Genomic DNA, 72,089 nt, shown 5'->3' on the forward strand with positions numbered 1-72,089 from the left:
CTCTCACAGATTAGTATAACTTCAGTCTCTTCCAAAAGGCACCACCTCAGACTCCAGCTGATCACAACTCCTCCGGATAAGTAACTACTTCTAACTGCTGTCTTCAGCTCCAAACATTGCTTCATCTCTCTCTGTTCAGAACACCATCTACTCACAACTGCTTCTAGTTTCTCTCTCTCTGGTTCCAGCTCACTGGCTGTCTGTCTTCCCTCTGTTCCAAGCATCCACTGTCTCTTCTCCCCTGCTCCATCTCCTCTCCTTCTGCACTCTAACGCTCTCCGTTCCAATCCACGACTGCACTCCTTCCAGCCCAAAGTCCTTCTCCCTGACTCCGCCTCTGCACATCACTAATATGGAATGCTGTCTCCTCATGGAAAGTTCCAGCCATCAGCCTCCTCCCATCGATCCCATGCACCAGGCTCCTTGCGCTAGACGCTCCCACAGTGACCAGCTGCTTGTTTCGTCTAGAGACCTGAGCCCAGAGACACTTCCTGATTAGATTCAGCTTTGGCCGGTTCTCTCCAGTTCGCTTAGGGCGAACAACACCTCATAACCAAAACATCACCTTTACCCTGCAAGCATCTCAGTCTGCAGGGACAGAAAGCAAAATGGAATCTCTCTAGTTCTGCGCCTTGTAGGCCTGAGAAGGATGAAATAACACTTAGCTCTATCAGAGTACCTACACAAACCATACCAATATGTAATATGAAGTCAAGACAACAGGATCCACCCTCTACTATAGGTAGAATCATGAAAGGACACATAATTATGTCAAAGCCAATAGGCAATAGATGGATTAGAGTCAACAATCAGGGATCTATCATCATATTAAGCAGCTATCCTCTAGTTTATGCTTCTAGGTATGGCAAAAAGGCCTTAAAAGGACCAACACAAGGCAAGAATAGAGATTCAGGATGGTAGCAAGCTTAAAGTCACCATCACTCATAAATAGAGCCCAAAAATCGAGCAGAACACTGTCTTTCACTGTTACTTTATTTTCCTTTCAGAATGTTTATCTCTAACTTTATTTCTTTGTAAAATTGTATGATTTTCAACCTTATGCCTTGTCTTTTCTATTTTTTAAATACATGTTTTAATATTTTTCAAATTTTTCTTCTTTCTTTCACTGATTGAAATTTAAAAACATTATAAGTGATGGAGTTAACAACAACTATAAAGTAAGTATTTAGTACTTTTTCCCAAACATCTCTATCACATTCAACTTCTATTACTTCCACTGCTTTATTTCCTTAACCCTCAGTTTCCTTCCTTTGCTTTTTCCCTCAATTCCTTTTCAATTACTTACTTACTCCACTCCTTCCACTCCTTTTGTCAGTCCCTCTGTTCTCACAGTTCCTCACTCCTTTTCACTCAGTCCGTCTCTCTAACACAAACTGTCACTGTCTCTTCACTCTTTTACTAGTTGTTCTTTATGCTTTCTCTCTGTAGTTCAAGCACACTATCTTATTTTCATTTTTTTGCTGCTTCAATTATTCTTTTTCTATCACTTCTTCTTTTCTTCTTTCTGTTTTTTCTCTCTGTCATTCCACATGTTTTAATCCTATTTACTTTCACTCACTGTTTTTTAACACCTTCTCTCAGGGTTGTTGTTTTAGTCCGGTTCTATCCCTACCTCTTACTCCACATATTTTATTCTCTTTCTTTTTAATTTGAAGATTCATTCACATTCTCCAAGTAACTCTTGTTTATTATTCTTCTACACTCTTTTTTTCTTTCACTTCCTTTTCTATTCTTTTTTCCAATTTTTCCCTCTTATAACTTTTCTTTGTATAATTATCTATTATACAGTATCTCTGTGTTACTCCCTCTAGCTGTCTTTCTTTTAACATTATTCTCTCTGTCTCCTTCCCTTATGTTCACTCTTTATTTTTTTTTCCATTTTTTTTTGGTTTGCTTCCGGTTCGCGTACCGGCGCGCGAACCAGGAAGCGAATTCAAAAAAAAGAAATTGCAAGAGTGCTAAACATTTTAGCAATTTTTTATAAATGGGAGGTAGTTCTGAAAAGAACTTTTTTTATTGTTTTTGTTGTTTTATATTTTGTTATTATTTTTCTGAACATTTTTTTTTGTATTTTTTGAACAATTTTAAATTTTTTTTGTTTTTTTTGAGGGGGAACAACGAAAAACAGGCATTAGAAACGGCTCAACAGGAGCAACAAAAAAAATCACTTTTTGGGGCGTTTTGAGCACTTGTGATTTTCAAATGCTCTGTTCATTAAAATCACACTCATCTCCCCGTGGCAAAGTAGTCCCCCACAATAAATACACACTAGCTTGATGTGATGAAAATTGCTCTGGATATTGGGGACCGTCTCCCTCGCCTCTGGTCCCGAAAAACTTTCCTGTGTTGAGGTGGTGGCCACAGGAGTTCGTGGGTTTTCACGGAGGTCACGCACCTCACCCACGCTGTAATTTATTGGATGCCACCTTTGCATGTGGCGATGCATAGTATAGTTCCCATAGCTATATTTCTTATCTGTGCCTCGGGACAGAACTTCTTTGCAGATCAGGCATGTCACATGACGGGCATTGACTTTTTTTTGCCCTTCAGGGAATGTAAAAAATTGCCAAATGAAATTGGCCTTGTGGTGGGATTTCCGGGGCTGTTCAGGCAAGAATACTCTCTCATGTACGTCCTCTTCCTCTTCTTCCTCCTCTTCCTCAGGGTTGGGAAGGAACTGGGTAGGTGGTCCTTCCTTCCTTGGAGGTGGTGGTGGTGGTGGGGGTGCACCAGCTGCAGCTACTATTGAAGCCATCTCCTAATAATGAAAATAGGTCTTCCTCTCACAAAGTTGAAAGTCAGAGTGAGAAAAAAGGTGGGGGCTTTCATCATTTGGGGAAAAAAAATGTTCTAAACCAATGAAAAGTGTTATTTTTAGGTCACATGACCTAGCCTTACATCATTAGGAAACCAAAAGTGAAATGAACCAATAAAAAGTTTTATTAACAAGTCACATGACTTGTTACACTTACGTTACGCGCTCCGCGCCGCGCCCTGGATCGCTTCCGGGGTGCTGCGCTTCGTGCCTCGGTTCGCGCTCCGGAGCACTTCCGGGTGCGCTAACGCGGCGCGTCATAAGACGCATTACACGACAACGCGATACGTCGCGCTTACGCAACGCGTCACGATGTTGTTTTCTTACGCGGCAGTTGCGCTAACGGAACGTTTACCGGTTCGCGGACCGGGTCGCAGCACCAAATTGAGCTAACGGGAAGCTACCCGGTGCGCGGACCGGTAGCGAAACAAAAAAAATAATTACAAAATATATATACATAAAAAAATTATATTAAAAACATATAAAATATATTTTTCGATTAAAAGAAGAATACATTTTAAAGCTTTTGATATTTGCTATTAAAAAACCATTGAAATTCACTGAAAAAACCATAGGTTATAGACCATATATAGTTAGGAATTAGCATTTACAAAACCTTGAAAATTCACTGAAAAAACCATAGGTTATACACCATATATAGTTAGGAATTAGCATTTACAAAACCTTGTTTTACTCACACAAAACCATTGAAATTCGCATATATAGTTAGTTGCACTAACTATATATCGCGCACCCGCAATCCACTGCTGATCATGTCACATATTACATCATTCATGACATGGTCAGTGACATCACTGATGACATCACTGATGACATCTCAAATGACATCACTGATGACATCACTGATGACATCTCAAATGACATCACTGATGACATCACTGATGACATCTCATTTGACATTACTGATCACATCACTGATGACATCATTCATGTGATAATACGATGAACCTCTTCAGACTCTAATATAACCTTAGATACACTCAGTGTAAACAGACACTCACAGACTGTCACTCATCCATGAAGTTACTCACACACCTAGTCAGTCATGCAAAGAATCAATCGCACCTCCATTTCCTCAACTATACAGTTATACACACCTTACTTATTCAAACATATACTAACACATATTTACTCTCTTATACAATCCCTGAAACAAGTTCACAATGATCCATACAGCCACTCACACATTCACTGGCTCTTATGCACAGTTATTTATATATGTCAACTCTCACATGTACTGTGTTTTACATATGTACTTACTTTGACATGTAGAACTGAGATATCCATTCACTCACCAATACACTCATGCACACAGTCAACGGCCCATACAGCTGTTTCCACATCCACTTTTGAACCCATACATCTAGTGAATCAACTGCTCACACATCTATGCACAGAGTCATACACCTCCCAGCCACTCACACACACACTCAGTCTCCCATACAAATACTTGGGCAACCAATCAATAACCCATATAGTTACTCATATAGCTACTGATCAACACATGCAGCAGTTTACAGAACAACAGACATAATGATGCACAAATTAAGACAGTTTAGTCACTAACCCATGCACTCAGTGAGACACATTTAATCACTCACTCATACAGTCCGTCATGCACCTACTAAATCCTTCATCCAGACACGTATACATCCACTCATTCTTCAATATGTAAGACATATTTTAACTTCACAGAAACATACAGTCACTGGTTGTTGTCATCAGTGATGTCATCAGTGATGTCATTTGAGATGTCATCAGTGATGTCATCAGTGATGTCATTTGAGATGTCAAGGTGATGTCATCAGTGATGTCACTGACCATGTCATGAATGATGTAATATGTGACATGATCAGCAGTGGATTGCGGGTGCGCGATATATAGTTAGTGCAACTAACTATATATGCGAATTTCAATGGTTTTGTGTGAGTAAAATAAGGTTTTGTAAATGCTTATTCCTAACTATATATGGTGTATAACCTATGGTTTTTTCAGTGAATATATATATATATATATATATATATATATATATATATATATATATATATATTCACTGAAAAAACCATAGGTTATAGACCATATATAGTTAGGAATTAGCATTTACAAAACCTTGAAAATTCACTGCAAAAACCATAGGTTAGAGACCATATATAGTTAGCTGGACATTTTATTGACATAAAACCAATGAAATTCCATATATAGTTAGTTGCACTAACTATATATCGCGCACCCGCAATCCACTGCTGATGATGTCACATATTACATCATTCATGACATGGTCAGTGACATCACTGATGACATCACTGATGACATCTCAAATGACATCACTGATGACATCACTGATAACAACATCCAGTGATTTTTTGTTTCTATAAAGTTTAAATATGTCTTACATATTGAAGAATGAGTGGATGTGTAAGTGTCTGGACGAAGGATTTAGTAGGTGCATGACTGACTGTATGAGTGAGTGATTAAATGTGTCTCACTGAGTGCATGGGTTAGTGACTAAACTGTCTTAATTTTTGCATCATTATGTCTGTTGTTCTGTAAACTGCTGCATGTGTTGATCAGTAGCTATATGACTAACTATATGGGTTATTGATTGATTGCCCAAGTATTTGTATGGGAGACTGAGTGTGTGTGTGGCTAGCTGGGAGGTGTGTGACTCTGTGCAGATCAATCTGTACTTGTATCAATGATTGTATAAGAAGGTAAGTATGTGTTAGTATATGTTTGAAAATGTAAGGTGCTCTATGTTTAACTGTATAGACAAGAAAATGGAAGTCTCATTGATTCTTTACAGGACTGACTAGGTGTGTGAGTAACTCCATGGATGAGTGGCAGACTGTGAGTGTCTGTATAGGTGTATGAGTGCATATGATAGTGTTGTAAAGATGAGTGATTGTATGTATGAATGATTGTATGGGTGAATGAGTGAAGGTGTGTGTAGACGTAGCAATCAGTGAGTGCGTATGTAGTAACTAGTATTGGTGTGTCAATGGTTTCAAAAATTATACTCTTTTTAACACTGGGTGAAACAGAGGTTATATTAAAATGTGAGGAGATGCATTGTATTGTCACATGAATGATATCATCAGTGATGTGGTCATTGATGTCAAATGAGATGTCATCAGTGATGTCATCAGTGATGTCATTTGAGATGTCATCAGTGATGTCATCAGTGATGTCACTGACCATGTCATGAATGATGTAATATGTGACATCATCAGCAGTGGATTGCGGGTGCGCGATATATAGTTAGTGCAACTAACTATATATGGAATTTCATTGGTTTTATGTCAATAAAATGTCCAGCTAACTATATATGGTCTCTAACCTATGGTTTTTGCAGTGCATTTTCAAGGTTTTGTAAATGCTAATTCCTAACTATATATGGTCTATAACCTATGGTTTTTTCAGTGAATTTTCAAGGTTTTGTAAATGCTAATTCCTAACTATATATGGTCTATAACCTATGGTTTTTTCAGTGAATTTCAATGGTTTTTTAATAGCAAATATCATAAGCTGTCGAATGTCAAGTACGTGGTAAGTAAAAACATTTTCGTGTTTATGCACACTGATCTGCTTTGAATGCTGCCCCCCACCCCTCATTTCTATTAGGAGTACTCTCTCTTTGCAGATAGTGAAGGGTAGTTAACGCAGCCCTTTGCCCCCTTTGTAATCCGTCGTGCCTGCTTCTCTCTCCATTTGATTGATTGTTCTCTTTGGTTCATTCTCTATTTACAAACAAGCACAGAGTCGCAATACTCTGTTTAGTCTTTGCAGATAGCGAAAAACCGTGTAAAAAAACAAAAGGAATCGAGCAAAATCAGTAGGCCACTAATGGGATCTCTTTTTGACCTCGCTAAAATAGAAACATTAGGAACAACCTGTTGAAAATAGCAATGCGTATGTACATAAGCGGCGTTCATTTGTGTTCACAGTACCCCTTGTTGATTGTTTGAATTGAGCATTGAATTGTTCGAAGTTGGTTCTCTTAAGGATCTTCTCTGCCTGCAAACGAGGAAGAATAGGAATATTCTCTCTCCCTTTGCAGATAGTGAAGGGTAGGTAACGCAAGCCTTTAACACGTCGTACCTATTTCATTCCTCATTGATTGATTGATTGTCCGAACATTGACTGTCTGGGAATTAGTTCTTTTTGGAGGTATTCCCTGTTTGCAAATAAACGTAGGAAAATCTTTGCAAGTAGTGAAAGGGTACGTAATGCGGACCTTTCTCCCCCGTTGTAATCTGTCATGCCTATCTACTCCCCACTGATTGATGCACCTGTTTCACCCGGACCATTTACTAGACATACGTCATCTGGCCCGACCAGAGAGCCCCCCTTCGTCAAAAGGACATATGCAATAATAACGAAGTGATCACTGTATCCTGTTCACAGAAACTTTAGCATGAAACAACCTGGAAAGAAAAGAATAGGAAAACGAAAATCAGTAGGCCACTGATGAACATGAACTTTTATTAAACAACGAACAAAGAAACGATAACATAACGTAATGATAAAACCTATTAATGTCCTAGAAACAAGAAAACGTTAAAATATGCCAGTGGTGAGAGACCAGAAAAACAGTAAGAGAAACCAAATCACCCCTCGCTGTCCCACCGCCTGCCACGCCAAAAAAATCGATAGACTAGGGAAAATGCAAGTCAGTAGAACATCCGCCCCCACTCTGGAAACTTCCAAGGTGGGGCAGGGTTCCGGCTACGCCCAGCCGGGAGCAGCCCATATAAGGCAGGTCCTGCTGCCACGCCTCGGCCAGGAGATCCTAACGTAGGGTGTAGCCGGAGGAGAGGCCGAGGCCAGCGGGACCCGGCCAGGGGATTGCCTTTACAACGCTGAACAGTTGCAGGGGGGGGGGAATGTCTCCTCGACCCTCCCCTCTCTCTCCCAGTCCGGCCGCGGTGGCCCTTGAGAGTTGCAGGTAGTCCCGCCACATGCTCTTCCGGTCCGGCCACCAACGGTCGGGGGGCCGAGGCCGACGGGATCCGGCTGCAGCCGATAAACCAAGAAACCCGTTCATGGGGCCAGAGCCAGGGGCGTCCGGCCGACATCTACCGGAAGCCCGGCCCGAAGACGGACGGGACACTTCTTCTTTCTTGTATAATTGCTGCAACAACCCTGGGGGGGGATGTCTTGCACATGCCTCCGCCCCCCCCCCCTCGTCCTCATCGCCTGGTCCGGCCATAACAAATCTGAAGCGAGACGCCGTGGGGTGCACTGGGAGGGAGAGACGGTGCGAACAGGCCTCTCCCGCCTCCCCAGTGGAGGCTTCCCAGCTGCACCCTCAGCGATCCAGGCGCCCGGAAAAGAGTTCTTCCACTGTGGCCATGCTGCAACGTCTCGCCCGGCAGGGTGGAGCCCGTCCGCTCATTTGACCCCGCGATCGCCAGTAGCTACCGAACTCTCAAAATGGCGGTCGACCTGGCAAGAGCGGGCCCAGCATAAAGAAATGGCCCGGTCACTGGTTGACTCCACCACCGTAGTCCTCCACGACCTTGAACATTCTAGAGGAGCCGCGGGAGTCTCCGACCCCCGATGGGGAATGACTGCCATGATCACCCGTGGAGTGACGAAACTGTATCCGCGGGACGTCGGCGCCAGCCTCACTTTGAATTACTAGAATCCTGCAGACCTCACTTCCGGTGAAAGCACAGTGTGACCCGGTAGGAAAAATTGTTGCACCCCCTCCCCTTTTTGACTGATAGTTCAAACCACCGATTCTTTCCTTTGCCCTTTTAACGGAACTTTGGACTGCCTCCCCCTCTTTTACATTTTCTAGAGAAAACAAAACATTAACCACTACATTAGCATAGCAGTTGACACCAGAACTGTTTTCAAATTGAAAACCAACAACATCTTCAACAGAATCCTTTTTGTTTCTGCTGTGACCCTGCTACAGCACAGGCATTGTCCCCAGCAGTAATTCTGCAATGCCGGTAAGAATAGCTGTGGTGCCTACTGGACTCACTCACCCCCGCGGCGCCCCACGCCGTTATTTGCTGGGCGGCAACTTGCTAGACATCACTTTCGTGCCATCTAGATTTCAGCGCGTTCTGCTGCCTTGGAACTATTCGCACAACAGACCGCTACTGACAAGAATATTTCATTATTGGTGCTGTCAATTTCAATAAATCTATTGGATAATTCAAAAGAAATTCCCACGGTCTCTTCGTTGTTTAAATGTTTTTACTGTTTTTGTTTTGTTGTATATATTTATATGTTATTAAAGTTTTATATTCCTACTACTTTGTTGGAGTGCTATATATTTTTAATGTGACACATAATTGTAAAAACTTTGATGTACAAAGAGTCATTCCTGGAATCTTCCGCTTCAGGCTCGGTCCCCTCCCAATCACAATACAGGATAGTTTTCAGATAGTAGGAACACGTGTGGTGTGACGGATCTCATCGGGTGTGGGCCTTGATCTACTATAACTCCTTTGAAGAGGGGTGATTCTTTACAGCTGGGGCCATAAACTACATCTGCAGGGCTAGCTGATAGCCTGGACAATCGGACACAGCGGAAGAGGAGTGTCAGAGGGTGCGGTAGTGAATAGGGCGAAAGGGAGGTGTCAGGCGGGCACAGAGTGTGATTCTCAGGGAAGAGCAGCGCAGATGGGGGGAGGTTTATTGCCCATGCATAAGACAGAGAGCGGGGGTGACCAGTGCCTGGGGAAGATGCTTGCGAGGGTGAGGAGCCATGCTACGAATCGACAGCGTGCAGAGAGTGGGTCTGGTCAAGACATCTAAAAAGGCTGCCGTGCACGACAAAAGTGTGGCATTTCAAAAAAGGCAAGATGGCGCAGACAATGTTTTTCAACACTTCCTCATTTCCTTCGAATCGAACGTTAACAGACGTTGGGGCATATTACCAAAGTTAAGCGATATTTATCGCTAACGATGCTTACCAACGAAATTTTTACCGCTAAGCATCGTCAGAAATTATCGAAGATAAACCTTGCTATTATCAAGGTTTATCACAAATGCCATAATAAACGGCCGCAATGCATGAATATCGCTAAAAACTCAGCGATATTCATACATTACCGAGCTAATGCTCTTAGCCATGTTATCCACCTCCCATTGGATAACATGGCTAAGAACTGCTCAGGGCAGGTGTTATTTTTTGGAGATATTCGCGCTTAGCGCGAATATCTCCAAAAGTTGGTAATAGGAGATAGATATCTTGCATGTTGTAATGCAAGTTATTGTGGTATATGGAACTCATACCATAATCTCTCAGGAAAGCAGAAACTGATCCTTTTGGGACCGCCTAAAAAGGCCTAGGGGGTGAGGAGTACTCTACTTTGCCCCCTTTTCACGTTCCGAACTATTTTATTTTACTCTCTTCTGTAATTACACAAAATAGCAGCGATAAGATGCATCGGAGACACACAGTGAGAGAAAGGAGGCCGGAGATGAAGAAGAGATGTCAAATACACATTGGAGATAATATAGTGGCAGAAGGGAAGTAAATATGAGTAAACTTACCATGTAACATAAAAATGTTGCACTCTATACTATAAGTCTCATTTTATACTACAATCACTTCGCTACAACCTCATAAATTAAAAATAAAAATGAATAATGTCTCAAACAATTTTTGATTTCTAAATATAAATTTATTCTTCAGAATTTTCTAAATTTGAAAGAACTAGTAACATGTCCTCATCAGCAATGTCCTCATGAAAAGTCTGCAATAATGATTCTTGTAACTCTATGGTCTCCAAACACTCGATAAATTCGCCATCAAGAGATTGATCAAAGAAATCATTCAAGTCATCTCCTCCTTCTGACAATATTTCATTATTGGTGCTGTCAATTTCAATCAATGTAGTGGAATCATTCAAGTCATCTCCTCGTGACAATATTTCATTATTGGTGCTCTCAATTTCAATCAATGTAGTGGAATCATTCAAGTCATCTCCTCCTTGTGACAATATTTCATTATTGGTGCTGTCCATTTCAATCAATCTAATGGAATCATACAAGTCATCTCCTCCTTGTGACAATATTTCATTATTGCTGCTCTCAATTTCAATCAACGTAGTGGAATCATTCAAGTCATCTCCTTGTGACAATATTTCATTCTTGGTGCTGTCCATTTCAATCAATCTAATGGAATCATACAAGTCATGTCCTCCTTGTGACAATATTTCATTATTGGTGCTCTCAATTTCAATCAATGTAGTGGACAAATCAAAAGAAATTGCCACGGTCTCTTCATTGTGAGCCATTTTATTTTGAAATTGCTTGCTGTAAATTGCAGAAAAAAAGAATCACTTTCATTTATCGTTTTTAGTAATACATAATATAAAACTAACTTTATCAAGTATTTAGTATAACAGAAGGACTGCAAATAAATAACAGAAAACTTTTTTCAAATTATCTTCAAGTGTACAACATAGTTCCCCTTACAAATTAACAATTCACCTTTTTAAAAGTAGGAGAGGTGTTAGTACTGTGTAAATCAAACACCAGAAATTCACCACCAAAAATTCCTCACAAATGTACCTCAGACAGTAGTATCACAAAATGGCTGTGGTTTCCTCTCATTTGACATATATACATAACCAATTAACTTTCATCACACACAAATACAAAACCAAAGTAACATTTTAATTGGTTCTAAATTTCAACACTTTCAAATGTGTTTTCCCCATGCAATTTTCCATAGGACATTTACATATGTCTACAGCCTGAATGGCTGAACGGAATTACACCAAACTTGGCAAAATGGTACATCAAACCTAAGAGGTCAGGAAGGATCTACTATGCCCCCTTATGGTCATTTCCCCCTTCACTTTGGCCTCCTCTTGTCTCTCAATCCTACCGAGAGACAAGATGGCGGCCGCTACGGACTGTTTGGAATGTTGACAGATGCCGGAGAACCAATCAGCTTCGCAAAGCTCCGTAACGCGAAAAGTACGCGAAGCGGAGCGCTGTTACAGATATATATCTTTTTTTGAACGTTAATTTCTCAAAATCCACTGGAGCACACATATTGAGACCTAGCAAAGGCACATCGGTCTACCAGTCCCTAATATTTTACCAAGTTTCGTGCAAATCCATTCAGCCGTTCGATTATTATTATTATTTATTTTTTTTGCCCCGCGGGGCCCTTTTAAAACCTCCACATCAAACCTAGGGGGTCAGCGAGGATCTACTATGCCCCCTTATGGTTATTTCCCCCTTTGTTTTGGCCTCCTCTTGTCTCTCGATCCTACCGAGAGACAAGATGGCGGCCGCTACGGACTTTTTGGAATGTTGACAGACGCCAGAGAACCAATCAGCTTCGCTTCACAAAGCTCCGTTGCGCGGAAAGTACGCGTCCTGGGACGCTGCCCGGTCCGCTGTTACAGATATATATCTTTTTTTAAACTTTAATTTCTCAAAATCCACTGGAGCACATATATTGAGACCTACAAAAGGCACATCGGGCTACCAGTCCCTACAATTTTGCCAAGTTTCGTGCAAATCCATTCAGCCGTTCGGGCTAAAAGTGAGGCCAACCGCCCTATGGAAAACTCAATGTTAAAAACACGTTTTGGGACCCCCCTTTTTTCTCGGCCCCCCCTTGACGAACCCCCCCCAAATTTTCAAGGGCTGCTCAGAAACAAAATGTGCCATTTTCCTGAAAATTTCAGCCAATTCCGTCCACAAACGCCAAAGTTATTAGACATAGAATTTTCAAAAAACCCATAGAGAAAAAATCCTAACTATATATACCTACTGGCGACCGCCAGTAGGTAATATATATATATATATATAAATATAATGTTTTTACCTTTAATGCATGTTAAAGGCATGTGTGGTAAAGACCTATACGTGCTAAACAAATGCAGGGTAACAAATGCATGGTAAAGGCAGTGTAGTGTAAAAATCGCATTGCAAAGACTGTTTGATCCGGTTTTATGATAATACAAGGCTAGTAAAAACATTGCATGCCTTTAAAAGACTGTTTACCAGTCCAGGAAGACTCGAATATCCTCTGTGATGTTAAGAATAGTTATTTTAACTATTTATCAGAGATGGGAATATTTCTTGGGATCTCAGAGTTAAAACAAAGTATTGCAGTAGACGAAAACAATGTAGCCCAAATGTGGTGAAATTGAAGCATCTGTTTTTTTTCTGGTTTTACCTTCCGCGTTCTTGAAAGATGTTTTCAGTTTTGTATTAAAGTATGTTCTATAGAAATGAGGGTGTGACATTTAGCCCAGTAGTCATTCTCATTATATACATGTAATGTGCAGTCCACCCAGAAGGTGATCGATTTGTATTTATCATTCAACTAAGTGCTTTAGGAGAGGGCTGAAGGATTCTGCTGGATTCTTACAGGGCCTAAAATAGGAGAATGTGTCAAGGTATTACACTCACGCAAGAGGGAGCAGCCCTTGACCCCCCACAGAATTGACAATAGGGAGTTCCTGCACAGAAGTAGACAACAATTAAGGGGACACGGAAGCTAGCACTGCACAAGGAAAACCTGTCTGTTGTTAGGGGCTTGGATGATGTCATGAAATGAACACAGGGTCTGGACAGCAATACATAGAGTACTACTCCAGTTACCCAAGAAAATTCTCACACAAGGGCATTAAACAGCTTCACAACATGACAGATTGCAAACTATATTACACCCCACAATCCCCCTGTACCCAACATACAATCACACCTGTTGTTTGTGCTCTAAGAGGTCCAATAACATTAAATGGTTGCCAGAGGAACATGTCTGATTGAGTTGGATTATGTTATTATTTTATTTATGTCCCCTCCAATTCTTTCCACATTTTTTTCTACAGTTTTCTTATCTCTAAGGACCTCACTTTCCTGTTAGTCAATCCTTTCACTTCTGTGGGTTTGCTTACCCTTTTTGTGTTGCTATCATCGCCCTAAGTGAGAAGGGTATGCCCAGATGTGGGTCCTGTGCGCGCTATACCACCGGATTCAAACTAGCCTGGTTGATAAGGGGTGATACCCCGAAACCACTCCCAGAATGCTTGATTTCAGGTCCAGGAAGGACATAGCATGGCAGTTTGGGTGGGACTGTTTCCTTAGCGCCAAGACGCTGAGGGTATTCATGAGCTGTACACATTTTATTAACATTAACATTAACATTAACATGGGGAGCAGGGTCAAGACTGATTTGCAAAAGGCTGGGTGCAAACTGTAATGGCAGGGTAAGCAACAAAGAGGGGTGGGTTTATCCCAGATCCGTGGCTGGGAGTGAATGTTTGAAAATGTTAGCATTCCATCCATCATCTTTTTGTGTTTCTATAGTCACCCTAAGTGGGTAGGATATGCTCCGATGTGTGCCCTGTGCTCACTACACCACCGGATTCTAGCTAGCCTGATTTATGAGGGGTTAGACCCCGAAATCAGTCCTAGGATGCTTGATTTCCAGTCCGGGGAAGACCTGGTCTGGCAGTTCGTGCTAGACTGTTCCCATGGGGAGCAGGGTTAAAATTGATTTGCATAGGCTAGGTCCAAACTGGAATCGCGTGCAAAGGGAAAAAAATAGATTTATCCCAGATCTGTTAATGAGGGTAAATGTTTGACATTGTTCAACATTCTTCTGTCCATCATCTTTTTGTGTTGCAGTAATTACCTCAGCCGGTGTCATTGGTAAATCCAGCTGCATTATTATGCATCTATTTAATGAAGAACTCATAATGAGCATGTTGATAGTGTTGACACTCCTAAAATATCTACCTTCTTTTAATTAATGCCATTAATGAATTATTTATTGATTAGAAATCTTGTACTTTTATGCAATTTTTACTCACAATGTATCATTCTCCATTGCTATTGATGTTACTGTTGCCTTGTAAAACAGAGTAAAGGCCACTGTCAAGCAAAGCAGAATGCATTCTTCTATGTAAAATCGGAGCAACGTCGTGTCTCTTTCTAAAGTGACAATTGCAGGTAAATATATTATTCTTTTTTTGCCACCTACAAATTCACAAGAAGAAATGAGTCACAGTAATACATATTAATTTACCTAATGTCACACATTTTCCTAAAGCGAAGGAATCTGCATTAGCTATCAGGGCTTCTGCCTTTAAATTGGGGTAAATATGTACGACACTCCTTTCTCACCAGGTAAAAAATCACACCAAAAATAATGTGCGCCTGCAAAATATAAAGCTATATAGTTTTCAAGTTAATTTTGACTTCGTTCTGGCCTCAGCAATTTTTACATTACATGTACATAGTCATCGCACATCACTGTAAAATACACAGAATTGCAGGAGTTAATAGTACATTGCCATTTCATTGGAATACTTATAATTTCTCCCAAAAATATAGGAACTCCATTATAAAAAAACTTTGAACATTAATCACGTGTAAACATCAATTTTCTGGAAATAAAAAATTATTTCAAAGTTAATTATTGTTTCAGTTTTGTCAAACGTTCACTGAAATCTCTTTGTCTCTGGTGGCTCGTACTACAAACATAAGACACTCTTGCACGAAATCTCAATCAATCGTTATTTTGTGTTGGGCAGAGAAGGAAAGCACTGGAGGGCATATTTACAAGGGGATATCACCACCTGAATGTCACTTTCAGTGATGTTCTGGAGCGAATATGCCCTTTTCCATATCTACGAAGTGGTGTTAAGCCACTTTTTGTGGCTTAATGCCACCTAGTAAATAAGGCGCCTTTACACGCATCACTTAGCGTGAAAGGGGCGTGCACTGGGTCTTGTTGTGGGCATTCCACAGCAACACCCATTGCTTTTGATGCTGCCCCAGATTTACAAGGAGGTGTAATTCTGAGACTGTGTCAAAAATTAACGCCATCCAAGAGCGGGCGTTAGAATGGCGAAACAAGGAGAACTACTTTTATTTCTTCTCATTTTTGCTTTTTCTAGAAAGAGCAAAATGCCATTAATGATTGTTTATGTGCAGGAAGGTGTGTCTAATGACGATTTGCTACGACTAACAAATCACCATTAGTGATTTTATATGTACAGAAAGGGACACCTTCCTGCCCATAAACAATTATTCCCTGCAACGCAGGCACACTTCTACAGAAAGTGGCTTAACGCTGCTTTGTAAATATGGAGAAGGGCATATCACCACCAGAACGTCACTAAAAGTGGCATTCAGGTGGCAATATCCCCTTGTAAACATTAGTTTAAAAATCCCATTTACGAAGAAAGAAGACCCTGGTTTTCAAGCATTGTTGTCATTTCTGGACTTCATAATGCAAAAGCCATAATAATACTGATTATTTACAACAAGGGGTGGTGATGGACAGAGTCTCTGAATTAAGCAGAGTACTCTCACCCAGTCAAGAGATCAGGGCTAGATCCAACACCGTTTTTTAGCTCATTGCACCATCCCAGTTTCAGAACCTGGCTGTATGCAAATTAGTCTGTCCCTGGCCCAGTGCATCATGGGAACAGGGCAGACCAGACTACAAAAGCCAATTCTTACACTGGGAAGGAAACAAGCTTCCGGGGACCGGTTTCTGGCATTACAGCCGTCTTCGGCCCGGCTTGCTTGAATCCTGATGGTGCAATGAGCAAGGGACTCACATCTGAGTATACCCTTCCACGCTTAGGGTGGACAAAATTATTTACAACAAGGGGTGGTGATGGACAGAGTCTCTGAATTAAGCAGAGTACTCTCACCCAGTCAAGAGATCAGGGCTAGATCCAACACCGTTTTTTAGCTCATTGCACCATCCCAGTATCAGAACCTGGCTGTATGCAAATTAGTCTGTCCCTGGCCCAGTGCATCATGGGAACAGGGCAGACCAGACTACAAAAGCCAATTCTTACACTGGGAAGGAAACAAGCTTCCGGGGACCGGTTTCTGGCATTACAGCCGTCTTCGGCCCGGCTTGCTTGAATCCTGATGGTGCAATGAGCAAGGGACTCACATCTGAGTATACCCTTCCACGCTTAGGGTGGACAAAATTATTTACAACAAGGGGTGGTGATGGACAGAGTCTCTGAATTAAGCAGAATACTCTCACCCAGTCAAGAGATCAGGGCTAGATCCAACACCGTTTTTTAGCTCATTGCACCATCCCAGTTTCAGAACCTGGCTGTATGCAAATTAGTCTGTCCCTGGCCCAGTGCATCATGGGAACCGGGCAGACCAGACTACAAAAGCCAATTCTTACACTGGGAAGGAAACAAGCTTCCGGGGACCGGTTTCTGGCATTACAGCCGTCTTCGGCCCGGCTTGCTTGAATCCTGATGGTGCAATGAGTATCTGATTAACTCAGATACTCTGTCCATCACCACCCCCTTTTTGTAATTATTTTGGCCACCATGAGTGTGGAAGGGTATGCTCAGACATGAGTCCCTTGCTCATTGCACCATCAGGATTCAAGCAAGCTGGGCCGAAGACGGCTGTAATGCCAGAAACCGGTCCCCGGAAGCTTGTTTCCTTTCCAGTGAAGAATTGGCTTGGTAGTTTGGTCTGCCCTGTTCCCATGATGCACTGGGCCAGGGACAGACTAATTTGCATATAGCCAGGTTCTGAACTGGGATGGTGCAGTGAGCTAAAAAACGGTGATGGATCAAGCCCTGATCTGTTGACTGGGTAGGAGTGTTCTGATTAACTCAGATACTCTGTCCATCACCACCCCCTTTTTGTAATTATTTTGGCCACCATGAGTGTGGAAGGGTATGCTCAGACATGAGTCCCTTGCTCATTGCACCATCAGGATTCAAGCAAGCTGGGCCGAAGACGGCTGTAATGCCAGAAACCGGTCCCCGGAAGCTTGTTTCCTTTCCAGTGAAGAATTGGCTTGGTAGTTTGGTCTGCCCTGTTCCCATGATGCACTGGGCCAGGGACAGACTAATTTGCATATAGCCAGGTTCTGAACTGGGATGGTGCAGTGAGCTAAAAAACGGTGATGGATCAAGCCCGGATCTGTTGACTGGGTAGGAGTGTTCTGATTAACTCAGATACTCTGTCCATCACCACCCCCTTTTTGTAATTATAATAATACTGAATAGTTTTTAATTTTTTTAAGTAAGAAACCACTTAATTGGATTCCAATGCGTACGAGAGCCATTCCTCTTACCGCCCTCATGCATTTAATTGTGAATTTAGATTAATTTGCTGTTGTATTGTTCCTGGACAGGAAGATTGCTTCCCCTGATCTGGGGTACTGGAAATGTATTTCAGATTGGAATGAAAAAAAAGATCTTTTCACTACATCAAAACTGTTTCCTTGTGTCCATTGGTGCCAATGGATTTGGTGAATGTTGGACTTTATATAGAGTGCTCCCTGATTAGTGTCTTTATGAGTTTCGGCTTCTGCATCAGCATCTTGAGCAGTTGGTACTGTTCTGGGTTGCAGTTACAAAGTATTGGGGAACTATTGTGATCTGCTGTATCTTTTTTGTCTTGCTGCTCAGCAAAATGTAATGCACAAATTAAACAAATTTCAAATTCAAGTAGTTTTTCTTGCATTTGTAAATTGATTCACTCTCATAGAGGTATCTGTGTGAGTATATGTATTGAGAACATGAAGTTCACATTTCAGGGTGGGTACTTTCTGAAAGTTTGTGCACAACCCCACATTTACTACTCTCTGAGTACTCACAAACAATTTTACATTCCCTGCCTGAAAAATGTTGAGGAAGAGAAAGCCACAAAGGGGGAGGAACATCCTGTCCACATCCATCAAGAATAGGTGAGGATAAAGGAGTTTCTCTACAGGGAATATTACTTTCACCATGGAGAAAAGAGACAGCAAGCACAGTTGTATTTGTTCTGATTTAATGTTCAATTTTTTCTTTAGAAGATGAATAACAGCATCATTTATTTTATGTCTCACAGGATGCAGTACCTCATACAGCAAAATGAATTGTGTACATACTTCTTGCCTACTCCGCCATATACTAAAGGAGTGAACATTAAACTCAGCAACTCTCAAAACAGAAAGAATACATACCTGTTATTGCACTGTGCTTATATATAGCTTTTACGGTAGCTCAGAGATAGCACAAACATGCTTTTACTTGTTATTCCACCTTTATCTGGTCAGTAACGTCCCCAAACCAAGTGAAATAAGTGCCATTAGTGTGCCCAAGTCTTGCTTGGTGAGTTAGATTTCTAAAAAGATGGCGGGCCTTATTTATGAAGGCCTTGCGCCGCCGGTGTGTCACTTTTTCCCATTTTAAAAGTGGCGCATCGGCGGCTCAAGGCCTTCATAAATAAGGCCCGGCATTTCCAACTCCATAGCAAACACTCCAGGGCTTGCGAGGGGCAGCGTGACAAGATGCCCGCTCTTTGCCGTTCTTCCAGAGGCACCAATGGAACCTTTTGCCTGGAGGAACGCTTTCATTGACTGCATGGCTCATTTGAACATGCCAGGTAGCGTAGGAAGCTACCGGGAGGAGCGGGGTAAGTCCATAGGTCTGTAAGTGATTGTGGAGTTCGGTTCCCTAGGTTCCCGTCACGCTCCGGAGAATGCCCACCATTTTTAGAGCCTATTGATCATTTTTCTCCCAGTAATTAACACGCCTTTTGTCTACCACCTGTCTTCCTGGGTCTACAGTGGAATATAATAGCTTTTACAAGGGTGGCTTATAAATTTTAGCATTTTCTTGGTATTTCTTTGTGCTCGGCCTCCTCCTTTTTGTTTCACACCTGTTGTCCTGTGACTACGGTGGAATATAGTATATTTTACAAGGATGGCTTATAAATTTGAGTATTTTATTGCTATTAATTCGTGCTCAACCTCTGAGTAGTATTTTGAGAATTTTGATGGTGGCGCTTTTCTTTTTTTCCGTTCAGGGTGATTACATAAAGGCACATTGGTTGATATTTATCGCTCTGCACTTTTCAAGCCAACTCTGTGATTCAACATGTGACTTTAAATCAGCTTTTCTAATTTAGCGGGTCCAAATATTGTAACAGCACGTGTTAGTTTTCAGTTCCGGGTTGCTCTCCGGAAAGCTTTATAAGTCACTTCAATTCTAACTCTAATCAATTCAGAGTCTGTACAGTCATCAAAAGCACAGGCCTCTATGACCTCTAATGCCAATGTTCACAAGGAGTCTGGAGGAAATGCGAATAAAAGGGTGAAAAAAGATGCTTCCTGTCAGAATAAATCACGATTGCCTCTGACTTTGGAAGATTTTATGGATGAATTAAGACATATGAGACCCTTCATGGCAAACACAATTGTGGCACTTCAAAGGATTGAGGAAAAGTGGTCTAGTCTTGACTCCAGAATTTCAGAGGTTCAGCAGATAGTTAGTGAATCTCAAGATGTGGTCGCTAAAGTTGATACTTTATCTAAGGAGGTGACTCAGCTAAAAAAGATAGCGGAAGACCTAGAAAATCATAACAGACGCAATAACGTATGCATATATGGTATACCAGAAGGGTCTGAAGGCCCTGATATGATTAATTTTTTTAAGGTCCATATTCATAAAATAGTTGGCCTACAAAAACCTGTAGAGCTCAGTATTAAGAGGGCGCATAGGATTGGTCATTTACAAGCTTCAACCTCGAACAGACCAAGAGGGATTAATGCCTTTTTTCTCCAGTACGCCAGTCTATTGATTATTATTAATTAAAAGCAATTTCTATGGCGCAACTAAGCCCAATGGGCGTCAAGGCGCATAACCAAACGGTACCAGCTGTTCAAAATACCACTATACAACTATACAACTATTGCGGGTAAGCTTTGACGAAACACCAGGTTTTGAGCGCCTTTTTAAAAGAGGAGAGAGAGGACTGTGTCTTAATGTCTTGGATGGATCTTACAGCAGCTAAACAATGAAAACAAATACTTTGGTCTGGTCACAAGATTTTCTTTAGTCAGGATGTCTCCAGGGCTACTTCTAATCATCTGAAGGAGTTTCTTGACCACAGACCAATTCTTTGTTCCAAGAACGCTCGCTATGGCCTTATTCATCCTTATTTTTTCAAGGTCAAATACAACGACATATCAACAACCTTTGAGGATCCTGCTGAGCTCAATACATTTATACATAGTCATAAAGGAGAAGTTATGGAACTCAGTAATCTTAATTATTCTTTATTTATTCTCTTTTTTTTCTTTGCGGGTCCCCAGTCTTTCCCTGTCTAATGGATCAAGTTGTCTCTTTTCCTTAATGTCTCTCTGTTCCAGTGTTTTCACTTTGTTCATCCACACTGTCTCCTGTAGTATTTGGTGAGTTTTTGGGGTGCCCTATCAGAATGGTCTTAATATTGTTTTGTTTTTCTGTTTATCGCTCATCCAATACGTGTTTCTTACTAGACTAACTTATCCTCAGTGATTCTCCTAGAGAGTGGCTTTTATATTTTCTTGTTTTTTTTCTGCATCATTGACTTGTCTGTTCATCATCTTCATGGCTAAAATCTTTCGGCTTTTTGTCATTTTTCTTCTACATTTATATTGAGGGAGTTCATTTACTCTTATTCTTCTCTTTCTCTCTTCTTCCGACCTTTTTTCTACTTCTGTCTTTAAATCCTTTTATATACTCTTTTTCAGTACAGGTTATCTGTTTTCATGAAGTCTTGTTTACTCTGATATCCATCATTTTCTATCTTATTTGCTTAGGCTGGTTAAGTAATATTTTTAAACTTGGTTTCCCACTTTGTCCTTTTATTAGCTCTCTATGTATCCCTTTGATGAGTGGTTTATGTATTATCTCCTGGAACGTTAAAGCTTTTCTTAACCCAGTTAAAAAGCAAAGGGTGTTGTCTCATGTATCAAAACTGAATTGTCAAATAGCTTTATTAAAAGAAACGCATCATAAAGAACAAGATATAACCTCCTTGCATAGGTAATGGGTTGGGAGTGTTTTTAGCACCCTGCTGTAAATAATAAGAACAGTGTTATAGTATTGTTTCACAAATCGTTATGTATTCAACTGCTGAATGAGATTAAAGATGACATTGGTAGATTACTTTTATTAAATATAAAGATAAATCATACCCAGTTTTCTATTTGCAATGTTTATGGCCCTAGTGGTGTAGATTTAGTATTTTGGAATGATTTTTCCACTCTCTTATCTTCCCATGCATCAGAAAATCTTATAGTGGATGGCAATTGCAATCAACTTATGGATCCCTTTTTAGAACGCACATATCAATCCAAGTATATTCCTAATAAAATGTATAAGGCCTTGCTTTGCTTAATGCCAAAAAAGGTAAAGATCTCTCTCAATGTAGTAACTAAGCATGGGCGTAAAATCCGTTCCGCTCGCGGAATTTGCGGATTTTCGGTAAATTCGCAATCCGCGAACTCTAGCGAATTTGCCGAAAATCCGTCAATTCGCACGCGGCGGATTTTTTTGCTTGGTGATACAATATTGTGGCGCGCGGCGTGGCGCACGGCGTTCACTTTCCGTCATTCAGCGTTTGGCGAGTTGTTTTTCTCGATATTTTGCGAGTGCTGCGCCATTTTGGATCTTGCTGCGGGATCCCGCGGGAGTTGGCGCCCGCGAATACGTAATCGCGGCTTGCCACCTTACCTTGCACAGCACGCATCGCGAGAGTTCGCAATTGCAAACACGTAGGTGCGGCGGGCAGGAACAATCTCGCACTCGCGGAATAGAGATTTTGTAATTCTGCACAAGAAATCCACCAGCAAACAGCATAAACCTTCAGAAAATGATGATTTTTATCAGAATCACTCCTCAGGTTGACATTTGCTTGCACATTTTTTTGCAAGGAGTCCATTTTTTTTGGGGGGGGGGAGGAAGGAAGTGCCCCACAGTCTCCAACTTCCTGTTCCTGTCCAGCAGGCTCCTCCCAGTGCTTTCTTCATGTGCTGGTCACTTTCAATTGGGTCCTCCCGTTTCCAGCCAAAGTCATCGAGAAGACCGTCAACAAGCAGATGGCCACCTTCCTCGAGACGAACGGATCCCTCGACCCCTCACAGTCCGGCTTCCGAGCCAATCACAGCACCGAGACCGCCCTCATCGCCGCCAACGATGACATCCGAGCCCTGATGGACAATGGAGAAACAGCGGCCCTCATCCTCCTAGACCTCTCCGCGGCTTTCGACGCGGTCTGCCACCGCACCCTAGTGCAGCGCCTCAACAACGCCGGAATCCAGGGGAAGGCACTGGAATGGATCATCTCCTTCCTCGGCGGAAGAACACAGAGAGTCCGCCTACCACCGTACAAGTCAGAGGCCACCGAAGTCATCTGCGGCGTCCCCCAAGGATCCTCTCTGAGCCCCACCCTCTTCAACGTCTACATGAGCCCCCTCGCGGCCATCGTACGCAAATACAACCTCAGCATAATCTCCTACGCCGACGACACCCAGCTGATCCTCTCCCTGACCAACGACCCCGCCGCCGCCAGAGCCAACCTGCACGAAGGGATGAAAGAGGTAGCCGAGTGGATGACGACCAGCCGCCTGAAACTGAACTCGGACAAGACGGAGGTCCTCATCCTGGGCTCCTCACCCTCCGCCTGGGACGACTCCTGGTGGCCTCCCGCCCTGGGCACCGCACCCAAACCGACAGACCATGCACGCAACCTGGGCGTCATCCTGGACTCCTCCCTCTCCATGACCAGGCAAGTCAGCAACGTCTCCTCGGCGTGCTTCAACATCCTACGCATGCTATGGAAGATCTTCTGGTGGATCCCCACCGAGACCAGGAAGACCGTCACCCAGGCCCTCGTCACCAGCCGACTGGACTACGGCAACGCCCTCTACGCCGGTACCACCGCCAAGCTCCAGAAGAGACTCCAGCGGATCCAGAACGCCTCAGCCAGACTCATCCTCGACATCCCACGAACCAGCCACATCTCCGGACATCTGAGAGACCTTCACTGGCTCCCCGTCAACAAAAGAATCACCTTCCGCCTCCTCACCCACGCACACAAAGCCCTACACGACCAAGGCCCGAGCTACCTCAACAGCCGAGTCAATTTCTACGCTCCCAAACGCCACCTCCGATCAGCCAACCACGCCCTCGCCGCCGTCCCCCGCATCCGAAGAACGACTACAGGAGGAAGGTCCTTCTCCTACCTGGCCGCCAAGACCTGGAACTCCCTCCCGACCGACCTGCGCCTGACCCAAGACCACCTCTCCTTCAGGAAGAAGCTGAAGACCTGGCTGTTCGAGCAGTAGCGGCACCCCCCCCACCCCCCCAGCGCCTTGAGACCCTACGGGTATGTAGCGCGCTTTATAAGTGTCACTGATTGATTGATTGATTGAAGGATTACTTTTTGTGGGTGCTGCTGGATATTTGGATTTGAGGCCTTTTTGACTTTCTTTGGATCACTTTTGGATTAGAAATCAACTTTCACAAGTAAGTTTGTTTGGGGCATTACAGTTGCTGCAACTACAATTTTGGAACTTTTTCAGAACATTAAATAAAATATATTGTGGGTAGCCACAGTATCCAATAGCACCAGGGTTGGTTATGGGTGCATGATACAACTGTTTTGTTGAATTTAAACATCATTGAGGCCATGGATGGGCTGGGATTGTGCTTAATTTTGTGTTTTTTGTCGATTTTTTTGGGGCTGCTGTTGGGGCCTTTTGCCCAGGGGTAGTGAGTGGTGCATGGACTGAGTCTGCCTGTGGGGTCTCACTCTCTTTACTGTAAACATCCTGGATGGCATTGGATTGTGGTGATTTTTGTGTGTTTTTCGTTTTTTTTGGGGTGCTACTGTTGATTTGGACTGGCTATGTGGGTGGTGGTGGTGGCCATCTTGAGTGCTGGTACAGGCAACATGTGCTTGGGGTGCAAGGGGCCATTTTGAAGAGAGGCAGTGTCTGAGGCCTGCACTTATTTTGCCTAGCTTTCATCCATTATGCCCAGGGGTAGTGAGTGGTGCATGGGCCTAGTCTTTCTGTGGGGTGTCTTCTTGAATTTAAACACCATTGAGGCCATTGATGGGCTGGGATTGTGCTGAATTTTGTGTTTTTTGTCGTTTTTTGGGGGATGCTGGTGGGGCCTTTTGCCCAGGGGTAGTGAGTGGTGCATGGGCCTAGTCTTTCTGTGGGGTGTCTTCTTGGATTTAAACACCATTGAGGCCATGGATGGGCTGGGATTGTGCTGAATTTTGTGGTTTTTGTCGATTTTTTTGGGGCTGCTGTTGGGGCCTTTTGCCCAGGGGTAGTGAGTGGTGCATGGACTGAGTCTGCCTGTGGGGTCTCACTCTCTTTAATGTAAACATCCTGGATGGCATTGGATTGTGGTAATTTTTGTGTTTTTCGTTTTTTTTGGGGTGCTACTGTTGATTTGGACTGGCCATGTGGGTGGTGGTGGTGGCCATCTTGAGTGCTGGTACAGGCAACATGTGCTTGGGGTGCAAGGGGCCATTTTGAAGAAAGGCAGTGTCTGAGGCCTGCACTTATTTTGCCTAGCTTTCATCCATTATGCCCAAGGGTAGTGAGTGGTGCATGGGCCTAGTCTTTCTGTGGGTTGTCTTCTTGAATTTAAACACCATTGAGGCCATGGATGGGCTGGGATTGTGCAGATTTTTGTGGTTTTTGTAGATTATTTGGGGCTGCTGTTGGGGCCTTTTGCCCAGGGGTAGTGAGTGGTGCATGGACTGAGTCTGCATGTGGGGTCTCACTCTCTTTAATGTAAACATCCTGGATGGCATTGGATTGTGGTGATTTTTGTGTGTTTTTCGTTTTTTTGGGGTGCTACTGTTGATTTGGACTGGCTATGTGGGTGGTGGTGGTGGCCATCTTGAGTGCTGGTACAGGCAACATGTGCTTGGGGTACAAGGGGCCATTTTGAAGAGAGGCAGTGTCTGAGGCCTGCACTTATTTTGCCTAGCTTTCATCCATTATGCCCAGGGGTAGTGAGTGGTGCATGGGCCTAGTCTTTCTGTGGGGTGTCTTCTTGAATTTAAACACCATTGAGGCCATGGATGGGCTGGGATTGTGCTGAATTTTGTGTTTTTTGTCGTTTTTTTGGGGCTGCTGGTGGGGCCTTTTACCCAGGGGTAGTGAGTGGTGCATGGGCCTAGTCTTTCTGTTGGGTGTCTTCTTGGATTTAAACACCATTGAGGCCATGGATGGGCTGGGATTGTGCTGAATTTTGTGGTTTTTGTTGATTTTTTTGGGGCTGCTGTTGGGGCTTTTGCCCAGGGGTAGTGAGTGGTGCATGGACTGAGTCTGCCTGTGGGGTCTCACTCTCTTTAATGTAAACATCCTGGATGGCATTGGATTGTGGTGATTTTTGTGTGTTTTTCGTTTTTTTTGGGGTGCTACTGTTGATTTGGACTGGCCATGTGGGTGGTGGTGGTGGCCATCTTGAGTGCTGGTACAGGCAACATGTGCTTGGGGTGCAAGGGGCCATTTTGAAGAAAGGCAGTGTCTGAGGCCTGCACTTATTTTGCCTAGCTTTCATCCATTATGCCCAGGGGTAGTGAGTGGTGCATGGGCCTAGTCTTTGTGCGGGGTGTCTTCTTGAATTTAAACACCATTGAGGCCATGGATGGGCTGGGATTGTGCTGAATTTTGTGTTTTTTGTCGTTTTTTTGGGGCTGCTGGTGGGGCTTTTTGCCCAGGGGTAGTGAGTGGTGCATGGGCCTAGTCTTTCTGTGGGTTGTCTTCTTGAATTTAAACACCATTGAGGCCATGGATGGGCTGGGATTGTGCAGATGTTTGTGTTTTTTGTCGATTTATTTGGGGCTGCTGTTGGGGCCTTTTGCCCAGGGGTAGTGAGTGGTGCATGGACTGAGTCTGCCTGTGGGGTCTCACTCTCTTCAATGTAAACATCCTGGATGGCATTGGAATGTGGTGATTTTTGTGTGTTTTTTGTTTTTTTTGGGGTGCTACTGTTGATTTGGACTGGCCATGTGGGTGGTGGTGGTGGCCATCCTGAGTGCTGGTACAGGCAACATGTGTTTGGGGTGCAAGGGGCCATTTTGAAGAGAGGCAGTGTCTGAGGCCTGCACTTATTTTGCCTAGCTTTCATCCATTATGCCCAGGGGTAGTGAGTGGTGCATGGGCCTAGTCTTTCTGTGGGGTGTCTTCTTGAATTTAAACACCATTGAGGCCATGGATGGGCTGGGATTGTGCTGAATTTTGTGTTTTTTGTTGTTTTTTTGGGGCTGCTGGTGGGGCCTTTTGCCCAGGGGTAGTGAGTGGTGCATGGGCCTAGTCTTTCTGTGGGTTGTCTTCTTGAATTTAAACACCATTGAGGCCATGGATGGGCTGGGATTGTGCTGATTTTTGTGTTTTTTGTCGATTTTTTTGGGGCTGCTGTTGGGGCCTTTTGCCCAGGGGTAGTGAGTGGTGCATGGACTGAGTCTGCCTGTGGGGTCTCACTCTCTTTAATGTAAACATCCTGGATGGCATTGGATTGTGGTAATTTTTGTGTGTTTTTCGGTTTTTTTGGGGTGCTACTGTTGACTTGGACTGGCCATGTGGGTGGTGGTGGTGGCCATCTTGAGTGCTGGTACAGGCAACATGTGCTTGGGGTGCAAGGGGCATTTTGAAGAGAGGCAGTGTCTGAGGCCTGCACTTATTTTGCCTAGCTTTCATCCATTATGCCCAGGGGTAGTGAGTGGTGCATGGGCCTAGTCTTTCTGTGGGTTGTCTTCTTGAATTTAAACACCATTGAGGCCATGGATGGGCTGGGATTGTGCTGAATTTTGTGTTTTTTGTCGTTTTTTTGGGGCTGCTGGTGGGGCCTTTTGCCCAGGGGTAGTGAGTGGTGCATGGGCCTAGTCTTTCTGTGGGGTGTCTTCTTGGATTTAAACGCCATATAGGCCATGGATGGGCTGGGATTGTGCTGAATTTTGTGTTTTTTGTCGTTTTTTGGGGCTGCTGGTGGGGCCTTTTGCCCAGGGGTAGTGAGTGGTGCATGGACTGAGTCTGCCTGTGGGGTCTCACTCTCTTTAATGTAAACATCCTGGATGGCATTGGATTGTGGTGATTTTTGTGTGTTTTTCGTTTTTTTTGGGGTGTTACTGTTGATTTGGACTGGAAATGTGGGTGGTGGTGGTGGCCATCTTGAGTGCTGGTACAGGCAAAATGTGCTTGGGGTGCAAGGGGCCATTTTAAAGAGAGGCAGTGTCTGAGGCCTGCACTTATTTTGCCTAGCTTTCATCCATTATGCCCAGGGGTAGTGAGTGGTGCATGGACCTAGTCTTTCTGTGGGGTGTCTTTTTGAATTTAAACACCATTGAGGCCACGGATGGACTGGGATTGTGCTGAATTTTGTGTTTTTTGTCGTTTTTTTGGGGCTGCTGGTGGGGCCTTTTGCCCAGGGGTAGTGAGTGGTGCATGGGCCTAGTCTTTCTGTGGGTTGTCTTCTTGAATTTAAACACCATTGAGGCCATGGATGGGCTGGGATTGTGCTGATTTTTGTGTTTTTTGTCGATTTTTTTGGGGCTGCTGTTGGGGCCTTTTCCCCAGGGGTAGTGAGTGGTGCATGGACTGAGTCTGCCTGTGGGGTCTCACTCTCTTTAATCTAAACATCCTGGATGGCATTGGATTGTGGTGATTTTTGTGTGTTTTTCGTTTTTTTTGGGGTGCTACTGTTGACTTGGACTGGCCATGTGGGTGGTGGTGGTGGCCATCTTGAGTGCTGGTACAGGCAACATGTGCTTGCGGTGCAAGGGGCATTTTGAAGAGAGGCAGTGTCTGAGGCCTGCACTTATTTTGCCTAGCTTTCATCCATTATGCCCAGGGGTAGTGAGTGGTGCATGGGCCTAGTCTTTCTGTGGGGTGTCTTTTTGAATTTAAACACCATTGAGGCCACGGATGGACTGGGATTGTGCTGAATTTTGTGTTTTTTGTCATTTTTTTGGGGCTGCTGGTGGGGCCTTTTGCCCAGGGGTAGTGAGTGGTGCATGGGCCTAGTCTTTCTGTGGGGTGTCTTCTTGGATTTAAACACCATTGAGGCCATGGATGGGCTGGGATTGTGCTGAATTTTGTGTTTTTTGTCGATTTTTTGGGGGCTGCTGTTGGGGCCTTTTGCCCAGGGGTAGTGAGTGGTGCATGGACTGAGTCTGCCTGTGGGGTCTCACTCTCTTTAATGTAAACATCCTGGATGGCATTGGATTGTGGTGATTTTTGTTTGTTTTTCGTTTTTTTTGGGGTGCTACTGTTGACTTGGACTGGCCATGTGGGTGGTGGTGGTGGCCATCTTGAGTGCTGGTACAGGCAACATGTGCTTGGGGTGCAAGGGGCCATTTTGAAGAAAGGCAGTGTCTGAGGCCTGCACTTATTTTGCCTAGCTTTCATCCATTATGCCCAGGGGTAGTGAGTGGTGCATGGGCCTAGTCTTTGTGCGGGGTGTCTTCTTGAATTTAAACACCATTGAGGCCATGGATGGGCTGGGATTGTGCTGAATTTTGTGTTTTTTGTCGTTTTTTTGGGGCTGCTGGTGGGGCCTTTTGCCCAGGGGTAGTGAGTGGTGCATGGGCTTAGTCTTTCTGTGGGTTGTCTTCTTGAATTTAAACACCATTGAAGCCATGGATGGGCTGGGATTGTGCTGATTTTTGTGTTTTTTGTCGATTTTTTTGGGGCTGCTGTTGGGGCCTTTTGCCCAGGGGTAGTGAGTGGTGCATGGACTGAGTCTGCCTGTGGGGTCTCACTCTCTTTAATGTAAATATCCTGGATGGCATTGGATTGTGGGGATTTTTGTGTGTTTTTCGTTTTTTTTGGGGTGCTACTGTTGATTTGGACTGGCCATGTGGGTGGTGGTGGTGGCCATCTTGAGTGCTGGTACAGGCAACATGTGCTTGGGGTGCAAGGGGCCATTTTGAAGAAAGGCAGTGTCTGAGGCCTGCACTTATTTTGCCTAGCTTTCATCCATTATGCCCGGGGTAGTGAGTGGTGCATGGGCCTAGTCTTTGTGCGGGGTGTCTTCTTGAATTTAAACACCATTGAGGCCATGGATGGGCTGGGATTGTGCTGAATTTTGTGTTTTTTGTCGTTTTTTTGGGGCTGCTGGTGGGGCTTTTTGCCCAGGGGTAGTGAGTGGTGCATCGGCCTAGTCTTTCTGTGGGTTGTCTTCTTGAATTTAAACACCATTGAGGCCATGGATGGGCTGGGATTGTGCAGATTTTTGTGGTTTTTGTCGATTTATTTGGGGCTGCTGTTGGGGCCTTTTGCCCAGGGGTAGTGAGTGGTGCATGGACTGAGTCTGCCTGTGGGGTCTCACTCTCTTTAATGTAAACATCCTGGATGGCATTGGAATGTGGTGATTTTTGTGTGTTTTTTGTTTTTTTTGGGGTGCTACTGTTGATTTGTACTGGCCATGTGGGTGGTGGTGGTGGCCATCTTGAGTGCTGGTACAGGCAACATGTGCTTGGGGTGCAAGGGGCCATTTTGAAGAGAGGCAGTGTCTGAGGCCTGCACTTATTTTGCCTAGCTTTCATCCATTATGCCCAGGGGTAGTGAGTGGTGCATGGGCCTAGTCTTTCTGTGGGGTGTCTTCTTGAATTTAAACACCATTAAGGCCATGGATGGGCTGGGATTGTGCTGAATTTTGTGTTTTTTGTCGTTTTTTTGGGGCTGCTGGTGGGGCCTTTTGCCCAGGGGTAGTGAGTGGTGCATGGGCCTAGTCTTTCTGTGGGGTGTCTTCTTGGATTTAAACGCCATTGAGGCCATGGATGGGCTGGGATTGTGCTGAATTTTGTGTTTTTTGTCGTTTTTTGGGGCTGCTGTTGGGGCGTTTGGCCCAGGGGTAGTGAGTGGTGCATGGACTGAGTCTGCCTGTGGGGTTTCACTCTCTTTAATGTAAACATCCTGGATGGCATTGGATTGTGGTGATTTTTGTGTGTTTTTCGTTTTTTTTGGGGTGTTACTGTTGATTTGGACTGGCCATGTGGGTGGTGGTGGTGGCCATCTTGAGTGCTGGTACAGGCAACATGTGCTTGGGGTGCAAGGGGCCATTTTGAAGAGAGGCAGTGTCTGAGGCCTGCACTTATTTTGCCTAGCTTTCATCCATTATGCCATGGGGTAGTGAGTGGTGCATGGGCCTAGTCTTTGTGCGGGGTATCTTCTTGAATTTAAACACCATTGAGGCCATGGATGGGCTGGGATTGTGCTGAATTTTGTGTTTTTTGTCGTTTTTTTGGGGCTGCTGGTGGGGCCTTTTGCCCAGGGGTAGTGAGTGGTGCATGGGCCTAGTCTTTCTGTGGGTTGTCTTCTTGAATCTAAACACCATTGAGGCCATGGATGGGCTGGGATTGTGCTGATTTTTGTGGTTTTTGTCGATTTTTTGGGGGCTGCTGTTGGGGCCTTTTGCCCAGGGGTAGTGAGTGGTGCATGGACTGAGTCTGCCTGTGGGGTCTCACTCTCTTTAATGTAAACATCCTGGATGGCATTGGATTGTGGTGATTTTTGTGTGTTTTTCGTTTTTTTGGGGTGCTACTGTTGATTTGGACTGGCCATGTGGGTGGTGGTGGTGGCCATCTTGAGTGCTGGTACAGGCAACATGTGCTTGGGGTGCAAGGGGCATTTTGAAGAGAGGCAGTGTCTGAGGCCTGCACTTATTTTGCCTAGCTTTCATCCATTATGCCCAGGGGTAGTGAGTGGTGCATGGGCCTAGTCTTTCTGTGGGGTGTCTTTTTGAATTTAAACACCATTGAGGGCCATGGATGGGCTGGGATTGTGCTGAATTTTGTGTTTTTTGTCGTTTTTTTGGGGCTGCTGGTGGGGCCGTTTGCCCAGGGGTAGTGAGTGGTGCATGGGCCTAGTCTTTCTGTGGGGTGTCTTCTTGAATTTAAACACCATTGAGGCCATGGATGGGCTGGGATTGTGCTGAATTTTGTGGTTTTTGTCGATTTCTTTGGGGCTGCTGTTGGGGCCTTTTGCCCAGGGGTAGTGAGTGGTGCATGGACTGAGTCTGCCTGTGGGGTCTCACTCTCTTTAATGTAAACATCCTGGATGGCATTGGATTGTGGTGATTTTTGTGTGTTTTTCATTTTTTTGGGTGCTACTGTTGATTTGGACTGGCCATGTGGGTGGTGGTGGTGGGCATCTTGAGTGCTGGTACAGGCAACATGTGCTTGGGGTGCAAGGGGCATTTTGAAGAGAGGCAGTGTCTGAGGCCTGCACTTATTTTGCCTAGCTTTCATCCATTATGCCCAGGGGTAGTGAGTGGTGCATGGGCCTAGTCTTTGTGCGGGGTGTCTTCTTGAATTTAAACACCATTGAGGCCATGGATGGGCTGGGATTGTGCTGAATTTTGTGTTTTTTGTCGGTTTTTTGGGGCTGCTGGTGGGGCTTTTTGCCCAGGGGTAGTGAGTGGTGCATGGGCCTAGTCTTTCTGTGGGTTGTCTTCTTGAATTTAAACACCATTGAGGCCATGGATGGGCTGGGATTGTGCAGATGTTTGTGTTTTTTGTCGATTTATTTGGGGCTGCTGTTGGGGCCTTTTGCCCAGGGGCAGTGAGTGGTGCATGGACTGAGTCTGCCTGTGGGGTCTCACTCTCTTTAATGTAAACATCCTGGATGGCATTGGAATGTGGTGATTTTTGTGTGTTTTTTGTTTTTTTTGGGGTGCTACTGTTGATTTGGACTGAGCATGTGGGTGGTGGTGGTGGCCATCCTGAGTGCTGGTACAGGCAACATGTGCTTGGGGTGCAAGGGGCCATTTTGAAGAGAGGCAGTGTCTGAGGCCTGCACTTATTTTGCCTAGCTTTCATCCATTATGCCCAGGGGTAGTGAGTGGTGCATGGACTGAGTCTGCCTGTGGGGTCTCACTCTCTTTAATGTAAACATCCTGGATGGCATTGGAATGTGGTGATTTTTGTGTGTTTTTTTTTTTTTTGGGGTGCTACTGTTGATTTGGACTGGCCATGTGGGTGGTGGTGGTGGCCATCCTGAGTGCTGGTACAGGCAACATGTGCTTGGGGTGCAAGGGGCCATTTTGAAGAGAGGCAGTGTCTGAGGCCTGCACTTATTTTGCCTAGCTTTCATCCATTATGCCCGGGGTAGTGAGTGGTGCATGGGCCTAGTCTTTGTGCGGGGTGTCTTCTTGAATTTAAACACCATTGAGGCCATGGATGGGCTGGGATTGTGCAGATTTTTGTGGTTTTTGTCGATTTATTTGGGGCTGCTGTTGGGGCCTTTTGCCCAGGGGTAGTGAGTGGTGCATGGACTGAGTCTGCCTGTGGGGTCTCACTCTCTTTACTGTAAACATCCTGGATGGCATTGGATTGTGGTGATTTTTGTGTGTTTTTCGTTTTTTTTGGGGTGCTACTGTTGATTTGGACTGGCTATGTGGGTGGTGGTGGTGGCCATCTTGAGTGCTGGTACAGGCAACATGTGCTTGGGGTGCAAGGGGCCATTTTGAAGAGAGGCAGTGTCTGAGGCCTGCACTTATTTTGCCTAGCTTTCATCCATTATGCCCAGGGGTAGTGAGTGGTGCATGGGCCTAGTCTTTCTGTGGGGTGTCTTCTTGAATTTAAACACCATTGAGGCCATGGATGGGCTGGGATTGTGCTGAATTTTGTGTTTTTTGTCGTTTTTTGGGGGATGCTGGTGGGGCCTTTTGCCCAGGGGTAGTGAGTGGTGCATGGGCCTAGTCTTTCTGTGGGGTGTCTTCTTGGATTTAAACACCATTGAGGCCATGGATGGGCTGGGATTGTGCTGAATTTTGTGGTTTTTGTCGATTTTTTTGGGGCTGCTGTTGGGGCCTTTTGCCCAGGGGTAGTGAGTGGTGCATGGACTGAGTCTGCCTGTGGGGTCTCACTCTCTTTAATGTAAACATCCTGGATGGCATTGGATTGTGGTAATTTGTGTGTTTTTCGTTTTTTTTGGGGTGCTACTGTTGATTTGGACTGGCCATGTGGGTGGTGGTGGTGGCCATCTTGAGTGCTGGTACAGGCAACATGTGCTTGGGGTGCAAGGGGCCATTTTGAAGAAAGGCAGTGTCTGAGGCCTGCACTTATTTTGCCTAGCTTTCATCCATTATGCCCAAGGGTAGTGAGTGGTGCATGGGCCTAGTCTTTCTGTGGGTTGTCTTCTTGAATTTAAACACCATTGAGGCCATGGATGGGCTGGGATTGTGCAGATTTTTGTGGTTTTTGTAGATTATTTGGGGCTGCTGTTGGGGCCTTTTGCCCAGGGGTAGTGAGTGGTGCATGGACTGAGTCTGCATGTGGGGTCTCACTCTCTTTAATGTAAACATCCTGGATGGCATTGGATTGTGGTGATTTTTGTGTGTTTTTCGTTTTTTTGGGGTGCTACTGTTGATTTGGACTGGCTATGTGGGTGGTGGTGGTGGCCATCTTGAGTGCTGGTACAGGCAACATGTGCTTGGGGTACAAGGGGCCATTTTGAAGAGAGGCAGTGTCTGAGGCCTGCACTTATTTTGCCTAGCTTTCATCCATTATGCCCAGGGGTAGTGAGTGGTGCATGGGCCTAGTCTTTCTGTGGGGTGTCTTCTTGAATTTAAACACCATTGAGGCCATGGATGGGCTGGGATTGTGCTGAATTTTGTGTTTTTTGTCGTTTTTATGGGGCTGCTGGTGGGGCCTTTTACCCAGGGGTAGTGAGTGGTGCATGGGCCTAGTCTTTCTGTTGGGTGTCTTCTTGGATTTAAACACCATTGAGGCCATGGATGGGCTGGGATTGTGCTGAATTTTGTGGTTTTTGTTGATTTTTTTGGGGCTGCTGTTGGGGCCTTTTGCCCAGGGGTAGTGAGTGGTGCATGGACTGAGTCTGCCTGTGGGGTCACACTCTCTTTAATGTAAACATCCTGGATGGCATTGGATTGTGGTGATTTTTGTGTGTTTTTCGTTTTTTTTGGGGTGCTACTGTTGATTTGGACTGGCCATGTGGGTGGTGGTGGTGGCCATCTTGAGTGCTGGTACAGGCAACATGTGCTTGGGGTGCAAGGGGCCATTTTGAAGAAAGGCAGTGTCTGAGGCCTGCACTTATTTTGCCTAGCTTTCATCCATTATGCCCAGGGGTAGTGAGTGGTGCATGGGCCTAGTCTTTGTGCGGGGTGTCTTCTTGAATTTAAACACCATTGAGGCCATGGATGGGCTGGGATTGTGCTGAATTTTGTGTTTTTTGTCGTTTTTTTGGGGCTGCTGGTGGGGCTTTTTGCCCAGGGGTAGTGAGTGGTGCATGGGCCTAGTCTTTCTGTGGGTTGTCTTCTTGAATTTAAACACCATTGAGGCCATGGATGGGCTGGGATTGTGCAGATGTTTGTGTTTTTTGTTGATTTATTTGGGGCTGCTGTTGGGGCCTTTTGCCCAGGGGTAGTGAGTGGTGCATGGACTGAGTCTGCCTGTGGGGTCTCACTCTCTTCAATGTAAACATCCTGGATGGCATTGGAATGTGGTGATTTTTGTGTGTTTTTTGTTTTTTTTGGGGTGCTACTGTTGATTTGGACTGGCCATGTGGGTGGTGGTGGTGGCCATCCTGAGTGCTGGTACAGGCAACATGTGTTTGGGGTGCAAGGGGCCATTTTGAAGAGAGGCAGTGTCTGAGGCCTGCACTTATTTTGCCTAGCTTTCATCCATTATGCCCAGGGGTAGTGAGTGGTGCATGGGCCTAGTCTTTCTGTGGGGTGTCTTCTTGAATTTAAACACCATTGAGGCCATGGATGGGCTGGGATTGTGCTGAATTTTGTGTTTTTTGTCGTTTTTTTGGGGCTGCTGGTGGGGCCTTTTGCCCAGGGGTAGTGAGTGGTGCATGGGCCTAGTCTTTCTGTGGGTTGTCTTCTTGAATTTAAACACCATTGAGGCCATGGATGGGCTGGGATTGTGCTGATTTTTGTGTTTTTTGTCGATTTTTTTGGGGCTGCTGTTGGGGCCTTTTGCCCAGGGGTAGTGAGTGGTGCATGGACTGAGTCTGCCTGTGGGGTCTCACTCTCTTTAATGTAAACATCCTGGATGGCATTGGATTGTGGTAATTTTTGTGTGTTTTTCGGTTTTTTTGGGGTGCTACTGTTGACTTGGACTGGCCATGTGGGTGGTGGTGGTGGCCATCTTGAGTGCTGGTACAGGCAACATGTGCTTGGGGTGCAAGGGGCATTTTGAAGAGAGGCAGTGTCTGAGGCCTGCACTTATTTTGCCTAGCTTTCATCCATTATGCCCAGGGGTAGTGAGTGGTGCATGGGCCTAGTCTTTCTGTGGGTTGTCTTCTTGAATTTAAACACCATTGAGGCCATGGATGGGCTGGGATTGTGCTGAATTTTGTGTTTTTTGTCGTTTTTTTGGGGCTGCTGGTGGGGCCTTTTGCCCAGGGGTAGTGAGTGGTGCATGGGCCTAGTCTTTCTGTGGGGTGTCTTCTTGGATTTAAACGCCATATAGGCCATGGATGGGCTGGGATTGTGCTGAATTTTGTGTTTTTTGTCGTTTTTTGGGGCTGCTGGTGGGGCCTTTTGCCCAGGGGTAGTGAGTGGTGCATGGACTGAGTCTGCCTGTGGGGTCTCACTCTCTTTAATGTAAACATCCTGGATGGCATTGGATTGTGGTGATTTTTGTGTGTTTTTCGTTTTTTTTGGGGTGTTACTGTTGATTTGGACTGGAAATGTGGGTGGTGGTGGTGGCCATCTTGAGTGCTGGTACAGGCAAAATGTGCTTGGGGTGCAAGGGGCCATTTTAAAGAGAGGCAGTGTCTGAGGCCTGCACTTATTTTGCCTAGCTTTCATCCATTATGCCCAGGGGTAGTGAGTGGTGCATGGACCTAGTCTTTCTGTGGGGTGTCTTTTTGAATTTAAACACCATTGAGGCCACGGATGGACTGGGATTGTGCTGAATTTTGTGTTTTTTGTCGTTTTTTTGGGGCTGCTGGTGGGGCCTTTTGCCCAGGGGTAGTGAGTGGTGCATGGGCCTAGTCTTTCTGTGGGTTGTCTTCTTGAATTTAAACACCATTGAGGCCATGGATGGGCTGGGATTGTGCTGATTTTTGTGTTTTTTGTCGATTTTTTTGGGGCTGCTGTTGGGGCCTTTTCCCCAGGGGTAGTGAGTGGTGCATGGACTGAGTCTGCCTGTGGGGTCTCACTCTCTTTAATCTAAACATCCTGGATGGCATTGGATTGTGGTGATTTTTGTGTGTTTTTCGTTTTTTTTGGGGTGCTACTGTTGACTTGGACTGGCCATGTGGGTGGTGGTGGTGGCCATCTTGAGTGCTGGTACAGGCAACATGTGCTTGCGGTGCAAGGGGCATTTTGAAGAGAGGCAGTGTCTGAGGCCTGCACTTATTTTGCCTAGCTTTCATCCATTATGCCCAGGGGTAGTGAGTGGTGCATGGGCCTAGTCTTTCTGTGGGGTGTCTTTTTGAATTTAAACACCATTGAGGCCACGGATGGACTGGGATTGTGCTGAATTTTGTGTTTTTTGTCATTTTTTTGGGGCTGCTGGTGGGGCCTTTTGCCCAGGGGTAGTGAGTGGTGCATGGGCCTAGTCTTTCTGTGGGGTGTCTTCTTGGATTTAAACACCATTGAGGCCATGGATGGGCTGGGATTGTGCTGAATTTTGTGGTTTTTGTCGATTTTTTGGGGGCTGCTGTTGGAGCCTTTTGCCCAGGGGTAGTGAGTGGTGCATGGACTGAGTCTGCCTGTGGGGTCTCACTCTCTTTAATGTAAACATCCTGGATGGCATTGGATTGTGGTGATTTTTGTTTGTTTTTCGTTTTTTTTGGGGTGCTACTGTTGACTTGGACTGGCCATGTGGGTGGTGGTGGTGGCCATCTTGAGTGCTGGTACAGGCAACATGTGCTTGGGGTGCAAGGGGCCATTTTGAAGAAAGGCAGTGTCTGAGGCCTGCACTTATTTTGCCTAGCTTTCATCCATTATGCCCGGGGTAGTGAGTGGTGCATGGGCCTAGTCTTTGTGCGGGGTGTCTTCTTGAATTTAAACACCATTGAGGCCATGGATGGGCTGGGATTGTGCTGAATTTTGTGTTTTTTGTCGTTTTTTTGGGGCTGCTGGTGGGGCTTTTTGCCCAGGGGTAGTGAGTGGTGCATGGGCCTAGTCTTTCTGTGGGTTGTCTTCTTGAATTTAAACACCATTGAGGCCATGGATGGGCTGGGATTGTGCAGATTTTTGTGGTTTTTGTCGATTTATTTGGGGCTGCTGTTGGGGCCTTTTGCCCAGGGGTAGTGAGTGGTGCATGGACTGAGTCTGCCTGTGGGGTCTCACTCTCTTTAATGTAAACATCCTGGATGGCATTGGAATGTGGTGATTTTTGTGTGTTTTTTGTTTTTTTTGGGGTGCTACTGTTGATTTGTACTGGCCATGTGGGTGGTGGTGGTGGCCATCTTGAGTGCTGGTACAGGCAACATGTGCTTGGGGTGCAAGGGGCCATTTTGAAGAGAGGCAGTGTCTGAGGCCTGCACTTATTTTGCCTAGCTTTCATCCATTATGCCCAGGGGTAGTGAGTGGTGCATGGGCCTAGTCTTTCTGTGGGGTGTCTTCTTGAATTTAAACACCATTAAGGCCATGGATGGGCTGGGATTGTGCTGAATTTTGTGTTTTTTGTCGTTTTTTTGGGGCTGCTGGTGGGGCCTTTTGCCCAGGGGTAGTGAGTGGTGCATGGGCCTAGTCTTTCTGTGGGGTGTCTTCTTGGATTTAAACGCCATTGAGGCCATGGATGGGCTGGGATTGTGCTGAATTTTGTGTTTTTTGTCGTTTTTTGGGGCTGCTGTTGGGGCGTTTGGCCCAGGGGTAGTGAGTGGTGCATGGACTGAGTCTGCCTGTGGGGTTTCACTCTCTTTAATGTAAACATCCTGGATGGCATTGGATTGTGGTGATTTTTGTGTGTTTTTCGTTTTTTTTGGGGTGTTACTGTTGATTTGGACTGGCCATGTGGGTGGTGGTGGTGGCCATCTTGAGTGCTGGTACAGGCAACATGTGCTTGGGGTGCAAGGGGCCATTTTGAAGAGAGGCAGTGTCTGAGGCCTGCACTTATTTTGCCTAGCTTTCATCCATTATGCCATGGGGTAGTGAGTGGTGCATGGGCCTAGTCTTTGTGCGGGGTATCTTCTTGAATTTAAACACCATTGAGGCCATGGATGGGCTGGGATTGTGCTGAATTTTGTGTTTTTTGTCGTTTTTTTGGGGCTGCTGGTGGGGCCTTTTGCCCAGGGGTAGTGAGTGGTGCATGGGCCTAGTCTTTCTGTGGGTTGTCTTCTTGAATCTAAACACCATTGAGGCCATGGATGGGCTGGGATTGTGCTGATTTTTGTGGTTTTTGTCGATTTTTTGGGGGCTGCTGTTGGGGCCTTTTGCCCAGGGGTAGTGAGTGGTGCATGGACTGAGTCTGCCTGTGGGGTCTCACTCTCTTTAATGTAAACATCCTGGATGGCATTGGATTGTGGTGATTTTTGTGTGTTTTTCGTTTTTTTGGGGTGCTACTGTTGATTTGGACTGGCCATGTGGGTGGTGGTGGTGGCCATCTTGAGTGCTGGTACAGGCAACATGTGCTTGGGGTGCAAGGGGCATTTTGAAGAGAGGCAGTGTCTGAGGCCTGCACTTATTTTGCCTAGCTTTCATCCATTATGCCCAGGGGTAGTGAGTGGTGCATGGGCCTAGTCTTTCTGTGGGGTGTCTTTTTGAATTTAAACACCATTGAGGCCATGGATGGGCTGGGATTGTGCTGAATTTTGTGTTTTTTGTCGTTTTTTTGGGGCTGCTGGTGGGGCCGTTTGCCCAGGGGTAGTGAGTGGTGCATGGGCCTAGTCTTTCTGTGGGGTGTCTTCTTGAATTTAAACACCATTGAGGCCATGGATGGGCTGGGATTGTGCTGAATTTTGTGGTTTTTGTCGATTTCTTTGGGGCTGCTGTTGGGGCCTTTTGCCCAGGGGTAGTGAGTGGTGCATGGACTGAGTCTGCCTGTGGGGTCTCACTCTCTTTAATGTAAACATCCTGGATGGCATTGGATTGTGGTGATTTTTGTGTGTTTTTCATTTTTTTGGGTGCTACTGTTGATTTGGACTGGCCATGTGGGTGGTGGTGGTGGGCATCTTGAGTGATGGTACAGGCAACATGTGCTTGGGGTGCAAGGGGCATTTTGAAGAGAGGCAGTGTCTGAGGCCTGCACTTATTTTGCCTAGCTTTCATCCATTATGCCCAGGGGTAGTGAGTGGTGCATGGGCCTAGTCTTTGTGCGGGGTGTCTTCTTGAATTTAAACACCATTGAGGCCATGGATGGGCTGGGATTGTGCTGAATTTTGTGTTTTTTGTCGGTTTTTTGGGGCTGCTGGTGGGGCTTTTTGCCCAGGGGTAGTGAGGCCATGGATGGGCTGGGATTGTGCAGATGTTTGTGTTTTTTGTCGATTTATTTGGGGCTGCTGTTGGGGCCTTTTGCCCAGGGGTAGTGAGTGGTGCATGGACTGAGTCTGCCTGTGGGGTCTCACTCTCTTTAATGTAAACATCCTGGATGGCATTGGAATGTGGTGATTTTTGTGTGTTTTTTGTTTTTTTTGGGGTGCTACTGTTGATTTGGACTGAGCATGTGGGTGGTGGTGGTGGCCATCCTGAGTGCTGGTACAGGCAACATGTGCTTGGGGTGCAAGGGGCCATTTTGAAGAGAGGCAGTGTCTGAGGCCTGCACTTATTTTGCCTAGCTTTCATCCATTATGCCCAGGGGTAGTGAGTGGTGCATGGACTGAGTCTGCCTGTGGGGTCTCACTCTCTTTAATGTAAACATCCTGGATGGCATTGGAATGTGGTGATTTTTGTGTGTTTTGTGTTTTTTTTTGGGGTGCTACTGTTGATTTGGACTGGCCATGTGGGTGGTGGTGGTGGCCATCCTGAGTGCTGGTACAGGCAACATGTGCTTGGGGTGCAAGGGGCCATTTTGAAGAGAGGCAGTGTCTGAGGCCTGCACTTATTTTGCCTAGCTTTCATCCATTATGCCCGGGGTAGTGAGTGGTGCATGGGCCTAGTCTTTGTGCGGGGTGTCTTCTTGAATTTAAACACCATTGAGGCCATGGATGGGCTGGGATTGTGCAGATTTTTGTGGTTTTTGTCGATTTCTTTGGGGCTGCTGTTGGGGCCTTTTGCCCAGGGGTAGTGAGTGGTGCATGGACTGAGTCTGCCTGTGGGGTCTCACTCTCTTTAATGTAAACATCCTGGATGGCATTGGATTGTGGTGATTTTTGTTTGTTTTTCGTTTTTTTTGGGGTGCTACTGTTGACTTGGACTGGCCATGTGGGTGGTGGTGGTGGCCATCTTGAGTGCTGGTACAGGCAACATGTGCTTGGGGTGCAAGGGGCCATTTTGAAGAAAGGCAGTGTCTGAGGCCTGCACTTATTTTGCCTAGCTTTCATCCATTATGCCCGGGGTAGTGAGTGGTGCATGGGCCTAGTCTTTGTGCGGGGTGTCTTCTTGAATTTAAACACCATTGAGGCCATGGATGGGCTGGGATTGTGCTGAATTTTGTGTTTTTTGTCGTTTTTTTGGGGCTGCTGGTGGGGCTTTTTGCCCAGGGGTAGTGAGTGGTGCATGGGCCTAGTCTTTCTGTGGGTTGTCTTCTTGAATTTAAACACCATTGAGGCCATGGATGGGCTGGGATTGTGCAGATTTTTGTGGTTTTTGTCGATTTATTTGGGGCTGCTGTTGGGGCCTTTTGCCCAGGGGTAGTGAGTGGTGCATGGACTGAGTCTGCCTGTGGGGTCTCACTCTCTTTAATGTAAACATCCTGGATGGCATTGGAATGTGGTGATTTTTGTGTGTTTTTTGTTTTTTTTGGGGTGCTACTGTTGATTTGTACTGGCCATGTGGGTGGTGGTGGTGGCCATCTTGAGTGCTGGTACAGGCAACATGTGCTTGGGGTGCAAGGGGCCATTTTGAAGAGAGGCAGTGTCTGAGGCCTGCACTTATTTTGCCTAGCTTTCATCCATTATGCCCAGGGGTAGTGAGTGGTGCATGGGCCTAGTCTTTCTGTGGGGTGTCTTCTTGAATTTAAACACCATTAAGGCCATGGATGGGCTGGGATTGTGCTGAATTTTGTGTTTTTTGTCGTTTTTTTGGGGCTGCTGGTGGGGCCTTTTGCCCAGGGGTAGTGAGTGGTGCATGGGCCTAGTCTTTCTGTGGGGTGTCTTCTTGGATTTAAACGCCATTGAGGCCATGGATGGGCTGGGATTGTGCTGAATTTTGTGTTTTTTGTCGTTTTTTGGGGCTGCTGTTGGGGCGTTTGGCCCAGGGGTAGTGAGTGGTGCATGGACTGAGTCTGCCTGTGGGGTTTCACTCTCTTTAATGTAAACATCCTGGATGGCATTGGATTGTGGTGATTTTTGTGTGTTTTTCGTTTTTTTTGGGGTGTTACTGTTGATTTGGACTGGCCATGTGGGTGGTGGTGGTGGCCATCTTGAGTGCTGGTACAGGCAACATGTGCTTGGGGTGCAAGGGGCCATTTTGAAGAGAGGCAGTGTCTGAGGCCTGCACTTATTTTGCCTAGCTTTCATCCATTATGCCATGGGGTAGTGAGTGGTGCATGGGCCTAGTCTTTGTGCGGGGTATCTTCTTGAATTTAAACACCATTGAGGCCATGGATGGGCTGGGATTGTGCTGAATTTTGTGTTTTTTGTCGGTTTTTTGGGGCTGCTGGTGGGGCCTTTTGCCCAGGGGTAGTGAGTGGTGCATGGGCCTAGTCTTTCTGTGGGTTGTCTTCTTGAATCTAAACACCATTGAGGCCATGGATGGGCTGGGATTGTGCTGATTTTTGTGGTTTTTGTCGATTTTTTGGGGGCTGCTGTTGGGGCCTTTTGCCCAGGGGTAGTGAGTGGTGCATGGACTGAGTCTGCCTGTGGGGTCTCACTCTCTTTAATGTAAACATCCTGGATGGCATTGGATTGTGGTGATTTTTGAGTGTTTTTCGTTTTTTTGGGGTGCTACTGTTGATTTGGACTGGCCATGTGGGTGGTGGTGGTGGCCATCTTGAGTGCTGGTACAGGCAACATGTGCTTGGGGTGCAAGGGGCATTTTGAAGAGAGGCAGTGTCTGAGGCCTGCACTTATTTTGCCTAGCTTTCATCCATTATGCCCAGGGGTAGTGAGTGGTGCATGGGCCTAGTCTTTCTGTGGGGTGTCTTTTTGAATTTAAACACCATTGAGGCCATGGATGGGCTGGGATTGTGCTGAATTTTGTGTTTTTTGTCGTTTTTTTGGGGCTGCTGGTGGGGCCGTTTGCCCAGGGGTAGTGAGTGGTGCATGGGCCTAGTCTTTCTGTGGGGTGTCTTCTTGAATTTAAACACCATTGAGGCCATGGATGGGCTGGGATTGTGCTGAATTTTGTGGTTTTTGTCGATTTCTTTGGGGCTGCTGTTGGGGCCTTTTGCCCAGGGGTAGTGAGTGGTGCATGGACTGAGTCTGCCTGTGGGGTCTCACTCTCTTTAATGTAAACATCCTGGATGGCATTGGATTGTGGTGATTTTTGTGTGTTTTTCATTTTTTTGGGTGCTACTGTTGATTTGGACTGGCCATGTGGGTGGTGGTGGTGGGCATCTTGAGTGATGGTACAGGCAACATGTGCTTGGGGTGCAAGGGGCATTTTGAAGAGAGGCAGTGTCTGAGGCCTGCACTTATTTTGCCTAGCTTTCATCCATTATGCCCAGGGGTAGTGAGTGGTGCATGGGCCTAGTCTTTGTGCGGGGTGTCTTCTTGAATTTAAACACCATTGAGGCCATGGATGGGCTGGGATTGTGCTGAATTTTGTGTTTTTTGTCGGTTTTTTGGGGCTGCTGGTGGGGCTTTTTGCCCAGGGGTAGTGAGGCCATGGATGGGCTGGGATTGTGCAGATGTTTGTGTTTTTTGTCGATTTATTTGGGGCTGCTGTTGGGGCCTTTTGCCCAGGGGTAGTGAGTGGTGCATGGACTGAGTCTGCCTGTGGGGTCTCACTCTCTTTAATGTAAACATCCTGGATGGCATTGGAATGTGGTGATTTTTGTGTGTTTTTTGTTTTTTTTGGGGTGCTACTGTTGATTTGGACTGAGCATGTGGGTGGTGGTGGTGGCCATCCTGAGTGCTGGTACAGGCAACATGTGCTTGGGGTGCAAGGGGCCATTTTGAAGAGAGGCAGTGTCTGAGGCCTGCACTTATTTTGCCTAGCTTTCATCCATTATGCCCAGGGGTAGTGAGTGGTGCATGGACTGAGTCTGCCTGTGGGGTCTCACTCTCTTTAATGTAAACATCCTGGATGGCATTGGAATGTGGTGATTTTTGTGTGTTTTTTGTTTTTTTTTGGGGTGCTACTGTTGATTTGGACTGGCCATGTGGGTGGTGGTGGTGGCCATCCTGAGTGCTGGTACAGGCAACATGTGCTTGGGGTGCAAGGGGCCATTTTGAAGAGAGGCAGTGTCTGAGGCCTGCACTTATTTTGCCTAGCTTTCATCCATTATGCCCGGGGTAGTGAGTGGTGCATGGGCCTAGTCTTTGTGCGGGGTGTCTTCTTGAATTTAAACACCATTGAGGCCATGGATGGGCTGGGATTGTGCAGATTTTTGTGGTTTTTGTCGATTTATTTGGGGCTGCTGTTGGGGCCTTTTGCCCAGGGGTAGTGAGTGGTGCATGGACTGAGTCTGCCTGTGGGGTCTCACTCTCTTTAATGTAAACATCCTGGATGGCATTGGAATGTGGTGATTTTTGTGTGTTTTTTGTTTTTTTTGGGGTGCTACTGTTGATTTGTACTGGCCATGTGGGTGGTGGTGGTGGCCATCTTGAGTGCTGGTACAGGCAACATGTGCTTGGGGTGCAAGGGGCCATTTTGAAGAGAGGCAGTGTCTGAGGCCTGCACTTATTTTGCCTAGCTTTCATCCATTATGCCCAGGGGTAGTGAGTGGTGCATGGGCCTAGTCTTTCTGTGGGGTGTCTTCTTGAATTTAAACACCATTAAGGCCATGGATGGGCTGGGATTGTGCTGAATTTTGTGTTTTTTGTCGTTTTTTTGGGGCTGCTGGTGGGGCCTTTTGCCCAGGGGTAGTGAGTGGTGCATGGGCCTAGTCTTTCTGTGGGGTGTCTTCTTGGATTTAAACGCCATTGAGGCCATGGAGAAGTGTGGCTCACTGGTTAGAGGAGGCAGACCTGGAAGCAGAGGTCAGACCGGGACCAGGGTTCAATTCCCGGCTCGGCAGGGTCTTGAGTCCTAAAAAAAATGTCCATGGACTCGACAATTCTCGCTCCGGTGCCTACTCGATTCATGGGTTCACACTCTGCGACTCTGGGCAATAGCTTGCTTAATCTCCACAATGGCCCCTCGCGGCGGGATGCCTGGCTTTCACCTTGCGGATACCCTGCCGGGGTTATCTCACAGGGGAATACCAGGACGGGTTCCCTAAGCAAGCGCTTAGAGACCGCTTGGTGATTTGCGCTATATAAAATTCCTGTACATTTACATTTACATTACATGGATGGGCTGGGATTGCGCTGAATTTTGTGTTTTTTGTCGTTTTTTGGGGCTGCTGTTGGGGCCTTTGGCCCAGGGGTAGTGAGTGGTGCATGGACTGAGTCTGCCTGTGGGGTTTCACTCTCTTTAATGTAAACATCCTGGATGGCATTGGATTGTGGTGATTTTTGTGTGTTTTTCGTTTTTTTTGGGGTGTTACTGTTGATTTGGACTGGCCATGTGGGTGGTGGTGGTGGCCATCTTGAGTGCTGGTACAGGCAACATGTGCTTGGGGTGCAAGGGGCCATTTTGAAGAGAGGCAGTGTCTGAGGCCTGCACTTATTTTGCCTAGCTTTCATCCATTATGCCATGGGGTAGTGAGTGGTGCATGGGCCTAGTCTTTGTGCGGGGTATCTTCTTGAATTTAAACACCATTGAGGCCATGGATGGGCTGGGATTGTGCTGAATTTTGTGTTTTTTGTCGTTTTTTTGGGGCTGCTGGTGGGGCCTTTTGCCCAGGGGTAGTGAGTGGTGCATGGGCCTAGTCTTTCTGTGGGTTGTCTTCTTGAATCTAAACACCATTGAGGCCATGGATGGGCTGGGATTGTGCTGATTTTTGTGGTTTTTGTCGATTTTTTGGGGGCTGCTGTTGGGGCCTTTTGCCCAGGGGTAGTGAGTGGTGCATGGACTGAGTCTGCCTGTGGGGTCTCACTCTCTTTAATGTAAACATCCTGGATGGCATTGGATTGTGGTGATTTTTGTGTGTTTTTCGTTTTTTTGGGGTGCTACTGTTGATTTGGACTGGCCATGTGGGTGGTGGTGGTGGCCATCTTGAGTGCTGGTACAGGCAACATGTGCTTGGGGTGCAAGGGGCATTTTGAAGAGAGGCAGTGTCTGAGGCCTGCACTTATTTTGCCTAGCTTTCATCCATTATGCCCAGGGGTAGTGAGTGGTGCATGGGCCTAGTCTTTCTGTGGGGTGTCTTTTTGAATTTAAACACCATTGAGGCCATGGATGGGCTGGGATTGTGCTGAATTTTGTGTTTTTTGTCGTTTTTTTGGGGCTGCTGGTGGGGCCGTTTGCCCAGGGGTAGTGAGTGGTGCATGGGCCTAGTCTTTCTGTGGGGTGTCTTCTTGGATTTAAACACCATTGAGGCCATGGATGGGCTGGGATTGTGCTGAATTTTGTGGTTTTTGTCGATTTCTTTGGGGCTGCTGTTGGGGCCTTTTGCCCAGGGGTAGTGAGTGGTGCATGGACTGAGTCTGCCTGTGGGGTCTCACTCTCTTTAATGTAAACATCCTGGATGGCATTGGATTGTGGTGATTTTTGTGTGTTTTTCGTTTTTTTGGGTGCTACTGTTGATTTGGACTGGCCATGTGGGTGGTGGTGGTGGCCATCTTGAGTGCTGGTACAGGCAACATGTGCTTGGGGTGCAAGGGGCATTTTGAAGAGAGGCAGTGTCTGAGGCCTGCACTTATTTTGCCTAGCTTTCATCCATTATGCCCAGGGGTAGTGAGTGGTGCATGGGCCTAGTCTTTGTGCGGGGTGTCTTCTTGAATTTAAACACCATTGAGGCCATGGATGGGCTGGGATTGTGCTGAATTTTGTGTTTTTTGTCGTTTTTTTGGGGCTGCTGGTGGGGCTTTTTGCCCAGGGGTAGTGAGTGGTGCATGGGCCTAGTCTTTCTGTGGGTTGTCTTCTTGAATTTAAACACCATTGAGGCCATGGATGGGCTGGGATTGTGCAGATGTTTGTGTTTTTTGTTGATTTATTTGGGGCTGCTGTTGGGGCCTTTTGCCCAGGGGTAGTGAGTGGTGCATGGACTGAGTCTGCCTGTGGGGTCTCACTCTCTTTAATGTAAACATCCTGGATGGCATTGGAATGTGGTGATTTTTGTGTGTTTTTTGTTTTTTTTGGGGTGCTACTGTTGATTTGGACTGGCCATGTGGGTGGTGGTGGTGGCCATCCTGAGTGCTGGTACAGGCAACATGTGCTTGGGGTGCAAGGGGCCATTTTGAAGAGAGGCAGTGTCTGAGGCCTGCACTTATTTTGCCTAGCTTTCATCCATTATGCCCAGGGGTAGTGAGTGGTGCATGGGCCTAGTCTTTCTGTGGGGTGTCTTCTTGAATTTAAACACCATTGAGGCCATGGATGGGCTGGGATTGTGCTGAATTTTGTGTTTTTTGTCGTTTTTTTGGGGCTGCTGGTGGGGCCTTTTGCCCAGGGGTAGTGAGTGGTGCATGGACTGAGTCTGCCTGTGGGGTCTCACTCTCTTTAATGTAAACATCCTGGATGGCATTGGATTGTGGTAATTTTTGTGTGTTTTTCGGTTTTTTTGGGGTGCTACTGTTGACTTGGACTGGCCATGTGGGTGGTGGTGGTGGCCATCTTGAGTGCTGGTACAGGCAACATGTGCTTGGGGTGCAAGGGGCATTTTGAAGAGAGGCAGTGTCTGAGGCCTGCACTTATTTTGCCTAGCTTTCATCCATTATGCCCAGGGGTAGTGAGTGGTGCATGGGCCTAGTCTTTCTGTGGGGTGTCTTCTTGAATTTAAACACCATTGAGGCCATGGATGGGCTGGGATTGTGCTGAATTTTGTGTTTTTTGTCGTTTTTCTGGGGCTGCTGGTGGGGCCTTTTGCCCAGGGGTAGAGAGTGGTGCATGGGCCTAGTCTTTCTGTGGGGTGTCTTCTTGAATTTAAACACCATTAAGGCCATGGATGGGCTGGGATTGTGCTGAATTTTGTGTTTTTTGTCGTTTTTTGGGGGCTGCTGGTGGGGCCTTTTGCCCAGGGGTAGTGAGTGGTGCATGGGCCTAGTCTTTCTGTGGGGTGTCTTCTTGAATTTAAACACCATTGAGGCCATGGATGGGCTGGGATTGTGCTGATTTTTGTGGTTTTTGTCGATTTTTTGGGGGCTGCTGTTGGGGCCTTTTCCCCAGGGGTAGTGAGTGGTGCATGGACTGAGTCTGCCTGTGGGGTCTCACTCTCTTTAATGTAAACATCCTGGATGGCATTGGATTGTCGTGATTTTTGTGTGTTTTTCGTTTTTTTTGGGGTGCTACTGTTGACTTGGACTGGCCATGTGGGTGGTGGTGGTGGCCATCTTGAGTGCTGGTACAGGCAACATGTGCTTGCGGTGCAAGGGGCATTTTGAAGAGAGGCAGTGTCTGAGGCCTGCACTTATTTTGCCTAGCTTTCATCCATTATGCCCAGGGGTAGTGAGTGGTGCATGGGCCTAGTCTTTGTGCGGGGTGTCTTCTTGAATTTAAACACCATTGAGGCCATGGATGGGCTGGGATTGTGCTGAATTTTGTGTTTTTGTTGTTTTTCGGGGCTGCTGGTGGGGCCTTTTGCCCAGGGGTAGTGAGTGGTGCATGGGCCTAGTCTTTCTGTGGGTTGTCTTCTTGAATTTAAACACCATTGAGGCCATGGATGGGCTGGGATTGTGCTGATTTTTGTGTTTTTCGTCGATTTTTTTGGGGCTGCTGTTGGGGCCTTTTGCCCAGGGGTAGTGAGTGGTGCATGGACTGAGTCTGCCTGTGGGGTCTCACTCTCTTTAATGTAAACATCCTTGATGGCATTGGATTGTGGTGATTTTTGTGTGTTTTTTGTTTTTTTTGGGGTGCTACTGTTGATTTGGACTGGCCATGTGGGTGGTGGTGGTGGCCATCTTGAGTGCTGGTACAGGCAACATGTGCTTGGGGTGCAAGGGGCCATTTTGAAGAGAGGCAGTGTCTGAGGCCTGCACTTATTTTGCCTAGCTTTCATCCATTATGCCATGGGGTAGTGAGTGGTGCATGGGCCTAGTCTTTGTGCGGGGTATCTTCTTGAATTTAAACACCATTGAGGCCATGGATGGGCTGGGATTGTGCTGAATTTTGTGTTTTTTGTCGTTTTTTTGGGGCTGCTGGTGGGGCCTTTTGCCCAGGGGTAGTGAGTGGTGCATGGGCCTAGTCTTTCTGTGGGTTGTCTTCTTGAATCTAAACACCATTGAGGCCATGGATGGGCTGGGATTGTGCTGATTTTTGTGGTTTTTGTCGATTTTTTGGGGGCTGCTGTTGGGGCCTTTTGCCCAGGGGTAGTGAGTGGTGCATGGACTGAGTCTGCCTGTGGGGTCTCACTCTCTTTAATGTAAACATCCTGGATGGCATTGGATTGTGGTGATTTTTGTGTGTTTTTCGTTTTTTTGGGGTGCTACTGTTGATTTGGACTGGCCATGTGGGTGGTGGTGGTGGCCATCTTGAGTGCTGGTACAGGCAACATGTGCTTGGGGTGCAAGGAGCATTTTGAAGAGAGGCAGTGTCTGAGGCCTGCACTTATTTTGCCTAGCTTTCATCCATTATGCCCAGGGGTAGTGAGTGGTGCATGGGCCTAGTCTTTCTGTGGGGTGTCTTTTTGAATTTAAACACCATTGAGGCCATGGATGGGCTGGGATTGTGCTGAATTTTGTGTTTTTTGTCGTTTTTTTGGGGCTGCTGGTGGGGCCGTTTGCCCAGGGGTAGTGAGTGGTGCATGGGCCTAGTCTTTCTGTGGGGTGTCTTCTTGGATTTAAACACCATTGAGGCCATGGATGGGCTGGGATTGTGCTGAATTTTGTGGTTTTTGTCGATTTCTTTGGGGCTGCTGTTGGGGCCTTTTGCCCAGGGGTAGTGAGTGGTGCATGGACTGAGTCTGCCTGTGGGGTCTCACTCTCTTTAATGTAAACATCCTGGATGGCATTGGATTGTGGTGATTTTTGTGTGTTTTTCGTTTTTTTGGGTGCTACTGTTGATTTGGACTGGCCATGTGGGTGGTGGTGGTGGCCATCTTGAGTGCTGGTACAGGCAACATGTGCTTGGGGTGCAAGGGGCATTTTGAAGAGAGGCAGTGTCTGAGGCCTGCACTTATTTTGCCTAGCTTTCATCCATTATGCCCAGGGGTAGTGAGTGGTGCATGGGCCTAGTCTTTGTGCGGGGTGTCTTCTTGAATTTAAACACCATTGAGGCCATGGATGGGCTGGGATTGTGCTGAATTTTGTGTTTTTTGTCGTTTTTTTGGGGCTGCTGGTGGGGCTTTTTGCCCAGGGGTAGTGAGTGGTGCATGGGCCTAGTCTTTCTGTGGGTTGTCTTCTTGAATTTAAACACCATTGAGGCCATGGATGGGCTGGGATTGTGCAGATGTTTGTGTTTTTTGTTGATTTATTTGGGGCTGCTGTTGGGGCCTTTTGCCCAGGGGTAGTGAGTGGTGCATGGACTGAGTCTGCCTGTGGGGTCTCACTCTCTTTAATGTAAACATCCTGGATGGCATTGGAATGTGGTGATTTTTGTGTGTTTTTTGTTTTTTTTGGGGTGCTACTGTTGATTTGGACTGGCCATGTGGGTGGTGGTGGTGGCCATCCTGAGTGCTGGTACAGGCAACATGTGCTTGGGGTGCAAGGGGCCATTTTGAAGAGAGGCAGTGTCTGAGGCCTGCACTTATTTTGCCTAGCTTTCATCCATTATGCCCAGGGGTAGTGAGTGGTGCATGGGCCTAGTCTTTCTGTGGGGTGTCTTCTTGAATTTAAACACCATTGAGGCCATGGATGGGCTGGGATTGTGCTGAATTTTGTGTTTTTTGTCGTTTTTTTGGGGCTGCTGGTGGGGCCTTTTGCCCAGGGGTAGTGAGTGGTGCATGGACTGAGTCTGCCTGTGGGGTCTCACTCTCTTTAATGTAAACATCCTGGATGGCATTGGATTGTGGTAATTTTTGTGTGTTTTTCGTTTTTTTTGGGGTGCTACTGTTGACTTGGACTGGCCATGTGGGTGGTGGTGGTGGCCATCTTGAGTGCTGGTACAGGCAACATGTGCTTGGGGTGCAAGGGGCATTTTGAAGAGAGGCAGTGTCTGAGGCCTGCACTTATTTTGCCTAGCTTTCATCCATTATGCCCAGGGGTAGTGAGTGGTGCATGGGCCTAGTCTTTCTGTGGGGTGTCTTCTTGAATTTAAACACCATTGAGGCCATGGATGGGCTGGGATTGTGCTGAATTTTGTGTTTTTTGTCGTTTTTCTGGGGCTGATGGTGGGGCCTTTTGCCCAGGGTTAGTGAGTGGTGCATGGGCCTAGTCTTTCTGTGGGGTGTCTTCTTGGATTTAAACGCCATATAGGCCATGGATGGGCTGGGATTGTGCTGAATTTTGTGTTTTTTGTCGTTTTTTGGGGGCTGCTGGTGGGGCCTTTTGCCCAGGGGTAGTGAGTGGTGCATGGGCCTAGTCTTTCTGTGGGGTGTCTTCTTGAATTTAAACACCATTGAGGCCATGGATGGGCTGGGATTGTGCTGATTTTTGTGGTTTTTGTCGATTTTTTGGGGGCTGCTGTTGGGGCCTTTTCCCCAGGGGTAGTGAGTGGTGCATGGACTGAGTCTGCCTGTGGGGTCTCACTCTCTTTAATGTAAACATCCTGGATGGCATTGGATTGTCGTGATTTTTGTGTGTTTTTCGTTTTTTTTGGGGTGCTACTGTTGACTTGGACTGGCCATGTGGGTGGTGGTGGTGGCCATCTTGAGTGCTGGTACAGGCAACATGTGCTTGCGGTGCAAGGGGCATTTTGAAGAGAGGCAGTGTCTGAGGCCTGCACTTATTTTGCCTAGCTTTCATCCATTATGCCCAGGGGTAGTGAGTGGTGCATGGGCCTAGTCTTTGTGCGGGGTGTCTTCTTGAATTTAAACACCATTGAGGCCATGGATGGGCTGGGATTGTGCTGAATTTTGTGTTTTTGTTGTTTTTCGGGGCTGCTGGTGGGGCCTTTTGCCCAGGGGTAGTGAGTGGTGCATGGGCCTAGTCTTTCTGTGGGTTGTCTTCTTGAATTTAAACACCATTGAGGCCATGGATGGGCTGGGATTGTGCTGATTTTTGTGTTTTTCGTCGATTTTTTTGGGGCTGCTGTTGGGGCCTTTTGCCCAGGGGTAGTGAGTGGTGCATGGACTGAGTCTGCCTGTGGGGTCTCACTCTCTTTAATGTAAACATCCTTGATGGCATTGGATTGTGGTGATTTTTGTGTGTTATTTGTTTTTTTTGGGGTGCTACTGTTGATTTGGACTGGCCATGTGGGTGGTGGTGGTGGCCATCTTGAGTGCTGGTACAGGCAACATGTGCTTGGGGTGCAAGGGGCAATTTTGAAGAGAGGCAGTGTCTGAGGCCTGCACTTATTTTGCCTAGCTTTCATCCATTATGCCCAGGGGTAGTGAGTGGTGCATGGGCCTAGTCTTTCTGTGGGGTGTCTTCTTGAATTTAAACACCATTGAGGCCATGGATGGGCTGGGATTGTGCTGAATTTTGTGTTTTTTGTCGTTTTTTTGGGGCTGCTGGTGGGGCCTTTTGCCCAGGGGTAGTGAGTGGTGCATGGGCCTAGTCTTTCTGTGGGGTGTCTTCTTGGATTTAAACACCATTGAGGCCATGGATGGGCTGGGATTGTGCTGAATTTTGTGTTTTTTGTCGTTTTCTTGGGGCTGCTGGTGTGGCATTTTGCCCAGGGGTAGTGAGTGGTGCATGGACTGAGTCTGCCTGTGGGGTCTCACTCTCTTTAATGTAAACATCCTGGATGGCATTGGATTGTGGTTATTTGTGTGTGTTTTTCGGTTTTTTTGGGGTGCTACTGTTGATTTGGACTGGCCATGTGGGTGGTGGTGGTGGCCATCTTGAGTGCTGGTACAGGCAACATGTGCTTGGGGTGCAAGGGGCCATTTTGAAGAGAGGCAGTGTCTGAGGCCTGCACTTATTTTGCCTAGCTTTCATCCATTATGCCCAGGGGTAGTGAGTGGTGCATGGGCCTAGTCTTTCTGTGGGGTGTCTTCTTGAATTTAAACACTATTGAGGCCATGGATGGGCTGGGATTGTGCTGAATTTTGTGTTTTTGTTGTTTTTTTGGGGCTGCTGGTGGGGCCTTTTGCCCAGGGGTAGTGAGTGGTGCATGGGCCTAGTCTTTCTGTGGGGTGTCTTCTTGGATTTAAACACCATTGAGGCCATGGATGGGCTGGGATTGTGCTGAATATTGTGGTTTTTGTCGTTTTCTTGGGGCTGCTGGTGGGGCCTTTTGCCCAGGGGTAGTGAGTGGTGCATGGACTGAGTCTGCCTGTGGGGTGTCTTCTTGGATTTAAAGACCATTGATGCCATGGATGGGCTGGGATTGTGCAGAATTTTGTGGTTTGTGTCTATTTGTTTGGGGCTGCTGTTGGGGCCTTTTGCCCAGGGGTAGTGAGTGGTGCATGGACTGAGTCTGCCTGTGGGGTCTCACTCTCTTTAATGTAAACATCCTGGATGGCATTGGATTGTGGTGATTTTTGAGTGTTTTTGGTTTTTTTTGGGGTGCTACTGTTGATTTGGACTGGCCAGGTGTGTGGTGGTGGTGGCCATCTTGAGTGCTGGTACAGGCAACATGTGCTTGGGGTGCAAGGGGCCATTTTGAAGAGAGGCAGTGTCTGAGGCCTGCACTTATTTTGCCTAGCTTTCATCCATTATGCCCAGGGGTAGTGAGTGGTGCATGGGCCTAGTCTTTGTGCGTGGTGTCTTCTTGAATTTAAACACCATTGAGGCCATGGATGGGCTGGGATTGTGCTGAATTTTGTGTTTTTTGTCGTTTTTTTGGGGCTGCTGGTGGGGCCTTTTGCCCAGGGGTAGTGAGTCGTGCATGGGCCTAGTCTTTCTGTGGGTTGTCTTCTTGAATTTAAACACCATTGAGGCCATGGATGGGCTGGGATTGTGCTGATTTTTGTGTGTTTTTTCGACTTTTTGGGGTGTATAACTGATGTTCCTCTGTCTTCCATTGCTTGTAGGTGTACAAGAGAACCACCAGTGCCAGGAAGAAGTCCTGCTGCGGTGTGTGCAGCACAACGTCACGTGTGGCCACAGACAACTCTGCAACTTGTGCAACTGCAGCCTGCTGTTCAGAGTGACATCTGAAGAAGATGGCCCCAAAAGAAGTTGCCCGTAGCTCCTCTAGCAAGAAAGTTGCCAGTAAGGAGCAGAAGAAGCAAGTGGCGCCACTTACAAGGAGCCTGGTGTGATGACGACCGCGACATTTTTTGGTGAAAAAAAAGTACGCCTGCTGCAGCAGCGGGGTCTGCTGGGGACCAAGCTGGGAGCAGCACCTCCGCTCCATTGGGCTCAGTGCCACCACCACCACGCCAACTTAGGTCCAAGGCCAAGCCCTTGAGTGCTGCAGAGGCAGCCAGTATAGTTGTTCAATCACCATCGACCAGTGATGTTGGCTCATCGCAAGAAAGTAGCATCAATGTCCCTCAAGAATCAACACAGGTTGTTGTAACTCATCTGACGAGTGTTGAACAACCACAGCCGCAACAACAATCACATGTGCAAGTACAAGCCCAAGTACATGTGGAAGGAGAGGCGGCGCAAGGAGAGGAGCAAGCAGAGGTGCATGGAGGGGCACAACAAGTGGCCACAATAGTTGTTCCTCCAAAAGTAGGGGCACATCTGGAAATCGACAATCAAGCCGAGGTATCATTCGAGGAAGCCACTCCTCCTGATGATCATTCATTGTCTTCCACATCCCGAGCAAGGAAAAGATCAAGGGTGTTGGTGTCTACATCTTCTTCAATACAACAACAACAGAAAGAGGTGAGAGAGGATGATTTGCACTGGGAAGAGAGAAAATAAGTACAGTTACAATATTTTGTAAGCTCCAAGGATCAGATTCTGGTCACCCCACCAGAGTCAAAGCCTGCGACACCGAGGGGCCACAGTTAGTCGATACAAACATGCACTGGATCCTGAGCTAAAAAGAGTTCAAGTAAGTTCGAAGTATCAAGTCCCAATATTTTAGGTGCTCTTCATTTTATTTTTCATAAAAAAATTCTTTCTTTTATTCAAATGATAGGCTCCAATCTTCATATTTTAAGAAGAAAAACAACCGCTGCCAACACGTGTTTCGTGTAGGTCGTTAAGACCACTAGACTTCATCAGGGCAAATATTATCTACTGCAAAGTTCCAATAAGTAAGCATGGGCGTATTGTTCAAACGATAGATTCAATTTCCAAAAGAAAGCGTCTTGCTCCAAATCATTATCAAGGGGGAAGGACATCCAGTCCTTGCAGTCGTTAGTGAATATGCACCCTGTCCATAAAGTGCGCGTAATATCTCCTCCGAGTACGGGGTCCTGGTCGAAAACAGTGTGTTCCTTCAGCGTGTCTCGGCGTTCAACACACGCGCCATTCCATTTACTTCCTTATCTTTGCTTCCAAGACGCTTTCTTTTGGAAATTGAATCTATAGTTTGAACAATACGCCCATGCTTACTTATTGGAACTTTGCAGTAGATAATATTTGCCCTGATGAAGTCTAGTGGTCTTAACGACCTAGACGAAACACGTGTTGGCAGCGGTTGTTTTTCTTCTTAATGTATGAAGATTGGAGCCTATCATTTGAATAAAAGAAAGAAATTTTTTTATGAAGAATAAAATGAAGAGCACCTAAAATATTGGGACTTGATACTTCGAACTTACTTGAACTCTTTTTAGCTCAGGATCCAGTGCATGTTTACATCTTCTTCAAGCCCATCTCCTTTTGATGATATGGATCTTACTTGGGAACCAGCACCACTGCCGTCTGAGAGTGAGGTTGAGGAGGCACACCATGATCTGACAAAGGTAGCTAAGCGTAAAAGGAAGGTTGTCGAAACTCTCAAAGTTATGGAGTGTGATGACGCTCAACAAGAAGTGGCGTATACTCCTGCTGCTGAAGACTCCCACGACGACGACGCAGTCATCATCACTAACGTCACTGAAGCCCCAACGGGCATGCAGCAAACAGACATTTTGACCCTAGCCCGACAAGCTGCTGAGCGTGATGATGAAGTCAACGAGGAGGCAATGGGAACACCAGAATCATTGATGTTAACTAGTACACCACAACGTATCGCTTCCATATTTCTTACTCGCCAGAAGGGACCTCCATCCACCTTGACCTCAATTAGTGGTGGTGAAAGTGCACAACATAGTAAAGTTCCGCAATACACATCCTCCACTTCATCTGGCATTAGCAGCACGGCCACCACCAGTATCGCCTCCTCCGGCCCCCACAGACATTTCAAGTCCGCAGTTTGGGACTTCTTTAGTGTTTCCACAAAAAGGGAAAACACAGCCATTTGTAGTATTTGTAAGCTTGCAGTTAGTCGTGGTAAGCTTGGTACCAACTATGCGACTGGAGGCCAGAGAGGTCATCTTGAGAGACAGCACGCTGTCCAATGGTTTGCGCACCTAAAGGAGATCAAGGAAGCCCGAATTGCAAGTCGAGAAAACGTTGATGTTCCATCTGATGATGACGAGGAGGAAGAAGTGTCACACACTTCACTTACACCCAGTACCCCTGGGAGCCACACTAAGAGTGTGGGACAGAGTGAGACACCAATGCGAAAAAGTTCATCAGCGAGCGTAACTGGGTCGAAGAAGTCATCATCATCATCCCGTAAAATGGTCCAGGGCAACATTAAAACAATGTTTTTTTCAGACACGCCATATGACCGCAACCACCCAATGGTGCGTCTGTATAACACTAAGCTGGCTAAAATGCTAGCGCTGGATCTTCTACCTTTTTCTTTTGTAGAAGGGGTTGGTTTTCTCGAATTAGTGGCAGCGCTCTGCCCTAAATGGAAGGTTCCTAGCCGGTACTATTTTGCCCGAGTTGCGGTTCCAGCACTACATGAAGATGTGCTGGAGGTGATTGGGGCAGCTTTGCAGAAGAGTGCTGTTCACACTATACGTCTCACAACAGACATGTGGACCAGTGGCGCAGGCACTGATTACATGTGCATCACTGCACACTGGGTCTCTTTTTCAAGGGTTAAAGCAAAGCTAAACGCAGGTGCTGACCTGGACCAAGTTTTTAAAGCTGCTCGGAAACATGCAACACTAGCCATGTTTGGCTTGGAGAAACGTCATACAGCACAAAACATTTTGAATGAGTTCAACACAAAGGTCTTTCACTGGCTGTCTCCAAAAAAAGCGGCATTGGTTATGTTTCCACGGATAATGGCACCAATGTAGTTAAGGCCATGGAACTGGGTGACTATTTCAGAGTGCCGTGTTTGGCGCACTGTATAAACCTGGTTGTTAAAAAATTCTTGGAGAAAGAAAGTCCAGCATGCCAGTTAGTGGTCACCTGCCGAAAAATGTGCAACCATTTCAGCCATTCTTTTAAGGCCCGGAAGCATCTGAGGAGCCTGCTACATGAACGTTGAATGCCAGTGAAAGCACTCATCCAGGAGGTGCCAACACGTTGGAACTCAACCTTCTACATGCTTGAGCATCTGTATGAGCAGTTTACAGTACTCGATCAGTATTTCTTGACAATGGGTACAGCTGTGAAGGAGGACCTGAGGTTAAATGCGGCGCAATGGGAGCGAGTTAAAAGCCTGACAGACATGCTTCGTCCTTTTGAGTTCTTCACGCGTGCAGTCAGCAGGGAGGACTGTAATTTAGGAAAAGCTATTCCATTGTTGCGCATGCTGGAGCACAAACTGAAGGCGGTGTCTTCAAAGTTTCAAAGCGATGAAGAAAAGCAAGAAGCTTTTGTTTTGGCGGAGAAATTATTAGAGCGTCTACGTGGCGATGAAAGTCTTCAAAAGATCCACTCAGAACAGCATTACATTTGTGCTACTATTCTGCATCCACGCTACAAAAAGGCGCTGGCAGGCTCTGCATTATTTCCATTTAGTGATGAAGATGCTACAAAGTACAAACGTTGGGTAGCCTGGTCAGCCATCAGGTTTGAAAGAGTTCGGAAGCAAATTGAAGGAAAAGGCAGTACATCAGCATCAGCAGGCCATCCCCAGTCAGAAGACTCCACTTCTGCACCTGTGGCTGTGGCAGAAGTGACCTCTCAGCCGTTAAAGACACCGGCAACCGCATCATCTGCACCAGACACAACAGAAATATCGGGTGATGAAGAAGATTGGCTAGCTGAGATTGGTTATGGTTCTGAAAAGGTCCGAGCGAAAATTCAGCAAAGTGGAGGAAACGTGGAGAACTTTGAGTCGATGGTGCAGGACTATCTGAATGACTTAACAGAGGTCTTTGTTAATGCTGACCCATTGGCGTATTGGCATGGGAAAAAAGAATTGTGGCCAGAGATCTCCCGCCTGGCTATACATTACTTGTCTTGCCCACTCGCCAGCGTGTCTTCTGAACGTGTTTTCAGTGCTGCTGGTGGCATTGTAACTTGCAAACGGACCCGCCTCTTGCCCAAAAATGTGGAGATATTGACAATGATCAAGATGAATGAGCACCTCATACCACCAGATTTCAAAGTACCAGATCGCACGACGGAAGAAGACGAGGAGGACAGCAACTTAGATGAGGGAATTTCTTCTGTGTTAGGTGACACTGACCTACTCCTGCCTGATGATTTCGCAGAGTATGAGGACGAACTCTTCTTCCCTGACACCGAGGCCTGAAAATGAGCCAATGAATTCAGACATTTTCTTTTTCGTACTTATTGACTTTTATTCCTGTGTTTCTGTGTTTCTTTGTTTTGCACAAGTTAATATAATTCAAACTTTAATCACCTGTACTTTTGCTTTTTGGCTGTTTGGGGGTCTTCTACTTGTTTTCGCCTGGGTTGACGGCTCTGGGGCCATTGCTGGGAAGGTCTAATACCGGATAAAACTGGTTTAAACAACATCCATGAGGAAAAAAGGTTTTGCCTTTTCTGACTTTTCGCTCAATGTAGCGTTTTCAGGGGCCTGTTTGGGGGGCTTCCTGGTGTTTGTGGGTGGGTTTCGGGGTCTGGGAGCACTACTGGGTATGGATAGTTTAGATAGCAAGAGGTTTGAAGGAAATCCATGAAGGCAGAGGGGAATTAGGGCCTAGCTGCAGAGTGCGCGCTGAGTGATTTTGGAAATTTTCAGAAAAGTGACTAAGTCCACATTTTTGTACTTTTGCTTTTTGGCTGTTTGGGGGTCTTCTACTTGTTTTCGCCTGGGTTGACGGCTCTGGGGCCATTGCTGGGAAGGTCTAATACCGGATAAAACTGGTTTAAACAACATCCATGAGGAAAAAAGGTTTTGACTTTTCTGACTTTTCGCTCAATGTAGCGTTTTCAGGGGCCTGTTTGGGGGGCTTCCTGGTGTTTGTGGGTGGGTTTCGGGGTCTGGGAGCACTACTGGGTATGGATAGTTTAGATAGCAAGAGGTTTGAAGGAAATCCATGAAGGCAGAGGGGAATTAGGGCCTAGCTGCAGAGCACGCGCTGAGTGATTTTGGAAATTTTCAGAAAAGTGACTAAGTCCACATTTTTGTACTTTTGCTTTTTGGCTGTTTGGGGGTCTTCTACTTGTTTTCGCCTGGGTTGACGGCTCTGGGGCCATTGCTGGGAAGGTCTAATACCGGATAAAACTGGTTTAAACAACATCCATGAGGAAAAAAGGTTTTGCCTTTTCTGACTTTTCGCTCAATGTAGCGTTTTCAGGGGCCTGTTTGGGGGGCTTCCTGGTGTTTGTGGGTGGGTTTCGGGTCTGGGAGCACTACTGGGTATGGATAGTTTAGATAGCAAGAGGTTTGAAGGAAATCCATGCAGGCAGAGGGGAGTTAGGGCCTAGCTGCAGAGCGCGCGCTGAGTGATTTTGGAAATTTTCAGAAAAGTCCACATTTTTGTACTTTTGCTGTTTGGCTGTTTGGGGGTCTTCTACTTGTTTTCGCCTGGGTTGACGGCTCTGGGGCCATTGCTGGGAAGGTCTAATACCGGATAAAACTGGTTTAAACAACATCCATGAGGAAAAAGGTTTTGGCACTTTTTGTAACTTAGGGTTCGTTAGGGTTAGCCCTAGCAGCAGGATTGCCTGTGTTTGGGTGGTCTTGATTTTTGAAACTGAGTTCTGGGGTTTTAGAGCACTCGTGGGAATGTGTAATTTTTGTTGCAAGCGATTTGAAGAAAATCCATGGTGGGAAAGGGGGGATCACTTACTCGGTGAGAGGCATTTACTGTTGAAAACATTTAGCCATTTACACTTAAAGGAAGAAAATGACACAGACTTTAGTTTCAGGAAAACTAACTTACTGTTAAACCACCACCCACCAGACTCAAAACAAGTAGTATGGTGGGAAAGGGGGGATTTGGCATAGTTAAAGAAAGCCTTTGCCACTATTCTTAACTTAGGGCTCGTTAGGTTTAGCAGTATTTCTATTGCATGTGTTTGGGTGGGGGGGCTTTCGAGTCTTGGAGCGATGCTGGCTATGGATACTTTTGCTTGCTTGCAAGTGGTTTGGAAATACAATCCACGGTGGGTAAGGGGGTATTTGGGCCTACTTTTACTTTCAAAGTACGTTTTGTCACCAGTTTTCTGCAAGGCCTCCTTTTTTGAGATCTGATTGGGGGTCTTCTACATTTTTGCGACTGGCTTTAGTAAGGGTCTGGGTGGGAGGCGGGAGCACTGCTGGGAAGGTCTAATTTTGTTCTAAAACACAGTTTACAGTACACCTAGCTTGAGGGGAAAGATCCGCTAAATTAATTTGCCCATACTTATTTACCCTTCAAAAGGTGACTCAGACAGAGTACGCACTTTCAAAAATATTGTACTGTCTATTTGGAAAATCAAAGTGTGACTTTTTGCACTACACAGCGTACACACCTTGTATTTATTTATCAGTGGTGTTGTAATAGCACTTCCTATTTTTCGTTCAATAATTACAGGCCGGGTTTCAGTCTGTGCAATGGGGAAAAAAGGATGGAGTCAGGCTTCACATTAGCGAGCCGCAATTCAGCATCCGCCAGGCAAGCAGTGGACAGGGTGTCTTCTGGTCACCAACATTGATGGACGAAGCGTCAGCTGGAATGGAGGAGTGCCGCTAATAAGAGGAATTGTTTGCTACATGCAACTTACTTACCAAATTCAACAGGACAACTACAACAACATACAGATACAGTATCCATTGTTTTCTTCTATGAGTGTTACTGCATTTCTTGGATCTCTCTCTGCTTCTAAATTGATCCCTACAGCCATTCTATAGGTTTTACTTCGGCTAATTTTTAAACCTAATTTAATGTAAGAATAAGAAGTGTTTCTCTGAGTGCAGAGATAGGCAAGTGAAAACGCTGCAGCCCTGTACTGTCGCATTCTAGTACTACTTACTTTTCAGTAACAATGCATGCAGTAGGGCATGCACTTCCTTTATGTCACTTAAAAAGATTTATGGTTAGCTTTGTACCCAAAGATTTCTTTATCTTGAATTATTGTTTGTCCATGCTGTGCTTTTTTTTTTTCTCTCAACAAAACCTACCCAAAAAGAAACCCCCATTCCCATCCATTTTCCAAACCCTAACCCTCTTCCCCCGGGCTGTGTGGGTTTGCTTGATGTGTGACTAAATTACATCAATAATTCCACACACTTGCTGGGGAGGATAAGGTCATAGCAACAGGCTGGTGAAGGAATCCGAGGATATATTCTAGACTTACTCAGTTTCTTGTAGTAGTAGCCAATATCAAAGAAATTCAACGCAAGTACTAGTTATACTTTCAATACTTTACCATTTGTTAGGCTCTGTGTGGCACTGTTCTAGTGTACTGTCACCTGCTATATTCTCTATTGTACCGCTGTAATGCTACAGTAAGGACAAACCAGGTTTCATTTTCTTTTTTTCCATAGGCATGCAACTGCCACTGTGTCACACCACTAGTACCACCGCAATGAGGACATTTCATCCGCCCAGGATTGGCAATCTTAATCGCCATTTCCCGCGGAGCCAGCCCTGGGCCTAGCCCTACTTTCAAACACAAATTACAGGTAAGATAAGCGTTTGGTGGGAGGTAGTATAATGGAGTATTAGGAATAGAGGAGAGATTGACGGTAGTACTACTAAAGTCCGAGGACTCTTCAGGAAAACAAACTTACTGTTAAACCCCCACCCACCAGACTCAAAAGCAGTAAAAAGCAGGTATGGTCAGATAAAGTTTAAAAAGTATATTTTTGTAGCCCTAACAAAATAATCTCCCGCAAGACCCTCCCTAACCCCAACGATTGTCCTTCAAAAGTCCCACAACCCAACTCCCAATACCCACCCCCCAAAAGTCTCTAAAAAAGGGGCAAGGGACACTACACTACGGGAGGGTGCTGTTGACTTTAGCGGCCAGGGCATCATACTCCTTGCGGAGGGTGGCATGGTCGAAGCGGAGGCCCTCCACCAAGTTCTCATAGGTATGGACCTCCTGCTCCAGGTAGGACACTCTTAGGGATAAGCGGCGCTGGCATGCCTTGCAACTCCTGTGGGGGGCAGCTGCTGTCTTTGCTGCTCGGTGGTGGCGGTTGGCTTTGGTAGCCCGGCTCCGTACCGCTGGAGCACTGCGCTGGCTGGCAGCCCGTGGGTGCACGGAGGAGGATGCAGCTGTCCCAGTGGATGTTGTTGTTGTACCGGTAGACTGCGTCTCCTCCTCCTCCAGGGCCACCAGCCGCCAATATTCGGCGACAGTGGCATCCAGCCTCCGTTGCCGGGCCATTTGAGCCAGCTCCCTCCTTGATGGTCTTCTGGTTAATTTGGAAGGAGCAACTATATGAAGAAAGAAAGACATAGTCTGTAACCAATGCTCCTTAAGATTAACACAAAATGATTGAGCAGAAAGTTGTGTCACAGTACAAGTAGCAAATTGAAAGCACAGTACATAACTATTGAGGACAGTATCTATCTAACCTCCCACTTCTTCATCCTTGCTCTAACATTAGTGGTAGTTTAAGGAACAAATTCTACGAGCACTATGGACTTCCATTACAGTCGACTATGACAGTACACCAGTCTTATTCTTCTTCTTCTCTCTTGTTTAGGAAAATTGGTACGTTATCTTATGCAAGCCGGCATAATGCCAGCGCAGTGAACTTGCACCCGAGAAAAACAGACGCACAACATGATGAGTGAGACAGACTTGCGTTACTGTACCGGTCCAGTACATGCAGGTGGTGAAGCTCTTACTTTTCAATTACGGGTGGCACTGAGAATACTCTGTTAAAAGGGCAACTGCTTAATTCATTTAGCTTTCACCCTACAGTGCAAATGAGTACTAGAAAAGGAAAATGAAGAAGCTAAATATTCTGATTATCTATCACTTCACATGGGATGTATTTGATGACATATGGGATGACTTTAGGTGCTTTGCTTATTATTGAGTGAACAGTGTGCCCACACATGAATGACGTACTACTACTAAACTAAAGTTATTAAGAGAGGTAGGGAGTGTCCACCGTAATAACCGGATATATGCTGTGCTTGCAGTTGCAATACAAACTACTGCCACTATTGTAGGTAGTATTTGGACAAAATTACAACTTCTTTTCCTTGCCTTTCCTACACTGGAACGGACGTGCGGGTGCGGTGTTACATGCTCTTCAAAGTAACACTTAGTTCATCCAGTGACCGTCTACTCTCTCTAGATACACATATGCTCTCTAAGAGTCAGATAATACCATGTTCCAGGCATCCATCCATTCAAAGTATATGCACACATACAGTTTCTGTTTCACCCACCCAGGCTGTTCTCCTTCCACCCATCCTTGCTTCATCATTCACCCAGCCATGCACCATACCATATTCTTTCCTTCCCAGCCACCTCGGGGACCAAGCAAACACATATCATTCTCCTTTGCCAGTCATCATTAAATTTCTCGTCCTTCCACACTTACTTACACCCTTCTTTCGCTTTTCGTTCATCCCATCCATCAAGTTCATCTCAGATCTTATTGGGATTCTTCTCGCCAAAAACTTCACAGCTAAGTCGAAGTACATTTAGAGGAGGCTACTACCTGGTTGATTTATAATACACCCATGCAGAAAGCACACTATGCAGTCTTCAATCTCAATAAGTAAGGAATATATAGCTTACCTCTGCCCGCCACCACCGTGTGAACCCTCACAGGCACGTCCGGCACTTGCACCGCCTCCTCCCCAGAGTTGTCCCCCTCGTCCAATACCACCACCTCCGCGCTGGCCCCGCCACCAGATGTTCCACCTACAAAGTACATTTAAGAATGTTAGAATACACCACTCACTACTATATAATATTTGGTCTAGGAGGAATAAAGAAATGTGAAAAAAACAGAATACAATGTAATAATTTGTGTCTGTCTACTCTAAATAAAAAATGGCCCTTTTTCCAGGGAAGGCTGTTGTCTTGCTGCACTTTTTGGCACAACTGATGAATGCTTGCTTTTTATTTTTAACACGCACCACTTTTTCTCCTAACAGACAGAAGCTTGACTTCTAAGAACACGAGCAGGATCAAGTTCAAACCAGGTGAGAGCTCGGCTCGACCACAAGAAATGTGTCCAATTAATCGTCAGCACTAAGCACTTTTTCATTTTCAGTTAAACGTTTAGTTTTATGACAAAGTTGATTTTTATAAATGTGTTTACTTTTAATAAAGCTTTTAAACTTAAATAGACTCTGTAGTTTTTGGTCCTCCAGACTAGAAAGGATGAGCTAAAGGTTGTGGAATTTTTGCAAGCATGAGTCCGTGCCTCTGACACTTCTTGACTCTGACTCAGTACTCTTGTCCTGCGTTGGATAATCTAATCATCATTGGGGATCAATCATCGGTGACTTTGGGAGCTAAATGACTCTGCCACACTATCTAGTCAGTAAGGAGATTGGGGGTTCAACTACAAAGTCTGTTATCACTGAGGTATGTGGAAAGTCTAACAGCACCTATTATAATTGATAAGCTAAGCAATGCATTATTTAGTGTCCATAGTTCTGTTTGTGCAGATTTGTCCCTGCAACAGTAGTAGAATGGATTGTCCTACTAGCCAAACCAAAAGTCTACAAGAAGATCAAAGACGATTTAGAAAAAATCGAATGAGGAACGCTAGGAAAAAATAGGTACTCTATATTAAAATTAAAACTTACTGGGGCCAGCAAAGGAGCCCTCGCCTGCCCGATCCTGGCCTGCGGCCTGAACAGCACCCTCCTCCTCCTCCTGTGTCCTCTTGCCCCAGGGGGGAGCTGATGTACAACATGAAAGAAAGAAAGACCAGAAAACATGGATGATATTTGTCAACCAAATCAAACATTTCAAAAGAACAATAACAAAATATTTTGGCGAAATAGCAAATAGACAACTATTCCACGTGATATATTGACCGATCTCATGTGGTCTACTACGTTATTGATTTGCGGACCGTTGACTTGGAAAGTTCCTTTGTAACTCACTAACCAAACTACTAAAAAGGTTTGCCGAGGCCTGGCAGGCAGCAGTCCGCAGCACGCGAAGTGACAGACAAAGTCCATCGTGCTTGCAGATCAGTGAATACTCAAACTTTCAATCCACCGACCACCACCACTATTTCTTCTTATAGCCATGTGTGTAAAGGAAGGACTGGACTTGAGTCTGTAGGGGCTGATTTAGAAGCCCCTTGCGGCTCTTTTGCTCCATTGTTGCGTGACTTTTGTGACGCAACGGCAGAACAAAAGAGGCGCCATGGTGCGGCGTATATTAACAAAGTGACGCATATGGGAGATGCATCACGTTGTAAAGCCCTGCGCCATCAGGGGGCGTTCCGGCGCAAGGGAGGGCGTTCATGCGCAGGAACGAATCCTAAAAGTGGCTGAGGGAAATCTACAAGATGTCAATCAGTCACTTTTAGGACAATGATGCGTGACTCAAACCCTGCGCCTGCTTGAAGCCGACTTACGGCTTGATGCAGCATTGGGGAGATAGGGCAGCCCAGAGCATTGCTGGAGCTGCGCCATCGTTGGCACGCAACTCCAGCAATGCGCCGCCTTTACGGCACAGATGCGTAAGGCTTCTGTGACGTTTTGGGCCCATGGTGCGCCACATTGTAAATACGGCGCACCATGGGTGGTGGTGGCATGGCGCACAATTACTGGCGCATCCCTGCTACTTTGCAGGGATGCGCCGGTAATTGAAAATCTGACCCTTAGTGTCTAGCATTACGCAGTTCTTTACACTACACTCATACATAATTTCTCAGGCCAATGAAATGAACACAAATTAGAAAACAAATAAGCATAGTAGCAAGGCTACTGAGAAGGAGAGCAGTGCACCTGAAATGCATAGAAGATTTTGAAATATAATTTACCTACAATGTAATCGGCAGCATTATTGCTCTTGGTAAAAAACAAAAATTTGCAATATAATAACACACAGAGCGGGATAAAACAGAGTAGTGATGAAATAGCTAGAAATAGCTACTACTACTCACCAAGACCGGGGATCTCTACGCCGAGCACGTCCAGCAAGTCGCGTTCCCGGTCCATGAGATCCGACCAGCGGTGGGTGGCCTGGTTATAGGTGCGCCGGACCCCAGAGTGTTCAAACATGGCCCGGCACACCTTCTCCCAACGCTTCCAGCGCTCCCGGATCCCGTAGCCGGTAGCGATCCTGCCGCCTCCCATGATGGTCTTGGGGAGGCGGCGCTGGACGTGAAAGACTAGTGCGGCCACCTCCTCCGCACTAAAAATCTTCCGAGCTACAACTGTCTCCCCCCTCAAACGCCCGCACGGGAGCCGGGCACGGGGTGTGGGACCCTTCCCCTTTGCGGGCTTCTTTCCGGCTCCCTTTGCCATGGTCTGGGCAGAAAGGAAGCAAAATAAGAAAGAAGAAATAGAACAGAGAAGAAGAACAGAAAAGCGTTTAAAAAAGTAGTTTAAAATGAACAAAAAGTAGCAGAAAACACAAAAATATAGAGCTAGAAAAATAGAGGGATAGATAATGAGTAAAATAGATTAAAAAAAACGTCAAACAAGCAAAGGATGGCAGAGATTAAGAAAGGATACAGAGAGCATGCCCAGAACCATAGCAATGAATGAGAAACAAGATGGCCGCGCCCGTTCACGACCGCGTGGGTAAGTTCGCACGAGATTTTCCTCGCGATCACACGCGAACATGTACGAGCGAGCCGCACACTTTGCGAGATTACACATAGCGCCCGGAAACTGAATTACGTCATGCTAACAAGATGGCCGCGCCCATGTACGACCGCTAGGGTAACTTCGCAAACGTTGCACTAAAAGCGGCTTGCGAACATGCAAACAATCACACGAACAAACACGCAGCAAAAAACAAATCGTGTATTTGCACGAATTCGCGGCTTCCGAAATCGATCTCGCACGGATTTGCGCCCCGCAAATTGCGCAAAATTGCAGAAAAACGATTTTTGCAAAACTGAAAGCAATCAGCAGGTGCAGAAGTTCAATCTTAACATTAGTAACCATTCACTCTAGTGCTTCCTGAGGGGCCCCTCCAGAGTTCAGTTGCCTATTTGCAACTATTCTATGACCCTGCTCTAACCCTCACAGCAGGCTCATAGAATAGCTACAAGTAGGCCATAAAGGTCCTGTGAGAAAAAATTGCACTGCAACAGAAAGCAAATTACAGATAAGGAAGGAAGCAGGTGCCAGCCAGACTGGAAGTTTAAAAATCAGTGACACATTAATCAACCCCAAATTAATTCATGGCAGTTGAAGCAGGGCAGGTGTGCTTGCTTTTTTTCACCCCCATAATCTACAGTGATAAACCAACCAGAGGGTGGCAGTGAGGATGTACCAGAGGGTGGCATGGGTGTACCAGAGGGTGGCAGTGGTGAAACAGAGGGTGCTGTGAACCTGTGATGATGAACCAGACGTAGAAACAACATAGTTGCGGCCGTTGCGAGCCGAAAAGTAAGTTCGCAATTGCGAACTGGTAAATAAACCTCGCGAACTGTCAGAAACCCTTGCGAACACAAAAAAACACAAAAATCCGCAAATTCGCGAGAGTACGCCAGATTCGCTAAATCCGCCCATGCTTAGTAGTAACTACAGACCTATCTCACTGAATAATATAGATTGCAACATTATTGCTGAATTATTGGCACTCTGTATTAATTAGGTTGTTCTTGATTTACTTGACCTGCAGTAGGTGGGGTTTGTTAAAGGACGTTCTATTGCAGATAATTCTAGAATTTTCCTCAATATCATTAATTGGGAGTTTATTTTCAGTCATTGAAGTGGCACGGTTTCAGTCCTCATATCCTTCAATATATTAAGTTATTATATTCTGAACCCAGTTATTTTTCCTTTCACAGAGGGACTAGACAGAGATGCCCTCTACCCCCACTTTCATTTACTTTAACTGTAGAACCCTTCTTGAAAAACATTTGTCAATCCTCAAATTTTACAGGCTTCCAATTTACAAATATGGATATTTAATTTACAGCGTATGAGGATAATATTTTGTTGTATTTATCTAAACCATGCATATCATTACCAATTTTTTTTTCATTATTAAATGATTACTCTGTTGTCTCTGGGTATAAGTTTAATAGAGATAAATCAGACGTCCTGCCCCCTAAATAAATACTGCCTCCCAGATATGTTTAAGGATACAGGGTTCACATGGAAATCAAAAAGTATTACATATTTAGGTATCCTATATTCAAGTAACGTTAAAGAAACCATTAAAATTAACCTCAATGAAATCAATACAAAAATTATGTAGTTAATGGGGGGTTGGTCGCCTCTATTTCTGTATTGGTGGGGTAGATCAGCCACGATTAAAATGATGTTGTTGCCGATAGTTAATTTCTACTTGTTCATGTGACCAATTACTCTTCTACTTTTATTCTTTAAAACTATTAACCATTTCTTGACCCAATTCTTGTGCAATAAACGCAAGCCATAAATCTCATTAGCCTGTCTTCAACAATCCAAAGACACTGGAGAGGTTAATTTTTCTAATCTTAGGCATTACCATTCTGCCTTTACACTGAAACACATTTGGACTTCCCCTTTGGCAAATCCTCATGAAGTGTTTACAATCTGAGGGCAATTGGAACAGGCTCAATGGACTCTATTTACTTTAAATGATGTGGTTCATGTCTCTCAGCCCACCAGGGCTTTTTTCTGCCCTATACTTTCCCATTCTATAGCCATTGCTAAACCTTTAACTACCGCCTTTAATTCTCATTTGGACATTATTTCACAAACTCCTATTTGGGACAATAAGCACTTAAAATTAAATAATAGAGTTCTCTCTTGAAAAGAATGGATTACCAAAGGAATTATGACCATCGACCATATAATAACTGATGGCTCTCTTAGGGCTTTTTATGTGATTTGGAAAAAATATGACATATCTTTCCAGCATGCCACTCATTACCTACATCTCAGGACTCCTGTTATTCTATTTCTTTCTCTAAACTCCACTTCTGTCTCACATAATCAACTTCCCCCTCTCATATTAGATTTCTTCTCTCAAGTAAATGCATCTGGCATTTATAAGATTTTGTCTGGTTCCTCAGATTTGAGAACAAAATCCAGAGTAGAGCTTTTGTGGGAGATGGATCCTCACCAAGAGACCCCTTTCCAAACCTGGAGTTCCATATTGGGTAACATTCATACTTCTTCTTTCTCAGCAAGCACAACCCAAACATTATTTTATTTTTATAATAGATTATTCGTGACTCCTGAGGACCTCCATAAATTCAAGCTTATTAACAATGCAATGTGTTGGGCTTTCTCTTATGATGCATGTGACTTTCTGATTTATTTGTTTTTTCTATCCTTTGTTAATAAAGCTTTGGTTGCTCACATGGGAAAGAATTAAATAAATGTTGTCCATGACTATTCCTTTTGATATTCTTCACATTTTTAGGAGGTTCCATTCCCTTATGGCATTCTGAAGGCATGGTTTGGACGTTTATTGACCTTACAAATAATTACAATGCATTGTAGAGATACCACTACAATTTTACAGGTTTTGTGGAATCTTTTATGTCACCATTAGCAGATTAGACCAAGCTCATCCTATTTCTATTCCATTAATGATTAAAAAACATGTATTATGGTCGCCACTCACCTCTTTCCTATCAATGCAATCTGTTCAATCCACATCTAATGTTAGCAGTTCTGAGTCTCCATAAATATTGGAAAATTTAATAGGTTGCCATAGTTATTTTGCAATGTTGTTAATGCTTGTTCTCTGTTTCTCTTGCTCTTCTTGTCTTTTCTTCATCTATTTTTAAAAGGTGTTAAAATGCATATGGTTTAGTAATGTGTGTATGTTAGAACTGGGGGTCTCTAGTTGGATGAGGTAGGTACCTTAGGCCAAATAGGGACCCTTCCTTTTAAGGACATCTTCTCAGATAGCTCCTGCTCACCCCCTCAGTAGCTTGGCACGAGAAGCCAGGCTTATCTCCAAGGCAAATGTGTAAAGTATTTGCAACCCCGCTCTCAGTAAGCCAATGATGACACCACAAATGAACTTCACAAGAGTTCCATATAAAACCAAGTATATGTTTATATAAAACGATATACGATGAGACCACGCAATAATAATCCAACATATACATATTTGTAATATTTCACCTGGCCAGTTATTGGACCAACAAGCCCTTGTAGGTTCTTGCAGTATTAATGAGCAATTCTAGATGATCCAATGCAGTCCTAATGCAATGCTATTCAGTTTGTAACGCCAGAATCAGGCACTTCTTCATGTAAAAATAATGCAGTGCGGAATTCAACGATCAGGCAGTTTGTAATGCCAAAATAATGCAATTTGTAATGCAACAATCAGGCAGTTCGTTATGCAGAAATAATGCAATACGTATGCACAATCAGGGAGTTCGTAATACCAAAATGATGTAATGCGTAATGCAACAATCAGGCAGTTCGTAACGCAGAACTAAAGCAATGCGTAATACACTGCAGCACCAATCACGGTGCCTTAGAACGTCTCTCCGCCACTCGTACTGGCTCGCGGTCAGCTTCCACCAACAGATGCCCCCAACACGGGTAGTGTTTAAACCAAAGTGCAGCTACGCACACCGGCCCTGGTACTGCCACTCCTTGGCAAGTAAAGGCCGCAATACGAACCAAAGCAGCGGCTCGCGCTGCAAGAATGGGAGAGTCCAAGAGCATCTCTCTCCGAGCCCACACCTCGCCCCAGGCAGTGACACACATTACCTGGGGGGTGCAACCTCGCTCTCCTCTCCTCTTCCTCCGATGCAACTTTGTGGATTCCGGGCAGTAGGACTCGGACCCTCCCCCAACGGGGTTGGTTCGATGTCCTGCTCTGGCAATGGAAGGCTCAGGCTGGCAGCTCAGCTCCTCTGGGGCTGCCGGTCCAGGTTGCTAGTGATACAAAGATATCAGGGTGCAACAGGGCACACACACACTAAGTTTCGGCAACAGGGAGCCAGCTCTCCTTGGGCCCTTGGGGATAAGTTACTTCAGGACACAGCACACAGCAAAGTCCTTTCAAGCAGAGGAACACAGCAAAATCATTTTAGCCTCTCCTTGGTTAAAGCAGCTAACTGCAGGCCAGCCCCAGAACACACATCAAGGGTCAGTCGTTTCCTTCAGTCTCCTCCGCTGTTTCTTCCTTGGCAGAGGCTCCTTTTGACCATGAAGTAGGTTCAATCCTTTTCAGTCTTGATCAATCCAATTCCAATGTTCAGGGGCTTCAGTTCTCATAGTTATACCCCTAAACATCTTTGAAGTCTTTGTGTTCAGGGGCCCTGACCCCAGTCGAAACCAGTTAGTTCTGGGTTTCTCCCTGCCAGTGACACCTTCTTACTTTGGTTAGTGGGGGTCTGGATCATCAATTACCCAGCAGGAGATGGAGTCATTTTTTTATGGTGACAGCCCAGGCCTCTTAACCTACACTTCAGATGCAGTTCAGCCTGCCTCACCTCCTCCCCTGGGTCTAGACATTCCCCAGATCCTATACCATTCAAATCTAGACAGTCAACCTACTTCCAGGCAGAGACACACAGAAATGTCAGAACACAAAAAACAACTACTTCTAAAAGAGTGGTTTCTAAACACACAATGTAAAAACCACCTTCACAAAAAGATGTGTTATTAAATTGTGAGTTTAGACATACTAAACTTCACCTCTCCATCTTAAGCCTATGGGAAGATAGCCTGGAAACAAGATGGCGGACTGAGGACGCCGCGGAGCAGCAGCTAGTTGGAGGCTCCCCGCTTACCTTACCCAGCAAACTATGGCGAATCCGGAGTAAAAGAGATGTGTCCTTTCAGTACTTCTAGG

This window comes from Lissotriton helveticus, chromosome 4_1, assembly GCF_964261635.1.
Source record: "Lissotriton helveticus chromosome 4_1, aLisHel1.1, whole genome shotgun sequence".
NCBI classification, from domain to species: domain Eukaryota; kingdom Metazoa; phylum Chordata; class Amphibia; order Caudata; family Salamandridae; genus Lissotriton; species Lissotriton helveticus.